The sequence below is a fragment of the Dermochelys coriacea genome, chromosome 3 (genome assembly GCF_009764565.3).
Source record: "Dermochelys coriacea isolate rDerCor1 chromosome 3, rDerCor1.pri.v4, whole genome shotgun sequence".
Lineage (NCBI taxonomy): Eukaryota > Metazoa > Chordata > Testudines > Dermochelyidae > Dermochelys > Dermochelys coriacea.
In genome coordinates, this window is record NC_050070.1 from 132,574,792 (window position 1) to 132,646,880 (window position 72,089).

At 41.8% G+C, this 72,089-nt stretch overlaps 2 protein-coding genes and 1 long non-coding RNA gene across 3 annotated transcripts in view; 2 read left to right on the forward strand and 1 right to left on the reverse strand.

Annotated features, from left to right (window-relative positions):
* The window catches only part of LOC119853938 (centriole, cilia and spindle associated protein), an 18,369-nt gene extending 17,974 nt beyond the window's left edge, over nucleotides 1-395 (forward strand). Inside the window, exon 3 of the mRNA XM_038397615.2 lies at nucleotides 1-395. This exon is cut by the window's left edge and continues 3,794 nt beyond it. The gene's annotated coding sequence lies outside the window, so the exon portion shown is untranslated.
* A 12,524-nt stretch (nucleotides 396-12,919) lies between these two features.
* On the reverse strand, nucleotides 12,920-44,586 carry RAB4A (RAB4A, member RAS oncogene family). Its single transcript, XM_038396610.2, has 8 exons — nucleotides 44,279-44,586; nucleotides 36,328-36,408; nucleotides 31,833-31,947; nucleotides 29,919-29,981; nucleotides 25,634-25,788; nucleotides 23,038-23,133; nucleotides 21,176-21,337; nucleotides 12,920-13,561 (listed from the first exon to the last, which is right to left on the reverse strand). Exons 1-7 carry the CDS (start codon nucleotides 44,307-44,309, stop codon nucleotides 21,222-21,224), a joined length of 657 nt encoding a protein of 218 aa, XP_038252538.1. The 5' UTR covers nucleotides 44,310-44,586; the 3' UTR covers nucleotides 12,920-13,561; nucleotides 21,176-21,221.
* A 24,831-nt stretch (nucleotides 44,587-69,417) lies between these two features.
* LOC122459410 overlaps nucleotides 69,418-72,089 on the forward strand; it is a 19,352-nt gene continuing 16,680 nt past the window's right edge. Inside the window, exon 1 of the long non-coding RNA XR_006280096.1 lies at nucleotides 69,418-69,559. This is a non-coding gene — a long non-coding RNA (uncharacterized LOC122459410). The remainder of the gene's footprint in view (nucleotides 69,560-72,089) is intronic.

The window sequence follows — 72,089 nt, forward strand, 5'->3', positions numbered from 1 at the left end:
ATGTAATGCACCAGCATTGAAAGTCTGAGTTGGACAAATGGTTATAGTGACCAAAAGTTGTTAATCTGAGGATCTATGTGCAATGAGTTGTTGGTTTCAGTCCATTCCTAGATCACTCAGCAGCAAAGCCATAAATGGAGCCTGACCCTCAACTCTACAGTTGGCTCCTCTAAAAATAGGGGTAGAAGGAGGGGAAAGCTGCCTCATGCTGTTTTGTTAGCTTTTGTGAGCACTGAATTCACTTTAAGAACTATGGGGAGAATACCATCTAAGCTTGAAGCAATATGTGACTTTTTTAGAATGTTTTTAAACAGTATTTTGTTTTTAGAGCTTCTGTATTTGTATTTAACACTATGTAGGGTCAACTTGTACATGTGAATAAAACTGAGTGACTGATAACTGGCTTAGACTCTGATTTAAACAGTGGTACAGATGTATGGTGGGGGAAGGGGGTATAGCTTTGTCAGTGTAACTGCCTCTTCACTAACCAAGTACCTATTGACTTTGCAGGCCTTAAAGTGAAAAAAGCCTATTACTGTGTACAAATACACTAAGCTTGGCTTCAACCCTGTCTGGTAATTACCCTGTACTCTGACACCACATTAGGAATAGGTACTCATATGGAAAATGAAATTGGTGCTTTTCCATCTTCTTCTGCTTGCCACTTTCCAGTATTTCTTTACCTAAATACATTTGGTATTACATTTGGTATCTTTGGAGAACTGGACTATTCTACTTTTCTCCCCCCTGCTATTGTTCCCACAGCAGTTAGGGATCATGTTACACCACACTAACAGCATTTCCTCTTCTGCTTAATGGAGAGGACAACATTGGCTTCAGTGCTCTTCACTGTTAAGTGCAGATGGGGTCCTTCTGACAAGGGCAAGAAGAAATTGCATCAGTTCTTTTGCCTAGGCAAATAGTTCAACTGGTCCCCACAGCTGTTGGTGCAAAGGGGTGAGAGCTCTGGAAAGGATGCATTACACCTTAATACAGTGAAAAGAAAAGGAGTACTTGTGGCACCTTAGAGACTGACAAATTTGAGCATAAGTGAGCTGTAGCTCATGAAAGCTTATGCTCAAATAAATTTTAGTCTCTAAGGTGCCACAAGTACTCTTCTTTTTGAAAATACAGACTAACACGGCTGCTACTCTGAAACCTGTCTTAATACAGTGGTGTGCTTACTCAGGCCTGATGCTGATATCCTCATTGCCAAGAAGGGCCACTCCGCAAGTAGACAGAGGTGTTTACTGTGTAATAGTTGGTAGTAACTTTCCAAGAAGTTACAGAAGTTTATGCAGGTATCCCACTAAAGTTCTGGCAACATGGGGAACTGCAAAAGGAAAGGCTAGATGAAGTGTTCTTAGAGCTTAGTAAGCTGCTATTTTTCTAGATGTAGGTTGAAATGTATTTAGGTAATAATATGACCAAATGCCTGCAATAGGTATCTGATGTTCCCTAGGGTTATGAGCTACCTGCCTTAATGTGAAGGAGTCTTAATCTGTATGCACATTAACCTATGTGCATCAGCTCCCTGAAACCATCTGCTTCTGGCAGTACAAGCACTATCTGTGAGGCCTTGCTTGGTGCTTCTACATAGGTTAGGGAGTAACATACACCAAGCCACAGGTTTCCTATAGTGTCCAGCCCCTTATACATCAAACATTCATGGGAATACTGATCAGTCTCATTCCCCCTACTTCTTGCCCTGAGGCTGTTCTTACTTCAGTATCATACTCCTAAAAGCTGCTTTCCTAAGCAAGTTTTGATTCTACTTGTGGAAATGTTACTAATGACTTGGCCACCAAGCTACATTTGTGTAAGGATTCCTCTCTTAGGATGCAAGGGGTGAATGGAGAAGCCTGCTGTCTGCTGCCATTTGTACTAGTGTAGCATCCTTCATCTCAGATGCACCAATGCTACATCAAGCAGGGGTGGAATAGCTGGTGAGTGTCTTTGGGATGGTTTTTGGGGTGCCCAGGACTGTGTATCACTTATGGATACTAAGGTCAGAAGGGACCATTCTGATCATCTAGTCTGACTTCCTGCACAGTACAGGCCACAGAATCTCACCCACCCACTCCTGTGGAAAAACCACCCCTATGTCTGAGCTATTGAAGTCCTCAAATTGTGGTTTAAAGACTTCAAGGAGCAGAGAAGCCTCCAGCAAGTGACCCATGCCCCATGCTACAGAGGAAAACACAAAACCTCCAGGAAAGTCTTCCAATCTGCCCTGGAAGAAAATTCCTTCTTGACCCCAAATATGGCAATTGGCTAAACCCTGAGCATATCCCCCTGCCTTTAGCAAGAGAGATTTGCTTGTGCTTAACTTGGTAGATCAGCTCTCTGGCACCACCATTGCTTTAGACTATGCAGCCTTTACTTTGTCTTGCTGGTTAACAGATGTACCCTAGTCCCCTTTGACTCATCCCTCTCTAGCATTCACTGAATACTGCTAATAAATATCTAATATCCTGTGTGCAAAGAAACCTGTATACACTAATCCTGTTAGTCAATTCAGGATCAGCACCTACATAACATATTTATAGCAAAAAACCATGATTCCTGAAGACTACATATGGCCTAACCATCCATCTAAACCAGCTTTTCTTCATAGCATTTCCAAGCAAGGCTCTTTAGGATTCCATTTCATGAAGGTAAACAGTCATCTTCTGCAGGACAAATGGGTGTCTTATCTTTCCCTTAAATTCCCCACAGTTCACAGTCTGCCCTTGGAGATGGTGGTCCTCTGGTATCTTGACTTTGTATGTAAATAGGGTTTTCACTGTGCTAGCTTACAATTCTTAATTTACACAAACTGAGACAGATAGGACAAAACCTATACATCATCCCTGCCTTGATTCAGAAGACTTAGAAGCCATGACTACGTTAGCAAGTTTACTGCTGTAAGACTGCTCATAGCTATGCTAAGCTGCTGGGAGCAAGCTCTCCAGTCAACATAATAAAATCACCTAAATAAGCATCTCCTGCTGCTGTAACAGCATACACTTGAGCACTTAGGCTGCCAACATTTGTCATTCAGGGATGTTTTTCTCTTTTCTTCCCCCCCCCCAAAAAAAGTAATAGTTTTCTGACATAAGTGGAAGTGTAGACATGATCTTAAACATTTTCATTATTTTGTGCAACACAATTAATCTTCACAACACCACAGCCAATGGTTCCATGTGTAAAATAGGGATGAGGCATAGAATAACTCCAACTGTCAACTAATTTTAGATGCCTACTTTGAGATGCCTAAAGGACTCCATTTCTTCCCCCCTACCCTAGTACATTTTCTACAGCAGCTTAGACCTCTCATTGACCTCGGTTGCAGATGAGTGCCAAGCTCTTCTGCCCATCAGCTCTCAGCATCTCAAGCTGGGTACCCAGAACATTAAAGACACAACTACTGCCTACGAGAGGTTTGGTGTGAATTGTTTAACACTACACAGGAACTCTCTCAGAAACAGAATCCAATGCCCTAGGATGGTAGTCAACTGCTTTATCATGAGACCATTCTCACTGCAATTCAGTCTTGTTCCTTATGCTTAACTTATCTTTAGTCAGATTAATTTTTACATTAGAAAATGGTGAATCATGCATTTATTTTTAAAAAGTGTTTTTAACTTAAAAATCAATTTAAAATTTTTATTTTAAATTAGATTTATCCACTTTGGCTCTAGCAAAAGTGAGTTGCCCTCAAGAGAGTTTAACAATTGCTCTCAAAACTTGATTAACAATGAGTTAAACCAGCTCTGCACTATAACAGAGGTACAAGACATAAGACTACTCACTACAGAACACCTATGCTCTTCAGAAAACATTCTTTATTCAAGATTAGATACAAGCATCAACTATAATGGCATAGTGCAGCACCACACTCAGAAGGTTGGACAGAGGGTTTTTATAAAATACTTAAACTGTTACAAACTTTAACACTCTAAAACCTCCACAAACAATGAATTATAGACTTCAGATACCTGACATTGTGGTAGGAAAACTTTGCTAAGCCACTTTTCTTTGGTAAGTCAATTAGGCCGGGTCTACACTATGAGTTTGTCTGATTTAGCAGCATTAAATCAAATTAACCCTGCACCTGTCCACACAACAAAGCCATTTTTTTCCCCGACATAAAGGCTATTAAAACCAAATTTCTGTACTCCTCCTCAACTAGAGGATTAGCGCTGAAATCGACATTGCAGTTTCAAATTAGGGTTAGTGTGGATGCAATCTGAAGGTGCTAGCCTCCAGGAGCTATCCCACAGTGCACCATTGTGACTGCTCTGGACAGCACTCAACTCAGATGCACTGGCCAGGTGTACAGGTAAAGCCCTGGGAACCTCTGAATGTCATTTCCTGTTTGGCCAGGTGAGCTCATCAGCACAGGTGACCATGCAGTCCCAGAATCAAAAAAGGCCTGCATGGCCCGAACAGGAGGTACTGGATCTGATCGCTGTATGGGGAGAGGAATCCGTGCTATCAGAACTATGTTCCAAAAGACGAAACGCCAAAACATTCCAAAAAAATCTCCAAGGCCACGAGGGATAGAGGCTACAGCAGGGACGCAACACAGTGCCACGTGAAACTTAAGGAGCTCAGCCAAGCGTACCAAAGAATCAAACAGATGCTCCGGGACAGAGCCCCAGACATGCTGTTTCTTTACTGAGTTGCATGCAATTCTGGGGGGGCAGGGGGGCACCCCACCCCTGTCCGTGGACTCCAATGATGGGGTACTCTCTGCCATGCCTGAGGATTTTGCGGATGATGATGAGGAGGAGGACGAGCTTGAGGAGAGCGCACAGCACACCCTTCTCCCCGACAGCCAGGATCTTTTTATCACCCTGACTGAAATACCATCCCAACCCAATGAAGCTGGAGAAGGGACCTCTGGTGAGTGTACCTTTTAAAATATAATACATGTTATAAAAGCAAGCATTTTTTAATAATTAAGTAGCCCTGAGGACTTGGGATGCATTCATGGCCAGTACAGCTACTGGAAAAGTCTGTTAACGTGTCTGGGGCTGGAGCGGAAATCCTCTAGGGACATCTCCATGAAGCTCTCCTGGAGGTACTCTAAAAGCCTTTGCAGAAGGTTTCTGGGGAGAGCAGCCTTATTCTGTCCTCCATGGTAGGACACTTTACCACGCCATGCTAGTAGCAAGTAAACTGGTATCATTGCATGACAAAGCCTGGCAGCGTATGGTCCTGGTGTTTGCTGGCATTCAAGCAACATCTGTTCTTTATCTCTCTGTGTTATCCTCAGGAAAATATCATCGTTCATGGTAACCTGGTTGAAATAGGGGAAATTTAATTTAATTGACATTCAGAGGTGCCCATTCCTACTGGGCTGTTTACCTGTGGCTGAAAAGAAATCTTCCCCCCAGTTAGCCACACAGTGGGGGAGAGGGGGCAGTCGTGCTGAGCTGGTGGTATTTGGCTAGCAGGATCTTCCCGGAGGAGGAGGGGTAAACCGATCAGCCCAGAGAATTGGATGGGGCCGGGGGTTAGTTTGGTTTCTGCTGCTGCACGTTACCAGGAAAACCGCAGCATTAAATGGCCAACTCAACTGCTTTGCTTGGTATGGGAGAGGAGGGCGCTGCTGTTATGAAAGTTGCAGAAGCCGAAAGACTATGGCTTACCATGGCCACCGGCAAGCCGAATTCTGTTGCCCGGCCCTGCATGTGTGATCTCTAACACCAAAGCTGCAGGCACTCACTACAAGATGCAAAATGCGACCTTGTACCAAAATCACATGTGCTATGTAATGTGAACAGTGTTGTTCACTGTGAAAGAGTACAGCTATTGTTCTGTAAAATGTATCTTTTAAAATACTTCACTCCTTTTTTTTTCCCCCCCTCGAGCAGCTGCAAATGTTTCAAGCCTTCCTCCTCCATCCCTATCTCAGATAAGGCGGCGAAAAAACCACACACACGATGAAATGTTCTCTGAGCTCATGCAGTCGTCCGGCACTGACAGAGCTCAGCAGAACACGTGGAGGGACACAACAGCAGAGTACAGGAAAGTGGCCAATGAATGTGAGGAGAGGTGGCAACAGGAAGAGCAGAGGAGGCATGAGGCAACACTGGGGCTACTGCAGGATCAACCGGACATGCTCTGGCATTTGGTGGAGGTTCATGAACAGCACCAGGATCACAGACTGCCACTGCAGTCCCTGTTTAACTGCCCTCCCTCCTCCCCAAGTTCCATAGCCTCCTCACCCAGATGCCCAAGAACATGGGGGGAGGAAGGCTCTGGGCATCCAAACACTCCATCCCAGTAGACAGCCCAAGCAACAGCAGGCTGTCATTCAAGAAGTTTTAAAGTAGCCTTTACCTTCCCTCCTACCCTTCTCCCACACCCTACCTGGGCTACCTTGTGAGTTATCTCCCTATTTTTATAATCAATTAATAAAGAAATACATGTTTTTTAAATACTAGTGACTTTATTTCTTTGCAAGCAAGCTGTGATCCAAGGGGGGAGGGTGGGTGGCTTACAGGAAATGTAGAGGCAACCGAGGGGGCGGGTTTTCATCAAGAACAAACAAACAGAAATGTCGCACAGTACCCTGGCCAGTCATGAAACCGGTTTTCAAAGCTTCTCTGATGCACAGCCCTTCCTGCTGTGCTCTTCTAACCACCCTAGTGTCTGGCTGTGCATATTCAGCAGCCAGGCGATTTGCATCAACCTCCTACCCAGCCATAAACATCTCCCCCTTACTCTCACAGAGATTGTGGAGCACACAGCAAGCAGCAACAACAATGGGAATACTGGTTTTGCTGAGGTCTAAGCGAGTCAGTAAACTGCGCCAGCGACCCTTTAAACATCCAAACGCACACTCTACCACCGTTCTGCACTTGCTCAGCCTATAGGTGAACAGCTCCTTACTACTGTCCAGGATGCCTGTGTATAGCTTCATGAGCCATGGTATTAAGGGGTAGGCTGGGTCCCCAAGGATAACTATAGGCATTTCAATATCCCCAACAGTTATTTTCTGGTCTGGAAAGAAGTAAATCCTTTCCTGCAGCTGTTTAAACAGACCAGAGTTCCTGAAGACTTGAGCATCATGAACCTTTCCTGGCCATCCCACATTGATGTTGGTGAAACATCCCTTGTGATCCACCCAGTGCATGCAGCACCATTGAAAAGTACCCCTTGTGGTTTATGTACTGGCTGCCCTGGGTCCGGTCCCAAGATAGGGATATGCGTTCCGTCTATAGCCCCACCACAGTTAGGGAATCCCATTGCAGCAAAGCCATCTAGTATGACCTGCATGTTTCCCCAGAGTCACTACCTTTGACAGCAGCAGGTCAATGACTGCATTGGCTACTTGCATCAGAGCAACTCCCACAGTAGATTTGCCCACTCCAAATTGATTACCGACTGACCGGTAGCTGTCGGGCATTGCAAGCTTCCACAGGGTTATTGGCACTTGTTTGGGAACTGTGAGGGCTGCTCTCATCTTGGTATTCTTGTGCTTCAGGCAGGCGAAAGCAAGTCACAACGTTACATAAAAGTGCCCTTACGCATACGAAAGTTTTGGAGCCACTGGGAATCATCCCAAACCTGCAACACTATGTGGTCCCATCATTTGGTGCTTGTTTCCCGGGCCCAGAATCGGCGTTCCATGGCATGAGCCTGCCCCAGTAACATCATGATCTCCAAATTGCTGGGGACCACAGTTTTAGAGAAATTTGTGTTCATGTCCTCATCACCATGCTGCCATCCCCTCCTTGCCTGTTTTTTCAGGTGCTGGTTCTGTATATACTGCATGATAATGCGTGAGGTGTTTACAATGGTTATAACTGCTGCGGTGAGCTGAACGGGCTCCACACTTATTGTGCTATGGCGTCTGCCAGGGCAATCCAGGGAAAAGGGCATGAAACGATTGTCTGCCATTGCTCTGACGGAGGGAGGGGTGACTGACAACATGGCTTACAGGGAATTAAAATCAACAAAGGGGGTGGCTTTGTATCAAGGAGAAACTGAATGGTCCCAGCAAGGATAGAACTCAAAACCCTGAGTTTAGCAGGCCGTTGATTTCACGGAGGGAGTGAGGAGAAAATGAATACAACACAAATCTGGTCTATTTCTTGTTTTGATCCACTTCATCCATCTTTATACATCTTGCTGGAAGCAGACGCTGCAATACGACTGCCGGCCATTGTCAGCTCCTGAGTGCTCGGCTGAAGACGGTGCAGTATGACTGCTGACTGTCGTCATCTCCTGGCTGCTCATTAGAAGACGGTGCAGTAGGACTGCCGGCAGGATTTATTGCCATGAGATGAAACTTAAAAGGGAAATGACCTGACTGAGTCACTCCCATGTTTGCTCAGGCGCCTCTGACCAACCTCAGCTAAAAGAGCACCCTGGAGTAGGTGACCATGGCTACCAGTCATACTGCACTGTCTGCTGCCAAAAGGCAATGAGCTGCTGCTGTGTAGCAATGCAGTACCGCATCTGCCAGCACGCAGGAAACATATGGTGATGGTGAGCTGAGCAGGCTCCATGCTTGGCATGGTATGGCATCTGCATGGGTAACCCCAGAGAAAAGGGCACGAAACGATCGTGAAAGCAACAGCAGACAGAGGGAGAGAGGGCCTGACCATATGTACCCAGAACCACCCACAACAATGTTTTTGCCTCATCAGGCATTGGGATTTCTACCCAGAATTCAAATGGGCAACGGAGACTGTGGGAACTGTGGGATAGCTACCCACAGTGCAATGCTCTGGAAGTAGACGGTTGCCTCGGTACTGTGAACGCACATTGCCGAATAAATGCACTTAGAGCATGTGTGTGGGGACACACACACAATCAACTGTATAAAAACGCTTTCTACAAAACCGACTTCTATAAATTCAACCTAATTTCATAGTGGCCTTAGAGTAAGAACTTCTCCACACATGGAATGCATGCGCTGTTTAGGAAGGTAAGGGGACTATTTAGGTAAACACTACATTTGTCAATCTGCTTTGTTACATGTTTGATTAAAATTTTAGAGCCAAACTTGAACTACTAGTTTGGGGATGTTCCTGGCATGACATTTAAGATCTTCAAGTTTATCATTGTGGAATAATAGTGAATCTAACCTACACACTTGGAGAGCTACCCTCTGTAATGATTACATTTTTCCCAAAGCTTACTACATTAAGTTTTAAAACATCTTGTTACTTTACCTCTAGTACCAACTGGTTATTAAAATGAAATATGCATTACAGTACAAATCTTAACATATACAAGTCATGCACTTTAATCTTGTTAATGTGCATTGTCTGAATGCACTATTTTTAGAAACACTTTAAGATGTTAAGATCAAGTATATACACTAAGGCTTACTGTAATAAAGCTACTTATTCTACATGAAGCTTACAGGAAAAAAAAAAATGTGCTTAGCTTATTTTTAGTTCCAGAAAATTGACCAAACTATTCAAAAAGTACTTGCATATAAACAAAAGGCTTCATCATCAGTTTTGTACGTAAACGGCAAGAGGGAGGAAGAGATACTGTTTTTAATCACTCCAAATCTAAAGCTGCACCAGTTATTTCTCAGACTGTTTGGACAGAACAAACAAAAACAAACAAAAAAAATCACATTTGTAACACTAAAGAAAACTACATTGTAACAGAGAAAAGTAAAGAGCTGCAGAGAAGGAAAATGAATGAGGTTTAGCACCCAAGGACGAGAAAGCCACCTGAGACCACACTGTAAGTAGCAATGGGGTTAGAGAATCTTGGAATTAAGCAAACCTTCCTCTTATCAGCACCCTTAACTTGGTGGGTGTTAGCAAAACTGGATGATTAAAGGCCCTACCCACTTGATCACAGCAATAGTGGCAGGAGAGAGACCACGGCTTGTGCTACATCTCAGAACTAGGAAGGTCAGGCAGCCTTCCCCTTTCTTCACCATCTACCAAAAAGTTGAGCAGGAGGTGTAAAGGTGAAAACCAGACAGTCATTTCCCAGCATTCATTCCTGTTTTGGGGATGTGGAAAGCAAGACACAAATTCTCCCAACTTTAAGAAGCTGGTATGAAGGCAACATATCCCATTGGACTACCTCCAGCAGAGTTTGGGATCAAAGGACAGCAACTGGAGGATCTAAAACTAAAAGCTATCAGCAGGGTCTTTCAAGTCTGATGTGCAAACTCCCTCTATGTTGAATCACCAGTTATATTCTCTCTTTTCTGGGAGGAGAAACAGAGTGGCTGTGGTAGAAAGCACTTCCAGATGATACGTACTGGAAGACAACCCAGAAATTGGGATCAAGGCAGATATTTGCATATTATGGTTCTTTGGAGTTATTTCAGGCTTTGAAATGCAGTATTAGGCAGTTTCCAAAAAATATATGCAAATATACCAGGAGAGGAAGATTCCTTGGAAGCATTTCTGGTCAGCTAGGTAGACCAGAAATGGATGGTCAGACATCCATGCTATATATAATACTCCTGGGGGAATTCTGCATCACTTTGCGCGTGCATGTTTTCATGTGCCATGCACATTTAAAAAATTTTTTGGTAGAAAATAGCTTCTGCCGAAAAGTTGCTGCAGTTTTGCCCACCAGACGGCACTGTGGTGCTAGAGCACAGCAGCTGCTCCTGGCAAGCTCCAGCCAAGATGGGGAAGAGAAAGAGCCTGCCTTCTTCACAGTGCCTGTTGGACCAGGTCAGGAGATATGTGGGAGATAGACAGCATGGAGTTGCTAGGGGTCAGATAGGGGCTCCTAAGGGCTAGTGGGGGAGGACAGATTGGGGCAGAGGCTGAATGAGAGTGGAGGCACAGGGGGAGGAGATGCAGAGGGGGAGGGGTGCAGAGCTACGGGGGGAAAGGGGATGGAGCATGGGGGCACAGAAACACATGGGGACAGGGTAGATGTGCCTGAAAGAATGGTAGAGGCTAGGAGTCACTCAAGGTCTGCATGGGGATACTCCCTAACAATCCGTCCCCATCCCCCCAAACCTGTTCCATACTTTTCCCATCCATACCCAACAACCCTTTAAGTTCACATCCAGGCTCCTCTCCAGCAATTTACTTCCCTCTCCCTCAGCTCTTCCATTACCCCTGATTCCCCCAAGCCTTTGCACTGCTTCTGAGGGGGTGTGGGAAATAGTTCTGTATTGTTGTTTAAATTACTGAGTTCTGTATTAATATGCCTAGTAAGGAATCTATTTGTCAAAAAACATTTTCTGAATCTTTTTTGTAGTATGCATTGTTACAGACATACTTGCTGACAAGTATTTTGGAAATAAATTACCAAAATAATTTAAGCTGGTGTGACTATAGTGTATTATTTTGACAAATAAAATATGCAAAATTAAAAAATATTTTTTGGGTGCAGAATTCCCCCCAGGAATAATACAATAAATGTCTTTTCTACATGTCATTTAAGTCTAATGCTGTATGCTGACCATTTTTATTGAGAAAGGAACATTATACGAAGTTACTTGGATTAATGGCCTGCAAGACTTCAAAGCTAAATTTTCTCTGTACAAAGCATGGTAAAATGATTCAATTTAATCCTTTTGCTTTTACATTCAGTTTAGATACAGACCCATACCCTTTTGGAAAAAAATTTAAACTGCACCAAGCCCCACCATGGACTTTTTTAAATGTAGGATTAGAATTCCATTGAGGGGCTCTAGTATCTACCTCAAGCACTCTAGCTGTGCTCATTTGCTGCCAATACCCTCTGGCACTATAATTCAGTTTCATTTTAATATTGAAACATTTATATTCTACCTGTGTTCTTTAACAAGTGAGGATTCAGGTATCCCTCAATAATGCAGTTTTTGGCCCATGAAATTGTAATAGATGTCTGAAAAAATTTTCAGTGTTGCTAGGTTTCTTGGGCCAAATCCTGTTCAGTTACACCAGTATAACCTTAAGCTCAATGGAGTTATTCTGGACTTGCATTCTTGAGAAACCCTTCAACCCTCCTCCTTATTACATTCCTTTCAGAAATGCTCCCACTCCATAGGCCCTTAATTGGCAATACAAAAGCTATATAGATTTCCCACCACTCCTGGAGAGTGATGTGGATATCTAGGCTTCCTGCTGTCATTGGACTCTCTCCCACCACCTTAGTATAGCTCTAATGGAGCCATGACAACAGGATTTTCTGTGCTGGCTGTTTTGCCCCACAATAAAAGAACTCAGGAGGGAGGGTCCAACATCCTAAACAACTCTGCACTAAAGTTAATATGACAGGCTGAATACCTGATGGTTTCCAGGGGCAGAGAGAAAAATGCATGTAGCCCACCTATATGCCATTTCCTCATGTATATAAATCACCAACACTATGAAATACCCTCAGTGGGATCTGACAACAGGGAGGATGGTACTCTATTCCAGGCCAGAGGGGAGACTTGTACGAAGAGACCCTCCAATTAGGACCATCAAGCCCTATGTTTAAATTCCTATAATACCATATATAGTTTAGAATATTTAAAATAAATTTTAATGAAAATTCCACATTCAGCATAGTTGGTTGCACTTCCTAGATACCGTACATTTGAAACACATGGCCTCACTGAACAGGTATGCATTCAGCAACACCCACTACTTTTTATAGCAGATTGCTTTATTAGTAGCTAAAGCATTTTTGAGAAGTAAAGTCTAATGAGATTAAGCAATACCTTATAGAAACTGCTCTCTCATAAAGACACATGAGAAATCATTGTGGTGATCTTTCATGGACTCCTCACGCAGCACTAGAATCATTAAATAGAAGATGCACAGTTTTGCCAAAACAAACAAAAAACAAACCAACTAACCTCACTGGCCCCCACTTCTATACAACAGAAGTAGAAAGGAAAAGAAAAGAACCAGAGAAGACAGATAAAAATATTCCAAGATCCAAGGTCAGATAGCAGTCATTTCAGAGACTTAGCAGCAGCATTTTTAACCTACAAAGTAGGAAAAAATATAGTTGAGAGAAATTTAAGAATTGTCAGAAAACAGGACAGATGCACTTCAATAAAAACACCCATTCCAAATTTGACAGATTAGTAAATGTAGGTAATGTCCTCACCGTACTTCAAGAATGGATCATGTAAACACCTTTTAGAATGTGGCAAATGTAGTGAAGAAGGAAAATCACTGACAGTGCCAGTGGCTTTGTATTTCAGGTCATAAACATAGCCTAGTGTGCAATTAACACAAACATGATAAAGCCTAACTCAGTTAACACGTTTTAGTTAATATGATTAAAAAAAATAAAATATAATTGCTTTTAGTGCAACATTTATTATATCAAACATAAGCAGATCATGCTTTGGAAATTTACTGTTACATTATATACAGTATACAGCAAAACCTTAAAGGTGAGTGACAAAAATATGTAACGGAAAATGTTTACATACAGATGAGTCTTAGTATTGTCCACTGAATTGTCAGGTTTGTTTTGCAGTCTGCTGTGTCATATGCACATTCTTGCCTACCACCATACGGTACTGTTTTTCCAGCAGTGGCTTTTCTGTTCACATACATTAGTAAAGATGTTTTAAAAAACTGCATAGCCTTCAAGCTTTGTCAGTTGTTGCTACAAACACCAATTGCATGGACATCTGAAAAATACAAAACATATATCATTGCTGTGAACATTTTATGGAAATTTAAGCTTTCTAAGTTTAGGGGGGAAAAAAAAAGGTTCAAATCCTGCAATTGGATCCATGCACATGCACCCTTGCGGAGCCCCACTGAAGTTCCTGGGACTTCAGATGGATGCATTCTTCACGTCATTTGCAAACTCAGGATCCCTCAAGCTGTACCTTCCTTCTAGTTTTCCTTCATTTAAAGAGCACAAAGCCCTTTAAGGGATTGCCAACTCACAGATTACACTAGGAATAGAAAGTTTCATTTTAGGATTTATGGATGATAGTTGATTTAAGAAATCAATATTTGCAAATTTTTAAAACTTTGCTCTCTTTCTTAAGTTTCAACCTCCTCTGTTCAGATTTCTGCTAGCAGCTTGAATGAAGAGGATGTGTACTACTCATACTATATCACACTCAGGCCAAAATGAATGCAGAGAAAATAATTCAGTTACCGTGTTTCAAAGACCAGTTTTATTTTTAATACATCTGCAGCTCAGAGCAAGTGGGTGACTCTTCAAAAACCATCTGTTTATTGCACCAAATGCAGCATGTATTGATTACCTGCCCTATGAGCAGGTGACGTATGTGTGCATTGGTGCAAGGAGCTCCTGGCCCTCCAAGACTGTGTACGGGCTTTGGAGACCAGGGTGGCTGAGCTGGAGGAGCTAAGGGAGACAGAGAGGTACACAGATGAGACTTTCCAGGACACAGTAGAATGGTCCCACCCTCAGTCTGACAGCCTCTGTGCTCTTGAAGAGGATGAAAGTCTCTGGGAAGGAGGACATCCAACTGGAGCAGAGGGAAATGATCCTGTAGTTGGGACCCTCCTTCCAGATGAGGATACCTCTCCAATGGGGGGGAACTCCAATTATTAGGAAGAGACAGGTATTAGTAATGGGCGATTCTAATCATTAGAAACAGATAGCTGGGTTTGCGATGACCAAGAGAACCTCTTGGTGACTTGCCTGCTTGGTGCAAAGGTTGTGGATCTCTCGAGACATCTAGATAGACATATGTGTAGTGCTGGGGAGGAGCCGGTGGTTGTGGTACACGTAGGTACCAATGACATGCGAAGGATGGGAGGGAGGTCCTGGAGGCCAAATTTACGCTGGTAGGTAAGAAATTGAAGTCCAGGAGCTCCATGGTAGCAGTCTCTGAAATGCTTCCAGTTCCACATGCAGGGCCAGTTAGACAGGAAGAACTGCAGGGTCTCAATGTGTGGATCAGACAATGGTGTAGGGAAGAGGGGTTTAGATTTATTAGGAACTGGGGAAACTTTTGGGAAAGGGGGAGCCTATACAGGACGGATAGGTTCCACCTAAACCAAAATGGAACCAGATTGCTGGCATTTAGTTTAAAAACTGCTCAACAACCTTTTTAATTTTAAGGGATGGGGGAAAGCTGACAGGTGCGGAGGAGCACGTGATTCGGACAGAGACATCCCTTAGCGGGAGGATCTATTAATGGAGATTCTCTATGTCCTAGTAAGGAGGAGAGGATGGAAGATAAGATACAGGTAGGATCTGATGAGAAACAGTCAAATGAAAAAAGTCTCATTCAATTACATCATATAATGGCAGACATCTAAAAAGTGACAAGTTTTTAAAGTGCTTATATACCAATGCTAGAAGTCTAAATAAGATGGATGAACTAGAGTGCCTCGTATTAAATGAAAATATTGCTATAATAGGCATCACAAACACTTGGTGGAATGGGAATAATCAATGGGACACAGTAATACCAGGGTACAAAATATACTGGAAGGACAGAACAGGTTGTGCTGGTGGGGGAGTGGCACCATATGTGAAAGAAAGCGTAGCATCAAATGAAGTAAAAATCTTAAATGAACCAATGTACCACAGAATCTAAGGATAGTAATTCCATGCTTGAATAAGAATAATATAGCAGTAGGGATATATTACTGACCACCTGACCAGGATGGTGATAGGGACTGTGAAATGCTCAGGGAGATTAGAAAGGCTATTAAAATAAAAAACTCAATAATAATGGGGGATTTCAACTATCCACATATTGACTGGGTACATATCACCTCAGGATGGGATGCAGAGATAAAGTTTCTTGACACCTTAAATGCATCTTGGACCAGCTAGTCCTGAAACCCACAAGAGGAGAGGCCATTCTTGATTTAGGACCAAGTGGAGCACAGGATCTGGTCCAAGAGGTGAATATAGCTGGACTGCCCGATAATAGTGACCATAATACAAATTAAATTTAACATCCCTGTGGCAGGGAAAATACTACAGCAGCCCAACACTGTAGCATTTAATTTCAGAAAGGGGAACTACACAAAAATGAGGAGGTTAGCTAAACAGAAATTAAAAAGGTACAATGCCTTAAGTGAAATCCCTGCAAGCTGCATGGAAACCTTTTAAAGACACCATAATAGAGGCTCAACTTAAATGTACACCCAAATTAAAAAAAAAACAAAAAAAAAAAAAACAAATTAAGAGAATCAAAAAAGTGCCACCATGGCTAACCAACCAGGTAAAAGAAGCAGAGAGAGGCAAAAAGGCATCCTTTAAAAAGTGGAAGTTATATCCTAGTGAGGAACTAGAAAGGAGCATAAAATCTGGCAAATGAAGTGTAAAAATATAGTTAGGAAGGCCAAAAAAGAATTTTAAGAACAACTAGCCAAAGACTCAAAAAAAGGAATACAAATTCTTGTTTTTTAAAAAAAAAAAAAAACAAAAAAAAACAAAAAAACATGCACACAGACATCAGAAGCAGGAACCCTGCTAAACCACCAGTGGGGCCACTGGACGATCAAGATGCTAAAGGAGCACTCAAGGACGATAAGGTAATTGTGGAGAAACTAAATGAATTCTTTGCATTGGTCTTCACGGTTGAAGATGTGAGGGAGATTCCCAAACCTGAGCCATTCTTTTTAGGTGACAAATCTGAGGAACTGTTCCAGATTGAGGTGTTATTAGCAGAGGTTTTGCAACAAACTGATAAATTTAACAGTAAGAAGTCACCAGGACCAGATGATATTCACCAAAGCATTCTGAGGAACTCAAATGTGAAATTGCAGAACTAACTAACCATAGTTTGTAATCCATCATTTAAATCCACTTCTGTACCAAATGACTGGAGGATAGCTAATGTGACACCAATTTTTAAAAAGGGATCCAGAAGCGATCCCAGCAATTGCAGGCCAGTAAGCCTGATTTCAGTACAAGACAAACTAGTTGAAACGATAGTAAAAACCAAATTGTCAGACACAGAGGAACATAATTTGTTGGGGAAGAGTCAACACGGTTTTTGTAAAGGGAAATCATGCCTCAATCTACTAGAATTCTTTAAGGGCGGGGTCAACAAGCATGTGGAAAAGGGTGATCCAGTGGATATAGTGTACTTAGATTTTCAGAAAGCCGTTCACAAAGTCCCTCACCAAAGGCTCTTAAGCAAAGTAAGCGGTCGTGGGAAGGTCTTCTCATGTATTGGTAAACTGGTTAAAAGATAGGAAACAAAGGGTAGGAATGAATGGTTAGTTTTCAGAACGGAGAGGGGTAAATAGTGGTCTGTACTGGGATCAGTCCTATTCAACATATTCACAAATCATCTAGAAAAAAGGGGTAAACAGTGAGGACAAAATTTGCAGATGATACAAAACTACTCAAGATAGTTAAGTCCCAGGCAGACTGAAGAGCTACAAAAAGCTCTCTCAAAACTGGGTGACTGGGCAACAAAATGGCAGATGAAATTCAATGTTGATAAAGGCAAAGTAATGCACATTGGAAAACATAATCCCAACTATACATATAAAATGGAGTCTAAATTAGCTGTTACTACTTAAGAAAGATCTTGGAGTCATTGTGGATAGTTCTCTGAAAACATCCACTCAATGTGCAGCAGCAGTCAAAAAAGCAAATAGAATGTTGGGAATCATTAAGAAAGGGCTAGATAATAAGACAGAAAATATATTGCCTCTATAAATGCATGGTATGCCCATATCTTGAATACTGTGTGCAGATGTGGTCACCCCAACTCAAAAAAAGATATACTGGAATCGGAAAAGCTTCAGAAAAGGGCAACTAAAATGATTAGGGGTATGGAATGGCTTCCGTATGAGGAGAAATTAATAAGAGGGACTTTCAGGTTGGAAAAGAGATGATTAAGGGGAGATATGATTGAGGTCTATAAAATCATGACTGGTGTGGATAAAATAAATACGGAAGTGTTATTTACTCCTTCATGTAACACAAGAACTAGGGGGTCACCAAATGAAATTAATAGGGAGCAGGTTTAAAACAAAAGGAAGTATTTCTTCACACAGCACACAACCTGTGGAACTCTTTGCCAGAGGATGTTGTGAAGGCCAAGACTATAACACGATTAAAAAAATAATTAGATAAATTCATGGAGGATAGGTCCATCACTGGCTATTAGCCAGGATGGGCAGGAATGGTGTCCCTAGCCTGTTTGCCAGAAGCGGGGAATGGGTGATGGGATGGAGCACTTGAAGATTATTCGTTCTGTTCATTCCCTCTGCGGCACCTGGCATTGGCCACTGTCAGAAGACAGGATACTGTGCTAGACAGACCCTTGGTCTGACCCAGTATGGCCATTCTTAGGTTGGATGGACAGCTAGATGAAAAAAGCCCTCAAGAAAACCCTAGATAGTTGAAGGAAACTGGAGAGTGGGAGAAGTGCTCTTGAGGAAGTTAAGCAAACAAACCAGCTTGCTGAGCTCCCTAAAGCAGAGCATCCAACTTCCACCCATCTCTAAGCCCCTGTGTGCTACTGGAAGGAGGAGAGGAAACAGGCTGGTCAATATCAATAGCTCTCCCTCTCCAGCCTGGCACACCTCTACAGTTGGGAAGCATCAACTCTGATTCTGAGAAGAGCTGGCCAAATACAGCTCATTGCCTCCCTTTTTTCTTTCAAGAGCCATGTGAAGAGCAGGCAGGAAACAGTCAGGCATTCTTGCAAGGAGAAATCAGCTGCTGATCTTCATTGGAAGATGCCAGTCATTTCCACAGTCTGCTTGAGAACTCCTGAAAGGAGAGCGAGGGATGTTACATTCCAGCCTCCCTTTCTGTCTCCCAGAGACATCTATCAGACTGGCGCTCCCCCATATGCTGCAAATGACTTTAGACAACAGCTTGAAGAGGTAACTCTGTCTTACACCAGCAAATGGGAAGAAGCATTTGCTGCATTTCTGCTCAAGTCATAAGAAGGGATGCAAGACACCTAAGGATATCCTTCCTAGAAGGAAGAGGTGAATGTTTGGAACATCATTTTGTATTTTAATTCATTTTAAAGACCAAGTTTGATTTTTAACATTTTCTTCAAAAAAACATAGGGTACACTTCCATATCTATCAAAGGCTTTTTTCATAATCAGTTTTTTTTAAATTTTGATTTCTAGAAATATTTTCTTATGACACCGTGGAAATGGTTTGCACTTCTGTACAGTACAGATGTCTATAAAAAGTTAGAACATATATTTCATGGCAGTAGAATAGTCCAAAGAGCAGGGCCTTTGATTATATTTATTCTATAGAATTTCTCAAATCATTTCATAGTTCAACAAAGAGTTGATGCATGGAACCTCTCTCTACTTGAAGAGGAAAACGGTAGCACAAATGAACCTTTGCATATTACTTTATTGTTCAGTGGTTTTGTAACCCAAGAACCCCTCAACACTAACTGGCAAGGAGGTTACAAGAATATCCTGATACGTAGGTTCTGGTTCACCAAAGAATGTTATGTGAAGTCTTAAATGAAATCTAGGCTCATACTGGTCATTGTTATCGTTGTGAAATGTATGTACAGACACCATGAAGAGCTATGTATGGGTACTGAAAATAAGTTCTTAGATTCTGTGTCAGAGGTGGAAAAACAGGTTTCCTGTCAGACAAAACACGTTTATTCACGTGCCTCTGTTGCCATGTAAATTAAGCATTTTAAATTAACACAATGGATGCACATTTACATATGAAGTCAACAGAGAGATATGCAAGTCAATAGAGAAGAGAGGAAAAACAAGTATTGTGGATATACTGTTTCTAAGTACAAACAATGAACTTTGGGGACATAAGTAAAAGGAAAGGAAGACACCCCCTTATCCTGCACCTAGGAAGTAAATGGGCAGTGCCATTTACATTCAGGAAAACAGGATCACAACCAGCCTTGGTTAAAGAAGCTGCAAACGGCTCTGGGTTAGATAAAACTTCGTTAGACAAAAGTTTAACATAATAGTTAAGTTTAGTACCTCGAAAACATGTAATTTTGTTTTTTATGTAGCCCTTCTTTATCCATTATCATTACTCCCCAACTCTTGAATCTTTGATAATAAACCTATTGCTGTTTTCACTGTAACAGTATCTCAGTACTGAGGTATTAAGCAAGGTGTTGATCCTGAGCTGCATCATATAAGCTAGTGTGTACACTGTTCCCTTGAGGACCACAGACCTGGTATTTCTGTGAGTGTTCACTAAACAAGGAGTTGGACACTACAGGAACGCGTCAAAAGAACTCAGGGACTGGAGTACACCTATTCTTAACTTGCAAGGTAAAGGAACATAAGAATGGCCATATGGCTCAGACCAATGGTGCATCTAGTCCAGAATCCTGTCTTTAGATGGTGGCTGGTGCCAGATGCTTCAGAGGGAATGAAACAGAACATCAAGGGATACATGCTGTCATCCAGTCCCAGCTTCTGGCAGTCAGAGGTTTAGGGACACCCAGAGCATGGGGTTCTGTCCCCATCCATCTTGGCTAATAGCCATGGATGGACCCATCCTCTATGAACTTAGCTAATTATTTTTTGAACCCAGTTATATTTCTAGCCTTCACAACATCCCCTGGCAATGAGTTCAACAGAATGACTGTATAAAGAAACACTTTCTTATGTTGTTTTAAACCTGCTGCCTTTCAATTTCGTTGGGTGATGTCTGGTTCTTGTGTTACACGAAGGGGTAAATAATACTTCCTTATTCATTTTCACCACACCATTCATGATTTTATAGACCTCTATCATATTCCGCCCTTGGTCATCTCTTGTCTAAGGTGAACAGTTCCAGTCTTTTTAATTTCTTCTCATATGGAAGCTGTTGCTTACCTCTAATAAGTTTTGTTGCACTCGTCTGTACTTTTCCCAATTCTAATACATCTTTTTGCAATGGGGTAACTAGAACGGCAGACAGTATTCAAGGTGTGGTGTACCACACATTTATATAGTGGCATTATGATAATTATTGTCTTATCTATCCCATTCCTAACATTTACCTTTGTGACTGCCACTGCACATTGAGCAGATTTTTCAGAGAACTATGTGGAAAGGGCTGGCATTGCCCAGAGAAGTGTGCATGGGTGACTAACAGGTTGGTGGTGTCAGGGAGCTGACATCCAGCTAAGAGCAAGCAACTCTCCCTCATACTGGAGGCAAGGGGGGGGGGGAGGGTGACAACCCACCTTGTTACCCCAAAACCAAACAAGTTCGCTGTGAAAAAGTCCAACACCACAAAATATGAAGGCTATGTATGGCGGCATCAATATAATAAACTAATGAGGTAGAGCAACCTACCAAAGATGCTTATTCTCAATTTCTATGGCTTACCTTTTGTTTCTAGAACAAGTGTTCAATTTGTTTTGTTGTGTTTTCTTTAACAGCCACATTCTTGAGCACTTTGAGCCTGTGCTCTACGTGGGGATCTCAGCTGTCTCAAGGCAGCATCTCCATACTGAATTCCTGAGCCCATTCTTTCTGGATCCAGTTCACCTGACGAGAAACAAAATGACCTTATAAGTTATCCTCATTTGTAGATAACAGATTACAAGTAAAAACAGCTAACACTAGACAAAGTTATTAGCATTTATGTTTTCCTATCCCAGTTATAAAGAACTGGATCACAGTTTTATCATTCAGATAATTCCATCTCATTTCCCACAATAGTTTCAAATTGTCCAGCCCTTGAACGGAACTGAAGCAGTGCATCTTACAAGTGAGTTAGGGCTTGTCTACATGGGGAAAAAGCCCACAGCGGTTAGTGTGTACTAGTTCCCTGTGTGAACACTTACACTGTGCACTAAAAGTGCCTTGTGCATAGTAGCTTTCTCTGCCTGCCCAAAGTGCAGTGTCTCTCTACACTGCAGGATTTTTTTTTGGCAGTGAGCACACACATGCCACTGAAAGTGGTGTGTAATGCAGATGTAGCCTAAGTGTGCAGTAGAGTGTGTCCACATGGGGAGATTAGTGCAAAATAGCTAATGCACTTCAAATTCACACTCTAGCTTACTGTGCACTAACTTCCCTGTGCAGACAAGCCCTTAGACTGACTACAGCAAGAGGTCTTTTCCCTTATAGAGGTAGTTAAAGTCCAAAATAACTAATGTTTGCTTTATATAGTTCCAATTTCATTCTGAGAAGGGAAAAAAAAAAAAAAGGTTACCCGATTTTAGAGACTAGTTTTCAAAACAAAAAAGGAACAGGATATTTTCAAACAAAGAAGGATCAAAAGTACCATAGCAAACAAGGGAACGATAGATCAGTTTGACACACTAGCTGTGAGCTTTCTGTTTTGGTCCATTTTAATTTAAAATACAAACAACAAATGGAGTTTTGGCCTTGATTGAGTTAAAAAGGTACAGAGGAATTTACACTAAAGAGTTCCTGAACATTCAAAATATGTCCTTGGAATTCAAAACATGGAAACTGGCTCCCTACTAGATTGAGCTTCCTGATTTTGCCAATTTAAAAAAAAAGTTATTTTATGGAGGCACCAAGTAGACTAGAAAGTGGATTTGCTGCCATGACTATTACCACAATTAAGTCTCACTTGTACTATGAGGCACCTTGTGTATTCTGGAGCCTGCAAAAATAAAAATGAGTAAGTTGACCTCAGCCAGAAGCCATGCAGGTCAATCAGAGCACTTCTATAGCAAGGCAAGGTCTCATATGTTTAGTATATGATCTATTTAATCACCTTGATATTATTATTCCCTACCTATATAAAAGCAGGTGCAAAAGTGATCTGAAGAGTCATGTCTGCTCTGATACTGATGCATCATAGAAAGCTGCTAAAACTTAAGTCTTCCTAATTCAGAGGCTTTGTAGTTGTGAAGACAAAGGAGGCCACAGAACATGTAGCCTGCAACCAAAAAGCTGAATATTAAGTCTAACATTAAGAAACTCTATGGGGGTACAGTCTCCTTTTGATGAATGCAATTAAATTTAATGTTCATTCCTGTTAACATATATCGGGAAGTAAGAGGTGGATAAACAGAAAGGGACATTTTTCTACAACAAAAGAATGTACACATTTAATCTATTTATACATGTAATCTATTACATAGATTTACTGATGCACTGTGACTAAACTTTTACTATAAGGAAATTCCAAAGCTGTGAGATTCTGTAGTTTTCACTGTGGGACAAGAAGGGAAAATACATTCTAACAATCAATTTTTATTTCAATTTACCTGATTCAATTTTATTAAGTATTTTTCTTGCACACTGTACAAAGGCCTCTTCAACATTCTCCCCGGTTAGTGCACTTGTTTCCAAAAACATCAGCTCTGCATTTAATGCCAGAAAAATAAAATCTCAGGTCATTAAAACTTTGAAATGCTCTTTGCTGTACTTGAAACAAGAAAAAGTTTGTCAGAATAGTAAGAATGTCTTTTAAACAGAAGCTACTTTTAAGTGAGACTCTGAAGCAGTTTAGCCTCCCTTACAAACAAACAAACAAACAAACAAACAAACAAACAAACAAACAAACAAACAAACAAACAAACAAACAAACAGGTTCTGAAGATAGAAGTCCTAGAACATACTGAATATTGATATATTCATGATTATATGCAATTGAAAAATTGTTTTGGTTTGAGATTTAAACAAACATTCTCCCTCAAGTGCTGGAAACTCAAAGGGAACAGCATTGTGCTTGTGCATGGGAACCAGAATACGAAGCCAACTGAACAGGCCTATCTAGTTTTACTGTTCAAAGCAAGTGGAGGATAAAAATCAGCCAGCATTTATGGTAACACATTAGATTTATCAAGAGATTTTAGTAATACAGATATGGATTATTTAATTGATTGTGTTCTATGTTCCTTTAACTCACCATGCTGTTATTCAGCACAAGTGTTTTCCAGAGAATTATTTAAAAAAATGCCCTAGAAGCTGCAAGCATGGTGCCAGAGAGGAAACAGTGATGCGAGCACCAAACTATGAAGCCGCTCCAAGCCTAACCTAAAATACACTTATTTTGAGCAATTTTTTAAATCTCTAATGGAAGAGGAGATCATTAAATCAGTGGCTAATATTTCCCAAATAGGTCACAAACAACATTACATTCACCAAATAGATATTTGATCATACGCAAATTAAAAATGTCGTTCTAGACTACAGAAGACTGCATGTTCTCTCTATGGCACCATGAGCTAGTTCTTGGATGAAAATTCAGCTTACCACTTTATCTCAAATACGATAGCAATGCAGTTATTTGGAAGTTTACTGCAATTTATCCAGTCCTCTGAAATGAACTTTACCTGGGAATACCCTCCCCTCACCTTTCAGTTATAAAATTCAAATTTTAAGATTGAGAGAGAAAGCTATTCAGAAAAATCCAGTCCTCAATAAAAAGGTCTACTTAGGAAAGATTATTTTTAAACGTGGAAGGGGAATGGCTAGCAGATTATGTGGGAGTGAGGGGGAGGGAAGGGCAGGGAAACCCCACCATTCTTCTCAGCCGTAGCCCAAGATACCTTCACCCATTATCCAAACCAAGGGCATATTTGCATTTTGGATAGACAATACCAACTTGATTTGTTCCAGCAGCTAAAGGACTGTCACTTTATAGGATTTGCTGGGTTGCCTTGTCCGTCCTGATCTTCTTAGGAGATGTTGCCTGCCTGCCTACTATTCATGTTACATTTCAAAGGAGGAGCAAGCTTAACTTCCCTTTACAAGGTTAATCAATGCTGCTCCACAGTGGCTTAAAGCAAGTACTGTACTATATGTTATCACCAGTTAACAGAGCAAGTTACACAACTGTTTTCCTCTTTGTGAGGAAAAAGACAACGTTTGAAGTCACTCCCCATACTCAGATCCTCACATAATGTTGCACTGTCTGCAATTTTTGGATCATAGCAAAATCATGTAAGAGACTGAAAAACAATTAAGATTGGATTTTTAAGACCAGGTCTTTTTCTTGTTCTTTTAAAAACAAACAAAACAAACAAACAAACAAAAAAAAACGCTGTTCCGTCTTCCTTCCCTTTCTTTCCTTAAATTGCAGAAAAGAATCAGCTGGCCTATAACTTTCATATTTTTCCCCAGGTAATGCTCTTCCAGATCCATGCAGTGATGGGAACCTCCATGCCTGGATCTAACCCCTCCCACATGGAAGCTGCCTTTGTGGCACCATCCTACCCCAAGAACCTGCAAAAGGATCTCCATGGGAGAGGGATGCTCACAGGGGAAAAGAGTGGGAGCTAGAAGATCCTATTCATCATTCTCTCCCCAGCATTAGGGAGATATAGCCTGGAGCTGCGTTGCCTGTATTTCTGCCATATTATTTTCTCAGTGGATCTTCTCTATGGTTAGAAACCCTCGTTTAAGAGGATCCTGAGAGTAGTTATGTGTAGATGGAATCCTTGGTAGTGTGGCTTCAATGCAGCTGTGCTATTAGGGAGTAGGGGATGAAACACCTGAGGCACACAGCCCTTACATGGATGGTTCTAGCTTCCCATGGATTCCTGGAAACAAGGGGACTTTGTGGGCCATCTTTTTGGCATTTTCTGTTGTCGGGGAAGAGAGTTCTGTTCACTGACTCTCTCAGGAAACTACATGATGAGATCCTCAGGGAATGAGATTTCCTCCCTCCTCCCCCTTTACTTCAAGCAAAGCCCTCTGTATTTAATACTAGATTAAAGGGAAGGGGCATTACACTGACAACAGTATGAGGATTTTAACAAGGTTTGTAAGTGGGCAAATGTTAGTTCCTTAGACTGAATAATTTCAAGTAAAAAAAAAAAAATACATCTTCAATACTAGATTAGACAGACTACCTACCATTTTCTTGTGCAAACCTGGATGCTTCTAAAAAAGTAACTTCACGATCTGCATCGAGATCCTTTTTGTTCCCACACAGTATGATCACAATATTTTGACTTGCTAACATCCTTGCATCTGTCAACCAATTAGTAAGTGCGTTGTAGGTTTCTCGGCTGCGTAACACAAAAACATGTCTATAATATACAATTATAAATATTCCTATAAACTTCTGGACCAGGGTGGCCTAGAGGATAGAACTCAAGAGACTGGGTTCTATTCCTGTCTCTGCCACTGGCATGTTGGGTGACCTTGGACAAAATCACTTCACCTCAGTTTCCCCATTTTGAAAACGGGTATAAAATTTATCTCCTTTGTAAAGCATGTTGAAATCTACAGATGAAGAGCATTACAAGAACTTATTTACTGTCACCAGAGTTTTGTGATGTGTGAATATTCACACTCATGAGATATGTCAATGGTGCAGCTCTGATAAGTGAATTCTTTTGATAGAACCTGTTGGAGCACTCACATCCTCCTACTCTTCTTTTCACTGTTCCTCAACATTGAGTCAGAGATTATAAAAGGGTACATGATGTTCTGGCCACCTCACTTCCTTCTACCATCCTCTGAAGAATTCAGTTAGAACTCCAAGGAAGAGGGGAAATTTATAGCTGAAGACACATTTTTAAAAATGTATCCTTTGGCAGAAAGGCTGTTCCTACCAGAGAGTCCAGAATCACTCCTATGAAGAGGATCCTTTGAGGGGAAAGCAAAAGTGACCGTCTCTTTTATCATGAGTCCCAGTCTGCCAAGAAGGCAGGCAATTGTGTGGATATAGCCCTGGAAAGACTTAATTTTGAGGATGCTTTGATTAGCCAATTGTTTAAGGACAGGTATGCATGAATCTCTTCTCTCTTTAAATGCACTGCCAACTGCAGACAGGCACTTGCGGACAGTAAACACATCACAAGAGAGAATGTTGTACTGGAAATGGTTCTTCCTCCTCACTACAAAATGAAGATATTTTCTGTGCATTTGAAACATGCATCCTTGAGATGGAGCGCTCCAAACCAATCTTGAAGGGCAAGGGAAGGTATAATAGATGCTAGGGTTAATATCCAGAATATAAACTTTCTGATGAAGTTTCCTGAGGTTCAGAATAGATCACAGATCTCAGTCTCTGGGATCAGTAAATATCTTGAGTAAAAACCTCTTCCTCTGAACTCCTTTGGCACTTCTTCTATGGCCCTCATCACCAAGAAAGAGAGAGAGCGAGCGCCTCTGTTCATAGCAGGCTTTCATAAATAAGAGGGGCTCCTGAATAATCTATTGTATATAGATTCTTATACTACACATCACCATAGTATCTGAGTGCTTTCTGGTAGTGCATTAAGCAATGTAACTACATACCTGTCACATGTTTGTTCTCACATCCTGTCCCCAGAGGGAAAGCATGTGAAGTGGAATGTCTTGTTTTGGTAAGGTGGTTCTAAAAAAAATAAATCTACCTCTTCCTATGTGAATAGGGAAGGAGGCTAAGGATTTGAATTGGCTCACACATCTGCTTTGTATCATTTCCAAATGCCCACTTTGGACTGGGATAACCAGACACAACGTTTTGAAAATTATATAGGTGGTATCCAAATGAGATTCTGGGGGGAGAGGAGGGAGATATGGTTCCAAATTGGTTCATCATTCTTGATCCTTAGATCAAGTCTGTGGCCTCAGATCTGACCCAGAAAAAGTCATTGGGTCTGCCTGATCTTTATTGGTAGCTTATCAAGGAGTACCTGTTGATGTTGGTATTGTAACCTTTGATTAAAGCAGGAGGAACTAGATGAAAATAGATATTTTTTGTCAGTTACCTAAAGACTTACCTCGGGGTTCCTTTGGGAAGTTGGTGTACTCCCAAGGACATAGCAGTAGGCCTAGTATCTTTCATTTTAGTGGAGAATAAGCTATCGCACTTCAAACAGGAGGTTCTTTACTTTTACTTGTCTCTGAAGACAGACTGAGCAAAGTATGATCTTTAAGAAATTGCTGAAGCTACTGCTCTTCCAAATGCATCAGAGGAATCGAATGCTGCAATCAGTGTTTTGCCATTAACTGCCCCTCTGACATCAGTGCATTAATCAGCTTTCTCTGATCTTCTGGAAGAGATCTTTAAATACCACCATCTTTTCCTAAAGATGCAACTAGTACCTTGCCATTGTATTCTTGGTAATTGGATGCTCTGATGCCAAGTATTACCAACAAGAAGATTTTTCTGCCAGTTAAATCTATCATCTTTCCTTTTGTCTGCTGGTGTAAAGTCAACTTGATTGGCCTTTGAGCTTTGAACTGCAGCCTCAACTAGCGTGAATGTGAAAATAAAGTTCTCTTAAGGAACCCGATAATAGTTTATCCCCCTTCTTGGACGCAGCCTGTATTGACGCAGGCTTGGACCATATGTTTTTGGCTGGCTCTAAAAGCTCATTCAATAGTAGCAATGTAGTCACCTTCTTAGAACCAAGGATATCAAATTTAGGCTGTAGAATTTCTTCCACTGCCACAGGAGGAATTTTAAGAGTTGTTGCCATTCTTCCTATTAATTTGTAAAACAAGACTGTATCCTCTGAAAGGCAATGCTAATGCCATGTCCTCCAGCTCTGGAGAGATCTGGTCCCTCTAGCTCTGGAGAGATCTCTTGATAATCTTTCAGTACTACCAGAGTATATCTGGAATAATAACTGGAGACTGGTCCTTCTCTCTAGAAGCCGACAGATCCCAGATCTTTGGAGCCAATAAGAGATCTCCCTTAGTTTCTTCATAAAGTGAGACTGCTGAGTGTCAGGATAATGCCCAGGAGGATAACACAAGGGCCATCTAGCCCAGGGAGGTATACAATAATCTTGCCAATAGTTCATTCTAGGCTCTATTTCATATCACCTGTCAGGGTATGGTGCTTGCTTAAATGATGGGTGCTTAGCAGTATACCCTTGCTTATGGGTATTGCTGGTGAAATAAAAAGTGGTGTAGTCCGTTCCATTCTAATTTGTTCATGTCTTGCACACAACAAAGTTACTGCTTTGAGTAACCTAATTGTCTTGTACACTACAATCATATCGGTATTTATTTTTGTGGAAGTTTTTAGAGGGGTTTAGAAATCAGCAATAAGAGCTCACTTTGGAATGAAGTTTAGCACAAAAGCTTTAGACTAGTAGTTTTTTTGATGAACTGATGTGTACACCAGTAAACTGCTAGTGAAGTATAATGACATAACTATGAAACATTCTGTATATGTTCTCATATTTGTGGTAATACAAAATTCCTCTAGCTAAACATTTTGAGTAGCTATCTAGCTTAGGATTTATTATTGTTATTTTTTTTTTTAACAGCACCTATTGCCATATTAAGCAAGAACACCGCCTCTAAAGAATTTTTAAGCATTTATATAAGTCAGTTACACTCTGATCAGACTGGTGTTCTACAAGAATTTGGTTACAAAATGTCAGAGGGGAGAAGACAGTTGATCCTAAAAAAATCAGTGCATATAAAAGTTAACATAGCTATCTGATTAACCATTGCCGAGAACTGGGTTTCACTACCAGCTAAGAAATCTCAGTGAACCCTACAATAAAAAAATTAAGACAGAGCCATGAACAGAAGTAATTCTAGTACTACATCTAGAGAGAGTTGTACCTCCCAAATCTGGGGGGATCCAGCTAACCACCTCACTTTATCCAAAGAGCAAGAGGGGAACCGCCATATAAGCACACAGATAAGTCAGGTTTGCAGAAAAGATTTTGCTTCCTCAGTAAAGGGGCTAAATTCTGCTCTTCACTTGTGACACCCTGGGCTTGGTAAAATAGTGTCAGATTGTTATACTGTTTCTACCTTATATTAATGCTGCTTTAGATCAGAGTGGAACTTCACTGTTTAGACCCTGATCATCCTACTAGATCTTCTCTACACCAATTCCAGCTGAATTCATTTTACTGGAACACAGGTGACCAGAACTGTACACAGTATTCCTATTAGCAATGCCTTGTACAATGGCATTACTGCTTCTCTCTCTACTGGAAATGCCTTGCCCGATATACCTTAGGAACACATTTGCCTTTTTTCACAGCCACAGCACATTAAAGCATCCTGTAACTGAACAACAAACCACGTCTCTCTCCTCCTCTGTCGCGTCCAATTGATAAGCCCCTAAGTATTGATTTTAAAGAAAAATATTTTGAACTATTAAATCTATAATTCATTTGATCCTAGATACTATTAAATAAAAAAGAAAAAGCCAGAAATGGTTAATTTTTATTACCTGGTAATGTCATAGACAAGCAAAGCACCTGCTGCACCTCTGTAATAACTTCTTGTTACAGACCTAAAAAGGAATTTTAAGTTACAAAATTATGCTCCCATAATACCTTTGTCATCTCAAGTCTGGGTTACCATGATGTGTTCCATATGGGGCTATGCTTTCAAACAATTCAAAAACTGAAGCTACTAATTAAGCAGTATTTCTTGGAGGAAGCACCTTCCACCAATGTTTTGCAATCTGCACTGGTTATCAAGTGACTTCCAGACAGAATTTGAACTGTTGGTTTGACCTATGAGTTCCAAACTCTCTGGGTCCTGGCTACACAAGAGATTGTGTCCACTCATTCAAGGGCGATTGTGATCATCCGAGGTGCGTGAACAGTCTTCTGATTTAAAGAGGAAATGCCCAACAGCAGGACATTCTCAGGAGCCTTCAGCTTTGAAATTCATTTCTCCTATTATTTGGTCTGTCTTTTGTGACTTTCGGTTGAGGTTTTCCTAAGAGGCTCTTATGGGTATATCTACCCTGTCTGCAATATTAGCCCAGGTTCTGAACTCTGGCTCAAGCCTAGCCCCCTCTGCCATTTACAAACAAATAGCACTAACCCAGGACCCTACAGTCAAGCCAGAAACCAAGGTTCAAACCCTATTACTTAGTCTTCTGTCAAATTTCGTGACAGTGAAGTTCCCCCATGCTGCACCACAACAGGCTAGAGTGGCAACATTTTGGGAGGTGCTAAAAAAATCTGGGATATGGGTGTTTGGACTTGGGCCCTCATAATTCAGTGTAGACACTGGCACCCCAGGTTGGGACCCAGGGTTCAACAATTCCTAACTTGGGGTTACAAATGAGTAAAGATGCTCAAATCCTAGGTTAACTAACCCAGAGTCTGCTAACTTAAGTTCCACTAACCCTGGGTATGTCTACACTGCAATGTAAGAACATTGTGTTTCAGACATGATATTTTTTAAAAAAATTTGCAACTTCACCAGATAAACCCATATAAAGAGAGTCACCGAGTATAGGTCAGTTGTAGTTTAGCTTTAAGCAACTAAAGATAATTTCTAATTGGAGTTTTGATCAACCTTTCAGTTAAAGAATATTGAAGTAGACATAACGTATCGTTGAGTACTTTTAGATAGAGGTCAATTCAAATATTTGTAACAAAGCCTTCAGTATCTACATTTTAACTGGGATCATGGAATATACCAGATAATAAATAGCCGTTTGAATCATTTAAGGGAGTGGAGAGAGGCAACGACCTTCACTTATCAAAACCAAAAAACACCACTGTACCTTTAACACTATATTGTACCTATACCAACATGTCTGGGGCATAGACCAGTTTCTCTAAAAGTGTATTTGGCAGACTATGAATGTATTTGACAAATGTACTAGGACTATTTTTGTAAAAGACTACATTGATATTGGGATTTATTTTCTTGTGTATTTTGATTGGCATATTGTTTCTTGGCACTTCCTTGTTCCAGCCAGAAGTTTTCCACACAAATCTGAGTACTCAAAATTTGATAACATGATATTTGAATTTGGTTAGCAAACTTAAGGCATGCATTATTCTATTTATATACCTTAACCATTATATAAACTTACACTACACAATCAACTGCATGAGTGGTGTTTCACTATATGAAAAACAGAAGGCCAGAACAGTAGAATGATGCTGATTTGCATCAGCTGAGGAAGTCAAATGGAGCTACGCCAGTTTACTCAAGCTGAGAATCTGGCTCAGTGGAACAGAGCACTGACTTAACATAGCCATGACATAAGCAGATACAACTCCAATGACTCAGACATTAACTGCACCCATTTACATCAGGGCTGAATTTGGTCCATAATATCTACATCTCCAATTTAGTATTAAATATTCTTTAATAAAGTAAATGAAAAAGATACCTGAATCTCTCTTGTCCTGCTGTGTCCCATATCTGTAATTTTACATATTTACCCCCTACATTTATTATCTTTGAACCAAATTCCACTCCAATAGTATGATTTGAGTCATCTTTGACTAAAATAGAAAGAAAAACAGATTTAGTGCTTATTTTGAGACCATTTCAGGTTTATGATTAGATGTTTTTACATAACTTAGAAACATTTCAATATATATTCATTGTGAAGGTAAGAGTATAAACAGTGAAAGTGCCATTAAAAATAGATCTCTACCACTTACTGTAAATGCTAGATAAATCACCTTCTGTGAAGCATATGCTCCCATTTTAGGCAGGAGCAAAACTCTTCAAGTGTAAGCATAAAGTTACAACTTGCTTGTCAAAAGACCAGATGAATTGTACATAACCCAACATATCTCCAGTGCCATCAATACATTTTCCCCCTCAATTTTTGAATACCCTGACCAATTCAAAATATCACTGCAGGAAAGATTCTCTTTTAAAATAAAGCCATTTCATAATACTGAACCCACTAGCAATTTTGGGGTAATTTTAATATAGTCTCTGTATGACCATGTTTCAGGCTCTACATTTTTAAAAACAAATCAATTCAATACAATAGCAGAACACAACGGACTCAGTCTTGCCCACAAATATAGAGGCTCTATTTCTCCTGTAAAGTAAATGAATAAGCTTGTTCTTGTGCATACATACAGAGCTCATATTTCAAAATGTGCAGCAATTCACACCTGCTTAAGTACAGGAACATGCCCCAGTGCATAACTATGGGGCCATGTGAGTGTTGCATGGGTCAACCAGGAGGTGAAATGGTTTAATTAACTAACTAACAAACCATACACAATGCACACTGTGTATCAGAATCCCAATTCATTTTTAAATATCATGACAATGAATGCATGACTCAAAGTGATAAATGTAAGATAAACCAATAAAAACATTAAGCACCACTACCAGAGTCAACAAAGTATCTACCAGCATGAAAGGCAGGGTTGTCTATCAGTAGGGCCCTACCAAATTCACAGTCCATTTTGGTCAATTTCACGGTCATAGGATTTTAAAAAATAATAAATTTCATGATTTCAGCTATTTAATTCTGAAATTTCAGTGTTGTAATTGTAGGGGTCCTGACCCAAAAGGATTTGTGTGGGGTGATCACAAGGTTATTGTAAGAGTAGCTGCGGTACTGCTACCCTTACTTCTGTTCTGTTGCTGGCAGTGGTGCTGCCTTCAGAGCTGGGCAGCTGGAGAGCGGTAGCTGCTGGCCAGGAGCCCAGCTCTGAAGGCAGAGTCACTGCCAGCAGCAGCAGCACAGAAGTAAGGATGGCATGGTATAGTATTGACACCCTTACTTCTGCGCTGCTACCTGCAGAGCTGGGCCATCAGTCAGCAGCCCCCGCTCTCCGGCTGCCCAGCTCTGAAAGCAGCGCAGAAGTAAGGGTGGCCATAGTGCAACCACCCTAAAATAACCTTCAAACCCCCTGCAACTCCCTTTTGGGTCAGGACCCCCAATTTGAGAAACTCTGGTCTCCTCCGTGAAATCTGCATAGTATAGGGTAAAAAGCAAACAAAAGACCAGATTTCACAATCCGCCGAGTGTTTTTCATGGCAGTGAATTTGGTAGGATTCTATCCATCAGTCATAGCAAGAGACTAGGCATTGGGAGACAGTTGAATTTCCTCAGGACACTCAGGTAAACTTCTGTCTCAGCTGCCCATCTAGATACATAGCAATAAATACTTCCCATCTTTGCAAAATGCTTCGAGAGCATTATGCACTGCCATGCCTTATAGTGGCATAGGAGTGCCTTTATAGTTAAAGGTTAAATCATGACATCTGTTTAAAGGTGGATCTTTCTAAGTTTTCTAAAATCAACAGTCTTAGTCGGATTTCTCTTTCATCAGCAGATAGGATTAATGACACAGATTTGGAGTCATTTCAGAAATAGAAGCCTCCACCCCCAAAAGAGCCATTTGTTAAACATTGTTTTAGGTGGGTGGTGTTTGGTTTTTTGTGCCCAGAGCTACTGATCAAACTTTTGATGTGATGCGAGTCAAAAGTAGTGCATTTAGTGACAATAGTATTTAAGAAAAAACATTTTTATAGTGCGCATGTGCCTATACAGTAAAACAGCTAGAGTTTCCATTGCTGTCATCCATGTGTTTTAAACTAGTCTCTTATAAGTACTCTAAAAATAAAACAGATTACTCTGAAATTTGGTGTGCCTCGTGGGGGCACAATAGTGTTAGTGATCCAAATTTGCGGTCATTTGACCAAGGGGTTCCCAAGTTACAGCACTCCACAAAATGGTTTATTCTGCTGCCTTGCACTGTTAAACTCAGAGGTACTACGAAGGGATGAATCACAGACATGCCTCTTGGTGGCTGTGAACTCACCATTCAAACAACAATCATAACCCCCACTTCAGACAAAAGGAGTTTTGAACTTAGTGGTGGAAGGTTGATGCAATTTGAGGCTTGGGCCTGGTCTACACTACAGAGTTAGGTCAACATAAGCCGCTTGCACTGACCTAAGTATGTGTCTACATTAAAATTTCGCTCCCACCAACATATCTGCCCCACTGTGACGACTTAATAACTCAACCTCCATGAGAGGCACAGAGTCAGTGTTGATGTAGTTAGGTCGACACAGTGCCATGGTAGACACTGAATTGCTTACATGGACTGTTACTGGCTTTGATAAGCCATCCCACAATACCCCACACCGACAGTACAAAGTATGAGAGTAGCCATGTTAGTCTGTATCCACAAAAACAACAAGGAGTCCAATGGCATCTTAAAGACTGGCAGATTTATTTGGGCATAAGCTTTCATGGGTAAAAAACCCATTTCAGATGCATGGAGTGAAAATTACAGATACAGGTATAAATATATAGTGGCATATGAAGAGAAGGGCAAATATATATTTATGCCTATATCTGTAATTTTCACTCCATGCATCTGAAGAAGTGAGCTTTTTACCCACGAGAGCTTTATGCCCAAATAAATCTGCCAATCTTTAAGGTGCCACTGGACTCTGTTGTTTTACTGACAGTACAAGTGCTCCTGGTGAGGTCATGCCTGCTGACACAAGGAGCAAAGTGTAGACAACCAAACGATGCAATTACTGCAGTGGCTGTATGCGGACATAAATTAAGTTGACTTAATTTTGTAATGTAGACATGCTCTTGGTCTACAGCAGAAACTTATGTCGGTATAACTATGTTGCTCGGGGTGTGTAAAAGGAAAAACAGGTGTATAAAATCCACACCCCTGAATGATGCAAGATTATACTGACCTACTCCAAATGTAGAAAGCACTATGTCGACAGAAGCACTTCTCCTGTTGACTTAGCTACTGCCTCTCAAGGAGGTGGATTACCTACGCCATTGGTGTAGGAAACGTCTTCATTGAAGTGCTGCAGCTGTACTGCTGCAGCATTTTAAGAATAGACAAGACCTGACAGTCGTGGGTGGCACTTTCATTTTGGAGGGGAACAAAAAGTTAGATGTGTGAAGGCTTCCCAGGAAGGGAGCAGGGTTTGTGGCTGCAATGAAGGGAGGGGGAAAAATGGAGATGGTTGGCAGGGGAGGTGAGAGAGGTTAGAGGCTTAAGTGAAGAAGGCATAGCACCCCCCAGCTCTGCCAGTGCACCCCAAGCCCCTGCAACATGTATGCTCTTTTTTCTGAGGATTGGCTAAGTGTGAGAGTATATGCCAGGATCTGGAACTCCCTGAATCTTATAATGCCAATAGCCAATGTGAATAATGAGTCATTGCTTGAAGAGGGTATAGGCAACCTGTTCTTTTTGTTCTGTAATACTGTTAGATGAAATCCTGTGGGTGAGAAAGAATGGGCTGTAAAAGGAAGTGAAGAGCTCTGCAACTGTGGAGTTTGCGGAATAAAGGTATGTGTGTTAAGGGGGTGTATGGGAGCACTGCTGAAAGAGAAGAAAAGTTAAGGTTGCATGGGCAACCTTAACTCTGCATTTACTGGTTTTCTGAAGTCTTAGTTTTGATCAACTCAATGTTCTGCAAAGGAATGACATGCCACCAAGCAACATCAACTCTGTATTAAAGCAGTTTTTTGCCAAATATAAACAAGTACAAAATAGATAGAGGTGTACTCTCACAAGTGTTGGCCCAGCCCACTTTGGCAACAGAAACATGCTAGTTTACTTTGCTTAAACACTCACTACTAGCATACCCTAGTATGGTTTACCTGGACAGTGTGAACAAGAATTATTACTGAGCATCATAGTATAGATCATCTCCCTCTAAAACAGCAAATGTTTTAGAACATGGTTTTGAACACAGTTCCCAGATGAAATCCCTGTCTACACTGGTTAAAGAAATGTTGTTAGTACAAAATACTTTTAAACAATGTTGTGGCTAGCAAAAAATGGATGTCAGCGTGGATAGAGCTTTAAAACTACTGTACAGTGAAACATCAGACAAGTCACTATGCACAGACAAATACTTACATTTCTTCTCAATAAACTGATGAAGCAAACAGGACTTGCCAGTTCCAGCATTTCCAATAACCAAGAATTTAAACAGGAAATCTGAAGAATGAAAACAAAAGAAGGTCTATGTGCAATTATGAAAGTGAAGAGAGCCAACTATGAGACATTTACTGCTATTTTAATATCTGCTTTTTGGCCTTGTCAGCAGACCAAGTAAATAAGGGTAAGGAGAAAACAAGTCTTCAGTCAGCCAGCTGCCACTAGCTGTTATTCTAAAGAGGAGGTATAGATAGGAAACTTAGAAAAACGGCCATGAAGATAAGGAATAAGGTAGCAATAAAGGGGTTAAAAGTTACAGCACTAGGTTTATGGAGCTATAGGGATAGATAACTAAAAAGCAGAGAAGTTGGATTAAAAGGGCAATTTAAAGAAAAAAACAAAGGCATAGTAAGATTGGTGGTCTTTAAAGATGTTTTTCGCAGTATCCTCACTTTCCACAATGAGAGCCCTAAACACTATTTGAAAGTCATTTCAAGTTGCTCAGACATTACAACACAGTTCTTATACATGAGGATGTTACTGTAAAGTCAAAATGGAAGTCATACTGAAAGTCGTAGGAATTGATTCCGATCATAAAATGTAGAAGTGATATTACTTAGAAGTAATAACATTTCCATGTCTCTTGGCTGTTAAGAGCATAAGAGGTGATTTATTTTAAACACATGAAAACTGATCTGCTTCATGTAACAGTTCTTACATCAAGAAAACACAGAAAGTCAACCTTAAGACAGTCAAGAGAAAATGAAGCATTGCTATTCGTTTTTAGTTTGCAAGAACTAAAAAATTTCACCACGATGCTGAACAAAATCAAAACACCATTCAAGATATACTGATACACAAAGTGGTTGTTAAGAGTTCAGGAAAAAACAAAACAAAAAAACCTGTGGCATAACCATATTACAAAATCAACAAACTGTTGGATTCAAGATACATAAGCCATTTGTAAGGAATAAATAAGTTTGTAATAGTTGTTATAATACTAAAGATAAATTAAGAAATTCAGTTTTTAAACTGACATACTTCACTTAAAAAACCCCCCAAAAACAAAAAAAACCCAACACACATTACTGAGTACTACCATCTCCAGAAACTCGTTACCCTTTAGCCACAGCTTGATGTTCTGCAGATAGTGTGGTCATGCATTTATATCATCAATCCATGTGCAAAACTCTTGAGTTGTGCTGTTATACTTGGATTAATGAAAACAAATTAAAAGTGTATGTGTATTAATTACCTAACTCCATATTCTACTATAATATATAGAAAAATTTGTTTCAGATACAGAAAATATGTATAGGCTTAAAAAAAAAAAAAAAGTTATATATTCCAGGATCACTGCCTTCACATCTCCCTTAAAAATTAAGCCACTTCTGTGCCATGAAAAGTGATTCAGAAATAGGAGTTAACTGAACAATTCTTTATATTTGGCTCATTTATATGTTCAGTATTTGTGCTCTGCCCACACCTGCTTCACCGTTCCCTTATGGAACTACTTCTACTATTTGCTTATGACAAGGAAAAGAAAGATTTTTTTCCCCCTCAACATTTAAGTCTGATATTGATATGAGAAAATTTATTAATTTCCCAATACATGGCAATAAAGATTAAATTTGGCAGGTTAATTCAGGGTGTATTGAATTAATATTTTTTTAAAAAACTGAATTTAACAAGTTTATTTTTAAAAGTAAGCCTAATTATGACCTGTGTTAAGACCTAAATTTACTATAACCTATTAAAATCATTTATATTAATAAAAGATATTAATCAGTACATGTTTGTTGCCAAGTTTTTTTAAAAAAAAGTTAAACCACTGGTCTGGGGAAGGCACCAGTTAAATACCAGGACAGAATCTGCTAAAGTGCGGTCAGCTTTCGACAACTAGCCTCTTCTGCAAGTACCACGACAGCATTTGTCATTTCCGTTTATTCAACTGTTCAGTTCCATGACTAGTTATTTCAAAAGGTAAAAAACAGATTAGAAGTTGAAAAAGCAGAAAGCTTGGTTTTCTCTTCCAATCTATGATTAAAAACTAGGTGCGAAAAGATATTTACTAGTTCGAAAATCTTGAAGGACAAAGTAACAAGAAACAACTAGTCCAACTCACTAAACTACAGGTAATAGTCAATCAGTTAGCTTTAAATTCACAACATGTTTTGATACATAAAAAAGTATCCCGCACATTTAAGGTAGTTTAACCAACATACACTTTCAAACTTCTGTTTCTGTGCATTTTAATTTCCATCCAAATTGAGCTCAACACAAATCACAAGTAAAAATTAATCATCTAGTAAAGAAGAAATGCATTTGACTTTTTCTTCATAAGAAAAAATTAAGAATCTAAATAAGTAAATTAAGCTAAACAATTGCTTAAGAGTGTATGCATTAGTACATCCTTCTGATTAGCAAAAAAGCAGCAAATTTAGTGTAAAGGCTATATTTAATTGAAAATTAACATGTTTTAATTGTTACCAATGAGAATTACTCTCTCTTTAGGAAAATAATTAAATATAAAAAAAGATTAAAATCAAGCATAAATCAAGGTTTCCTGCTTGCCAATTTAAATCACGATTAAAACTCAGGGATTTAAATCAATCCACCCTGAAAGTTACAAAATTTTACAAGACCTATTTTGTTCCAAGCAATCAGTTTTCTTTTAATCATCTTTATTAGTTTTCTCCTTTAAATACAGCTAGCTTCCAGAGAACACAAAATAAGCATGAAATTGAAGTATGAAGACTGGGATTTCACCAGAAAGTGAAGATTAATTCTATCAAGCAGTCAATGTTCACGGGTCAAATGGGTTACATAAATATTAACTTTGAAAAATCAGGCCATGGCTAATATGTCAAAGCAAGGAAACCATACTTCATTAGAAGTCTGGGGTGTGCCCTTCATTTATAGGTTATTTTTCTCCAGGAGCATGCATGCATTCAAACCATTAGTCCGTTCTATTTCAGATGAGAATGATTCTTTGTTACAGTGCATCATTAAGCATTTTATAGGAATAGCAAAACCACCACAAATAAATTTCTCAGTGTTTATAAAATCCTGCTGTTGAAGAGTAAATGGGAAGACAGAACAGAAGACTGATGCTTGGATGTTCCCATCCCTCTTATGTCCATAAAACTTTCCTCCAGAATGTATTCATCTCTACAGTGACAGCGTACACTGTCACTGTTTTACTCTTATGGTTGTGTTTTGCCTTTTTGATGCCACACATGATGTTAGAATTATATCAAAGCATTATATTTTCTGCTAATTTGAGATGTTTGCTTACAGGTATAGGACCACTCTTCCTCACTACATTCTGTTCCCAAATTCTTCTCCCAGTTAAACTTCACTCCTCCACCCAGCTATTCATGTTTCCTTGACAAGAAACAGTTACACAGGAGGGTTTTTTGTTCTAGTTGATGGGCATTCTGGATAGCGTCTTCCCCAATGGACTGAAAGGTAGGGCTTCACACAGTGTAAAGGCACCTGGGAACCAGTGATATATTCGGCCTACAGTTCTTCTCCCAACTTCTGTATTCCCAAAATGCATGCTTTTCAGAAGGCTTCATTCTCTAGGCCATCTGGAAAGCCTTAAAGGCTACTGCCTGTGTCAAACTGTGATATTTATCATAAAAACATGTAATGTCCCAAGATGGCATCAGCTGACAGCTTTGTAGATATCTGACAAAGTTTTTAAATTCAGATTTTCCCCCCACTTACGAATTAACACAAGCTTTTCAAAAGAACATTGTATCTTCATTGTGATCAGTTTGGTTCAATACAATCTCCCAGATTTAAAGTATATCAGTGACTTTAAACCCAACTTGAAATCAAGCAGTCTTGGGTAAGACATTTAGCTAAGGCTCCTTGTCAGATTTTGTAGTTAAAAAAAAAAGTGGGGGGGTTAAATCCCCACCACCACATTGTGTGAAAGAGCCACATCAGATACAGTGAAACTGACTATACAAAAACAAATAAATAAATCTGTTAGTCTCTAAGGTGCCACAAGGACTCCTCCTTGTTTTTACTGATACAGACTAACACGGCTACTCCTCTGAAACCTGACTATACACATTAAGTGCTATCAAATGCACAGGGTAAACAAAAAAAAAATATGGAAGATATTTTCCTCTTTAACCTTTTTCAATTACAAATAACCTCTACAATTACTCTAACAGTTGTACTTAAAAAATGTGTCTGAAAGTTTGAAGATGATGGTATCCGTTCAAATTCTACTCTGAAAAGTGAAAATGGCATTTTGGTATTCCAGGTTTGTCTCTATTATTTGTACCATACTAGCACTGAGAGGGCCAAATCAGGATTAAGGTCCCATTGTGCAGTATAATCACAATAAGAGACAGTCCATGCCTCAAACTTTGAGTCATCTAAACAGTCGACTCCAGATCAAATTTAGTTTACATTTAATCTTTAAATTTTTTTTTGAACTGCCAGTCTAGCAAACACTGATTCAAATGAGCTGCAACAGTGAGGTTAAGGTGTAAACTGAAGTATACACACACACAAACCCTCTTTATTGAAGATTTTGCTACTAGAACTTATTATGTTGAGAACACCAGAATAGAATCAATCTTATTTCCACATAGCTCTTTTCATCTTACAGTAAGTACAAACAAAAACAAACTTTTTGTCAGTGACGAATATAGATATGTTTCAGAGTATACACTAGGAGCATATCTGTGGAGTAAAAATGCACCAATAATGTCTTTTGGATGAGTTGCACAAGTTGAAAACACATTATTAAATGGAAATATTTTTTATACAAAGTGCACAGACTTAATTTCACCACATGCCCTTTGTCCATACATTATGCAACAGGTAAAAAGAGAAGAGCGAGTACTTTTCACTCTGCTGTTTTGCCAAACTCCTCTCACAAAGATCCATGCTACACTCCAGTTACAATCATGTCAGAAGACTGTTACAACTCCATTCCATTCTGTAAGTTAGACAGGATTTAACTGTTTTGAACTGCACTGACATAGCCAAAGCTTTAACATGATTCAGAAACATGGTTTTAGTCCGGTCTACCCTAGGAAAATGAAAATGGGTTTTAACTCATCCCCTTGGTCCAGCTATAATTTCAGCATACACTAGTCTTTATTCAAACTCAGTGAGGAACAAAATTGATTTCTATATGCTCACTCCATGTAGTATTAGAGCACTGAAAGCAATTCACATTTAATGCTTCTATTGCTGCTGAATTGCCTGAATGTCTTTTCAGTCATCTCTTCTCAGAGCAGAACTGGAAGCAAAAACACTTTGAAAGTCACTTCATTTTGTGGTTTGTTTTCTCTTTCTTCACAACTGACAAAGAAACCTTAGTTCCAACATTCTATTCAGCTGTCATCCTAGAGGAGCTTCTGTCTTAAATTCGGTCATTCTTTCTGGACAGTGCAACTGAAAGAAGAATGTCACTCAGACATTACACAAAAATTTGCTGCTATCGCTAAAAATAAGAGTTTAGAAACGTTAACCTTTGGTTGTAGTTAAGATCCTCATAATATGGAGAAGGTGGTTTAAAAACAAATCTTCAGAAGAAAAGTAACTATATGGCATGCACCACAGAGAGTTTCAGATGACAAGAAATACCATCATTAGTCACAAAACTGGCCAGCATAGTAGTGGCGGCTGGGAGCCCAGGGCCCTTTAAATCACCCCCAAGCTACCAGCTGCACAGGCAGCTGGGAGCCCCGGGGCTCGGAGACAATTTAAAGGGCCCAGGACTCCAGCTACCGCAGCTGAGCCCCGGGCCCTTTAAATCACTGAGGAGCCCTGGCTGCCACCGCTACCCTGGGGCTCTGGCAGAGCTTTAAAGGGCCTGGGGCTTGCTGCGATAGCAGCTGCCGGAGCCCTGAGCCCTTTAAATCCCCGCCTAAGCCCTGCTGCCCGAGCCCTGGGGTAGCGGTGGCCGGGCTCCATTGGGGATTTAAAGGGCTTCGGGGCTCCAGCTGCCGCTACCGCCCCAGCCCTTTAAATGCCCACCGGAGCCCTACCGTCGCTACCCCAAGGCTCAGACAGCAGGGCTCAGGCCGGGATTTAAAGGGGCCTGGAGGAGTAGCAGCAGCTCCGGGGCCCTTTAAATTCCCGCCGCAGCCCTGCCGCCGCTACCCCAGGGCTTTAAATTGCCCTGTGGGAAAACCGGTCCTGGTATGGCGCACCGGCTCTTATTGGTATGCCGTACCAGGGCATACCAGCTTACTTTCACCTCTGGTCCAGCTACGCCATGAGCCAGGATCTGTTTGAGGCTCCACTGCAGTCAAGCACAGGCAAGTCCAATGCAGGGGAAGGAATCTCAAGTAAATGTTTCAGAGTAGCAGCCGTGTTAGTCTGTATTCGCAAAAAGAAAAGGAGTACTTGTGGCACCTTAGAGACTAACAAATTTATTAGAGCATAAGCTTAGTAATGCATCCGATGAAGTGAGCTGTAGCTCACGAAAGCTTATGCTCTAATAAATTTGTTAGTCTCTAAGGTGCCACAAGTACTCCTTTTCTTTTTTCAAGTAAATGTGTTATTGTACTTATCCTTACAATGATGTCCTGTTAAGTTGAGGATATGCTCAATACAACTATGAACTGCCCTTTCCCCTCTCTGGGGCAGGAGGAGAGCACTACCACCCTCAGCTATAGTGGTGAGCCGGACTAAGCTGCAACAAGATGTCCATGCTGGGCTCAGGCCCTTTGATTGCCTTAACTTTGTCCTGTAACGTGCTTACATAGACAAGATATCACTGTTCTTTTGTCCTCTTTCCCCATTCCCTCCTATGGTTTGCTATATTTGCATATTTTATCTTTGATTTTAAGCATTTTGGACATAGGCTCCATACAAACTTATAGAAAGACATGATCTAGCACAAGACTCTAATCCTAATTAGAGCCCCTGAGCACTGCCATAAAAGTAACAATCACCTCCTGCTAAAACAATGGATCTCTGATGTTCCTTCTGAATTCATTTAAAATACAACAGTATTAAGTGTCTACTTAAGATTCAAGGCCTGAATTTCACCAATAAGCCAAATAAATCAACAGTTCTCAAAACTGAAAAAACGTATTAAACTAGTTTCAGAGTAGCAGCCGTGTTAGTCTGTATTCGCAAAAAAGAAAAGGAGTACTTGTGGCACCTTAGAGACTAACTAATTTATTTGAGCATAAGCTTTCAATGAAGTGAGCTGTAGCTCATGGAAGCTTATGCTCAAATAAATTAGTTAGTCTCTAAAGTGCCACAAGTCCTCCTTTTTTTTTTTTGCATATTAAACTAGGCAATCTAATTGTAGGCTGCTTGTACTGAGCACCAAAGGGAAGGACCATGGTGAAATCCAGGACGCTGAAAACACAGGTAATGGATTTTAGTGTTTGTTTGTTTCACAAATGTTAAGAGAAAAAGTCTGGCTGAAGGATAGGAGCTAAAAGCTCGCTGCAGTCCAGGACCTCAAAGGATCAGCCAAACTGGGTCAGGCTATGAGTCCATCAAATTTCCTGTTCTGTCTCCAGCTGTGGCCAACTCTTGCTAATTCAGAAGGAGGCAAATCTCACTCCACCCTCCCCCCCCCCCCGAGATGATAATGCACCGAGGCACCCGCGCAGCGCTGGGCCCGGAGAGGAAACTGCTCCTGCTGCATCCCACACGCTGGGGCCGGGGAGTCCATGGCCCCGGAGCCACACGCGCTCCCGCATAACCATCCGCGCTCCCGGACCCGTCCCGCAGCACCGGCAGCCGCTGACATCCCCTGCCCCACCCCCTACCGGGCCGAAGCGCCGCACAGGGCGCGGGCATCGTCCGCGGGCCGGCCGCAAGGGGGCCCGGCATCTCGCACGGGAGAGCAGGGAACGAACCCTCCGGGACCCCGCAAGCGCAGAGCCGCCCGGCCAGCGCCGCGCCCCGCCGGCCCCGGCCCGGCTCCTACCATAGGTCTCGGACATGGCTGTCTGCGACATTTTGGAAGCGTCGCGCCTTCGGCTGGTGCTGAGCGAGGGGCTGGGCGCGCCTCAGGACGCCAGGTACAAATGGCGGGAGGGGCGGGGGGGGGGGGCGAGTCCCAACAGCGGCCGCCGCTACAAACCCCCCAACCCGAGAAGCTTCCTTAGCAGCAGCAACTGGCTCGGAACGGGCACGCACTGCCACGCCTGCGCATGCGTGCGCACGCAGCTCTTCACCCCCCCCCTCACCTCTCGGGGCGCGGTCTCTCCTCCACACATGCGCATTGCCCGCCCTTCTCCCCACCCCCAAACGGCTCTCACCAAAACAAAGCGCACGTGCGTGGCTTTAGCACGAGCCGCGGAGGCCGTTGGGAGGAGACACTGGGCGAGCTGCGCAGGTGACGTGGGCGTGGCTGCCCGCGCAAGGCGCAGGTGATGCAGGGCGAAAGGGAGGGGCGGGGGCAGGGCGCGGCTGGGGTCGGGCCAGTAACTGTATGGGAGGCACGTGAGTGGTGCCACTTCGTCAGCCCTGGTGCGGGATAGATGGGCCCCTTCCGCGCGCAGCGCCGCTTCTCGTGCGCTGGCCTGGGCCGCCACCTGGGTATGCCGGAGTGGGGTGGCTGGCTCCTGAGGTGCCTCTTTACACGGCTTAAGGCCAGGCTGGCTACCAGGAACCTGAGGGCTGCCGGCAATTTGATTCTAGTGGACAGCAACCCCCCCCCTTGGGTGCTTGTGGCTGCCTGCGACACACTCACTTAAAAAGAAAAGGAGGACTTGTGGCACCTTAGAGACTAACAAATTTATTTGAGCATAAGCTTTGGTAAGCTACAGCTCACTTCATCGGATGCATTTGGTGGAAAATACATATGCATCCGATGAAGGGAGCTGTAGCTCACCAAAGCTTATGCTCAAATAAATTTGTTAGTCTCTAAGGTGCCACACGTACTCCTTTTCTTTTTGCAAAAAATGCATCCGATGAAGTGAGCTGTAGCTCACGAAAGCTTATGCTCTAATAAATTTGTTAGTCTCTAAGGTGCCACAAGTCCTCCTTTTCTTTTTGCGAATACAGACTAACACGGCTGCTACTCTGAAACCTTTTCTTTTTGCAAATACAGACTAACACGGCTGCTACTCTGAAACCTGTCACTTAAAATGGTTTCAGAGTAGCAGCTGTGTTAGTCTGGATCCACAAAAAGAAAAGGAGGACTTGTGGTAAAAGAATAAATGGACTCAAAGCAGACCTCAAGAATTATAACATTCAAAAACCAGCCGGAGAACACTTCAATCTCTCCGGTCACTCAATTACAGACCTAAATGTTGCAATATTACAACAAAAAAACTTCAAAAACAGACTCCAAGGAGAGACTGCTGAATTGGAATTAATTTGCAAACTGGATACAATTAATTTAGGCTTGAATAGAGACTGGGAGTGGATGGGTCATTACACAAAGTAAAACTATCCCCATGTTTATTCCCCCCCCCACTGTTCCTCACACATTCTTGTCAACTGCTGGAAATGGCCCGCCTTGATTATCATTACAAAAGGTTTTTTTTTTCTCCTGCTGTTAATAGCTCACCTTACCTGATCACTCTCATTACAATGTGTATGGTAACACCCATTTTTTCATGTTCTCTGTGTGTGTATGTATATATATATATATCTTCCTACTGTATTTTCCACTGCATGCATCTGATCAAGTGGGTTTTAACTCACAAAAGCTTATGCTCAAATAAATTTGTTAGTCTCTAAGGTGCCATAAGTACTCCTTTTCTTTTTTCACTTAAAATGAGTTTCTCGAGGTTGTCTGATTAATAGAGCTGCTGACCTCAAAGGACATTCATGTCTCCACATCAAAGGCCTTATATTCAACATGGCCCCCACGCTGAGGGGATCATGATGATTTTTGTAAATGGTTAGATTTGTGAGTTCTTGATGATCCTTGATAATCATTCTCTACCCCCACCTCCCCAGAAATCAGGCACAAGTGTGCAGGAGCAAATTTCAAGTTTGTACCTCAAACCAGTATTTGGATGAATGGCTAAAATCCCATAAGAAAGGTTGGTGACCTCTGATGAAAAGGTCAAATTATGGAATAATCTAATTCAGGACATTTAAATGATAAAAATGTTACTACATGTTTACAAACTGATTTAATGTACAACAAAAATGTTGGAAGGTATATTAAATCTTGTGCTTCAGGGATTAAGCCATACCCAAACTATTAAAGATCAGGGGGAGACCTCTGTGGGAGGCAGATTATTCCATACTTGCCTATTATGGGGTTCTTACACTTTGCTCTGAAGCATCTGTTACTGGCCATTGTAAGAGATAAGATGAACCTTTAGTCTTATCCAGTATGGCAATTCCTGTGTTCCTAAACTACAGCATTTTATTTTTTAATGTATTTATAGGTCACTTATATATTATATTGCAGCTTCCAAAATCTACAAAAAGTTATATCATAATTAATATAAATGCAGGAGACAGGATAGCTCAGAGGTTGGTTACAGGTGCTATTGCCTTTTACTTCTAGGTGGCTGGCTCAAATTCAGCACTTATCAGTAATGAATAAAAGAAAAGGAGTACTTGTTTGTTAGAGACTAACAAATTTATTTGAGCATAAGTTTTCATGAGCTACAGCTCACTTCATCGGATGCATTCGGTGGAAAAACATCTGATGAAGTGAGCTGTAGCTCACGAAAGCTTATGCTCAAATAAATTTGTTAGTTTCTAAGGTGCCACAAGTACTCCTTTTCTTTTCGCGAATACAGACTAACACAGCTGCTACTCTGAAATCAGTAATGAATAGAAGTTATTACTATCTGGTGGCTGTCCAGTAGCCTCTTGGAAATGTGGGAAGAGGTATCAATGTAAAACCAAGTAATTATAGTAATAGACATGATTTCGTAGGCACCTACTCAATGGGTGCTCCAGCCCTGGAGCACCCTTGGAAAAAAAATTAACAGGTGCTTAGCACCCACCTGCAGCCAAGCTCCCCCCTGACCCCGCCAGCGCCTTGTGTCTGCCGATGGCCCCACTGATCAGCTGCTCCCCCTCCCTCCCAGAGCCTCCCGCCCACCATGGATCAGCTGTTCCATGGGATGCAGGAGGCGCTGGGCAAGGAGCAGGGATAGGACATGCTTGGAGGAGGGGGCAGCACTGGGCGGGAAGGGGCAGAGGAGGGGTGTGAGTGGGTGGAAGATTGGGGGAAGGGGTGGAGTGAGGGCAGGGCCTGGGGTAGAGCAGGGGCAGGAAGACCATACATCCCGTTTTGGCCAGGACAGTCCTTTTTTTAAGTTCTGTTCCGGCTGTCCCGACTTTTTTGGCACAAGTGGGCATTTGTCCCATTTCCTCTTGCCAACTTGATCAGTTGGCAAGAGCAAATGGACAAATGTCCACTTTTGTCAAAAAAGTGGGATGCGGTGCAGAGGCATGTGAGGTGGGGAGGCGAGTGGAAATGCCAGTCCCACTCGGTGGGGGAGGCAGGACTGGGGGATTGGCAGTGTTCCAGCATGCGGGGGGCTGTCAGGGTTCCAGCAACTGGCAACAACCTTGTGGGGAGAGGGGCCAGCCACTTGGGTGAGTGAGTAGGGATGTCCCATTTTCCCTTTGGGAAATATGGTCACCCTTGGCAGGGCAGGGGTGGGGACTTGGGGGAAGGGGTGGAGTGGGGGCAGGGTCTGGGGCTGAGCAGGGGTTGAACACCTCCAGGGAAAGTTGGAAGCCGATGCCACCTGTGTATGGTCTAGGGCCCTACTCCTGCAACAAGCTCCAGACTGGTGAACATCTGCATCTAACATCCTCATTGACTTCAGTGGTATTCAGAAATGATGTTTTGTCAAAGTTGCAAACTGAAACTTTATTAATAAATTTAAATACTCAGGTCTGGAACTTGTCTGGTTTATTTACATGGCTTTTTGCCATACTCTGATATATGATGTCATTTTTATGAATCAACTAATAAGGTGTGGGTACTTTAAGTGTACCTTTTGTTTTTAAAACATTGTTTCAGTGGGCTGTGATGGTTTTAACATAATATTCTTATGCTGAGTTATTATATGGTGTGTTCATAAATATTGATAATAAGGGTTTTAAAGAGGCACCATCTGCTTGAAATTTGGTAAATTTCAGTACCTTAGTAGTTTCAGATAGGACACCTATTTTTGTCATTTTAAAACACCTCTTTAAAACACAAGCAATAGAAGAAACTGACTGAATAGCTACCTGATTATATAGGGTAAAACAGTGAAACCTGATTACACGCACTTAAAATGCACAAAGTAAACAAACTGGGTGTGGGGGGGAGTCAAATAAATTTTTCCTCCATTTCCATTCAGGTATTGTAATCTTAAGTGTTACTTGTAACAATAGTAAGTTAAACATATATATGTATGTATGTACACACACACAAGAGTTTGTTTTACATTGCATTTCCCTTTAATGAGTCAACATTAGTATCCTCTTTTCATTGTCAATAGTGTCCCCTGGTGGTTGTGGCTTCACTTCAATACACACCATTTAAGAGGGTCTAAAATGCATCCGATGAAGTGAGCTGTAGCTCACGAAAGCTTATGCTCTGATAAATTTGTTAGTCTCTAAGGTGCCACAAGTACTCCTTTTCTTTTTTCATCTGAAGAATGTGCTTCAGGGCTAGATGGAAAAGGAGGTTGCCATGAATAGGCAACAGTGGAGAGGGACGTGAATAATAACTCAAATATTCAAATTAGAAAAGTGTGCTTTAGAAAGGAGTTTTCAATAATGGCTGAAAGATAGTAGTAATGTATGAGGTAATCCTTCTGAAAAAGACCCATAGAACTTAATCTTATAATAATCCTATATAATTTAATAGGAAGTGATAACTTTTCTAAAGATTTTTTTAAAAATTTATATACAGTGCAATAGACAATTTTATTCTTGGTTTGTATAAGATAATTTAAAAACCATCTATGGAAAGGATCCATATTTTTAGAGCAATTTCTATAGAAATCTATTACATTTCCATAGAATCTTACTGTTTTCATATTTTTAAAATTTTGTAGGGCTGTTCCAAAAGAGAGAAAAGGTAGAATTTTAAAATTGTGCTTAGAAATAGATAATTATTCAATACTGATTCAAATAATTTTAGTGGATGTACATGATACCAGTCAGTACATTTTGCTTTGTAGGGCAGTTAGTAATAAAGGCCTGATCCTGGAATCTGTGGAAGTTTTGAATATGTGAAGAGTGGGGTAGTTACCCCTAAGGTAATTTGGTCAAGAAAATCCCCCCTGATTCACCATTTTGTAGAGGCCAGTGGTATTTTAATCAGGGCATTTAATGAGCTTTAGAAAAATTGTAATGTTTTTGTGCTGAGATTTAAACAATTTATATATATAAAGAAATGGAGCCAATTCTTAATAGGGTGCAACTCTGATTAGCCAAACATTAATTATCTGATAATCTCTGTTATCCAAAATAGGGTCATATCCCATGACATAATTTAATTAAATTGAAAACTCCCTTGATTACCTAAAAACCTCAATTATTCAAACTTATTGAATATCCCCAATGTTACTAGAAGTTGTAATGTATTTATAAGGATACATAAGAAGCTTTGCACACCTCTCCCCACCACCTCCCCATGCAGCGGTGCTTTCCCGGGGGCTCCCTGGAAGCGGCGGCATCCCCCTCACTCAGCTCCTAGGTGCAGGCGTGGCCAGGCAGCTCTCCGCACTGCCTCCGCCTGCAGGCACCACCCTCACAGCTCCCATTGGCCGCTGTTCCTGGCCAATAGGAGCTGTGAAGCCAGCGGTCTAGGCGGAGGTAGCGTGTAGAACTGGCCATGTCTTCGCCTAGGAGCTGAGCGAGGGGATGTGTCACCGCTTCCGGGGAGCCCCCGAGGTAAGCACCGCCGAGAGCCTGCTTCATCCCTTCCCATGTCCCAATCCCCTGTCCCCACCCACACCCAAACTCTGCTGGGGGAAAGGTGCAGAGCCAGGTAGGAGCCTGCCGGCCCCGCCAACCTTTCCCTCTCCCCCCAGCACCAGCAAGGGTCCCAGGCCGTGTGCCACTGCCCGCCCTCCCCAGCACCCAAGCTGCCCTCTCCCAGCACCCACAGAGCCCTCGGGAAGACCCCCCTTCTCTCGCCCCCCCAAGTTTTAGTTGAGGATATTTTTAGTAAAAGTCATGGGCAGGTCTCAGGCCATAAATTTTTGTTTACTGACTGCAACCTGTCTGTGACATTTACTAAAAGTACCCGTGACTAAAACGTAGCCTTAGCCATGATACACTCCATTTAAGAGGGTCTAAGATGCAACGTTTAAGAAGTCCCCTGGTATGGTTCTGCTGTGAAGGGGCTGTGGCAGCAGGCAAGAAGCTCTCACAGAGGTCTGCTTGTCTGTGTGCCATGGACCAGAGCTTCACATGAGCCAACTGTACTCCAGCATGAGAGCAAGGTTGGGTGAAGGGGCCAGGGTCAGTGAATCCCTCAGTATAGATGCTATTGATTTCTTTTCCCCCCCCCCCAAAAAAAGGTTACAATGTCCATCAAATAAGAAAAACAAATTCACTTGGTCAGACATACGTGGTTTTACACTAGGATCAGAGCACAGAGATACAGCAGTGACATTTTCATTAAAATAGCAATTAGTCACATTTGACCTTTCTTGTCTTGATTCTTTAATTATGGATAGCTTGCTAGGAGAGTGTGACAATGCAGAGATTAATGATTGGTAGAGAAATAGTAGCAGCTAATGGCCCCAAAAGATTACTTAAAGTGTTTATGGTAATAAAGTGATTAAAAATGTAAAACTCTCTATAAAGTGCTGAATATTATTATTTTATTATTGAACAGAAAGAGAGTAGGTGGAGGTGGTTTTGATGAAGGCAAAGAGATGGGAGAGCTCTGAGTTACTACAGAGAATTCTTTCCCAGGTATCTGCCTGATGGGTCCTGCCCACATGTGCAGGGTCTGATCGCCATATTTGAGATTGGGAAGGAATTTTCTCCCGGGTCAGATTGGCAGAGACTCTAGGGTTTTTCGCCTTCCTCTGCAGCGTGGGGCATAGGTCACTTGCAGGTTTAAACTAGTGTAAATGGTGAGTTCTGTGTATCTTCAAATCTTTAAACCGTGATTTGAGGACTTCAGTAACTCAGCCAGAGATTGTGTGTCTAATACAGGAGTGGGTGGATGAGGTTCTGTGGCCTGCAATGTGCAGGAGGTCAGACTAGATCACGATGGTCCCTTCTGAACTTAAAGTCTATGAGTCTAAGAATGAAGAAAAGGGTGAGTTGGGTTGGGATTGGGGTATTTGAGTAGTTTTGCTTTTAAGATGAAATAAGAACAGGAAGTAAAATTTACAAATCAAGAAAAAAGATTCACATAAACTGGGAAGTACGTATCTGACAGCTCTGCTGTTTGAAAATGTAGGCTACTGTATCTTAATACAAGCCATTATTTTTTAGTAATCATCAAATAAAGTTGCATAGAACTAACCTCACCAGCATCTAACTTGAATGGGATAATGAGAAATTATAGGCCCACTAAAAATGAGCCCATTAAAAAAATGCCCTCTGATTTTGTGCTGCAGCCAGTTGCACCTGCTAGTAAATGCAGGCTCAAATGAGATAGCAGGTAAAGATGGAAATATCAGTTTGTGCCAGTACATCAGATCAACAGACATTTGAATCCTATCATTTATACCCACAGTTAACCTCACCATAATGTTATGCCTGCATTTGATTATGGGTGCAAAATTGCAGACACCAAATGAGAGGTTAGACATGAGGTCCATTTAGAAATTTTACCCACAGTCATTTACAATTACAACAAATTTCAACTAACCAGTATACCAGAAATGTGAGTGTATAAATGGAGATGGGCCTGAATCAAAACCTCAGAGTCAAACCCTGGATCTGGATTCAGATGTGAGATTGCAGCTGGAAACTCTATAATATTCCAAAGATAAATATCTTGAATATTGGGAAAGTACCAATTTGGTACTTTAAGGATAAGGATAATGGATGGATTAAGGATTTAAAATCCCACAAGTTTGGGGTTGGTCAGATCTGGATGTTTTGCTTCTGCCCATTACAAGGATACAAAGTTGAAATTGAATCTGAAGTTCAGATCTGATTTTGTTTGGACCTGCATCTACTTCAGACTCCATGGCTTCCTGCTAGTCTTGGAATGCAATGGGACTAAGGGAAGGACTGGTGCTCAGAAGAAAGCACACAGAGCAAATCTCGGGTTAACCTGAAGGTGGCACTAAAAGGCCACATGTGAAAGGCACTGAAATTAGTCTAAGGGTCAGGTTTCAGAGTGGTAGATGTGTTAGTCTGTATCAGCATTAAGAACGAGGAGTACTTGTGCTTGTAGCTCTCAAGTGCTCAGGGAATGGGGAGAAAGATACAAGGAGTCTCCCTCCCTCATGATACTTTACTGGTCCATGGGCACTTGACATGGAAGGACAGAGGGAATCTGTGGCAGATGGAAGCCATTGCCTTCAACTGGCATTGAACCAATGATGAAAAGAGTCCAAATTAAATATACATGTATAGTTATGGCTGAAATGTTCAAAGGAACCTAAAGGAGTTAGGCACCCAACCATAATAGCACTGAATGTCATTAGGAGTTGGGTTTCCCTCAGCCAGCCCTCACTGCAGACTACATGCTGCCACTGATACACACACACAGTTCGCATTGATGGGTAACAGCAGTTGTGTCTGAAGATTGAAGGTAGTATATGGCACTTAAATACTATGAACCAAATCCATGGCTGTTTCAAGGAGTGTTTGATGCAGCTGAGGAAGAGGAATGGCTTTAATCTACCTTTGAGTGCCCTCGGTCATGCAGTAGATCTGCACTGGGATCTTCTCCCGGAATAAGTGACAACAGCTCATGATCCTTTGTAGCTCACGAAAGCTTATGCTCCAATAAATGTGTTAGTCTTTAAGGTGCCACAAGTACTCTTGTTCTGTTCTACAGAGGTTCTTATATGGTGCTCGTTACCAGCCATGGAACCATTATGGTAGATAGTGCTTGTCAAGGTAAAGGGACACCCTGGTTACACTCCCTTTCCTCTAGTCATGCCTTCTGCACCAATTGCAGAGAGGAGAGAGAGCATAGGAGCCACTGCAATGGCTGTGTGTCATCTGAGGAAACTGCCTATTTAGGGAGAATCCCCCCAGTGGTTGGATAAATTAGCTTCAGGGTAGTTTTGTGCCAGTAGAATGGTGCAAAGTTGCCCTAAGGCAGCCCAGGATCTGGTCCCATCTTTTTATGTGCACTAGAACATTATATAACATTTTACATTATTTGTTGTGATGAAACTGTTTGCCATGGGGTTTTATAAGACACAAATGTGCAGAGAATCCCTGTGTCACAAACAGAACTGTACAGTATAAGAGAAAGGTTCACAAGGAAAATGGAATAGAGGTCCAGCTTTCAAAAGTGACTGGTGATTTTGGGTGGCTTACATTTTTGGGCACCCACTCAGAGATATATTAAAGGACCTGAATATCAGAAAAGTGCCAAGAGTGGGGGCTCTTCCTGAAAATCCTTTAAGGTATCTCAGGCCGGGCACCCAAAAATGGAGGCACCCATGACCACTAGTCACTTTTGAAAATGTGTGTCATATTATGAAGTTAAATATATGCAGTGACTATGGTAAGTACTGCTTTGTGGGAGCATCGGCATGTATTTGTCAACTTAGCCTGATGGTGTCGCTTAACTAACTCTTATGCTGGTGACATGTAGGAATATTGGGACATAACAAGCTGTATTTATTCATTTTAAACAATAGAAAATGGCTGAAGTGCTTGCTGTTTTTTATCATGACATCCTTGAAACACAAGGCTTCATAATAGATTACTAGGGAAAACTCAGAGTCTCCAGTTCAGCTTCTGGAATATGAAGCTCTTTCCTCTGTTCTAAGGAACTCAGAGCCAGGTCATGTGACAGAAGTCTGATCAACTGGATCATGTTTTTGGAACAAATATCCTCAAAGATGTGATGTAATGGTCTTGATTCCGTTCCACAACTGTCTGAGCATTTATTGATTTGAATGTATGAAGTGTGGTTGTAGCTTCTTTTGGTTCCAGGATATTAGAAAAACAAGGTGGGCGAGGAAGTATCTTTTATTGGACCAACTTCTGTTAGTGAGAAACAAGCTTTCAAACCACACTGACTACAGATGATGCTAGTTAATCTCACTGTAATTTTCTTTCTGCTGAGAAAGCAGTGATTATCACTGAATGTGATTATGTTTTTCATATTTAGTTGAAGACAAATTGTTTTGGAGTTTCAAGGCCTGCTGCTGGCAGTTCATCATCCCAGATAAAATCAAAATCTTAACGTGCAATTTTTTGCACAAGTTTAGGGCCATGCTTTTAAAGGTATTTAGGTGCCTAAAGAGGTGGATAGGTAGATAGTCAGTGCCTATCTGAACCTCTAGATGCCCAAATACCTTTTAAAAATCTGGCCCTTAATGTCACGCTTGACTTTGGAATTTGCTTTCTCAAGTGAATCTATACAGACCCAGGAGTTTCTGATTTGTCTATTTTTCTGTACAAATAAATCTGATTAAAGAGAAACCTTGTGCAATTTACATCTGTAGTTCTCAAACTGTGGCCCCTGGGCTACTGGTGGCCTGCAGAGCACTAGCTGGACATCCACAGAGCACTATCTGGTCACATGGTTCTGGCTCTCTTCTTTGTTTTCAGCTGCTATATCTCACTAAAAGAAGATAAAAGATATTAAAACTTTCTGAATATTATTTTTCCATTTGAGCAATTGCTGTAAGTGCCACAGGGATGTTATGGGATGATGAATAGGAGGGTGGGGGCTCAATGAAATAATCTCTTTATTAGGATGTGGTCCACTCTTTGGCAAAGTTTGAGAAGCCTTGTCTTAAATGGGTTATCATTTCACTTCTCTATGTGAAATGGCGTCAGTCCCATTCCTATCATACGGGAGAGTCAGCAACAAAAAATGCTGTCTCAAACTGCATGGGCACCTTTGCTGGCAATCTCAGCAGACAAATGGACATAAAGCGAAGGACTGAATGGACATAAAGGCTGAACTGCTCTCATCAGCAGAGTTGATCCTTCATCATGACTGAGATGCAGTGGCCGGGCTTTTGCTGCTGCTTACTGTGCTGAGTTTGTTCTGGGGATGCACTGAAGTTCCCAGTCTCTACATTTTTCATCATTGCTTCAATCACATAAATATACATTAAAACTGACACTTTTTTCTAGGGTGAGGTGACCATTTATGTGACTTGAACAGGACCATACATTAAAATTAACTTAAGTAATGAAGACTTAGGGCCAAATTATATGTATATTTTCATATATTCACACCCAAGTGCCTTTGACTTCATTGGGAATTGGGCAAGTGTATCTAAAGGCAGAATTTGGTCCTAACTACATAAATATCTATATCAAAAGTACATTGCTTATGGTTACCAGAAGAGGTTTCTGTTCCTGGCCATAACCACCACTTTTCCTACCATTGCTGGATCTCTGGATGGTTAATCCTGCTGTTTTCCTTTTTTGGAGTATATTTGTAGTTTCAGTACCTTGAAAATACTTGTGTTATGTGAAGATACTTTGTTATTTCTAAGGAAGCTAGCTATATGTGATCAAATTGAAATGGATGAGCATTTGTTCAAATCCAGCCCAGGTTGGTAGTGACTGAACATTGTTACTGATGGCTAGGGCCCTACCAAATTCACATCCATTGCAGTTAATTTCATGGCCATAAGATTTGAAAATTAGTCAATCTCACGTTTTCAGATGCTTACATCTGAAGTTTCACAGTATTGTAACCGTGGGGGTCCCAACCCAAAAGAGGGTCATGAGGGGGTTGTGGGATTGCTACCCTCAATTCTGCGCTGCCTTCAGAGCTGGGCTCTGCAGGCAGCAGCCCCAGAGCTTCCTGCAGCTGCAGAAGGTTCCTGGCACTGGAGGTGGGTCTGATCTTCCCCGTGCTGCTGGGAGCACCCCAGCCAGGAGCTCCTAGCTGGTAGTCTGGGCTGGGCTAGGAGGGACAGGACTTGCTCTTCCCCTGCATGGCTGCTCTCAGGAGGAGTGGGGGAGATCAGACTAGCCTCCACCGCAGAAGTTTGCCAGAGGCTGCAGGAAGCTCTTGGGTTGCTGCCTAGCCCTGGAGCTTCCTGCAGCCGGGGGAGGTACCTGGAGGTGGATCTGCTTTCCCCCCAGGAGCAGCTGGGCAGCGGAAGAGAAAATCCTGTCCTTCCTCAGCCTGAATGGGACTAGCAGCTGGAGCCCTGGGCATGGTAGGAGCCCTTGGCTCAGACACTGCCACTCCTCCCCCTTCCCTTCCTCTCTCCTCCAATAGCTACATTTCATGGGGGAGGTCTGATTTCATGGTCCATGACACGTTTTTCACAGCTGTTAATTTGGTAGGGCCCTACTGATGGTCTATATAAAATATGTTTGATCTTAATCCAGCTTCTCAGCTGTTCACATCACAAAACTCACACAGCACAGTTAACACTCATTGGCTCTTTTGTTGGGGTGCTCAGCAGAAAGACCAAGATTTAATGTGACAAGGTGGGTGAGGTAATATCTTTTATTGGACCAACTTCTGTTGGTGAGAGGGACAAGCTTTCAAGCTTACACAGAGCTGTTCTTCAGGTCTGCTGAAGAGATCAGAGTAAGCTCTAAAGTTTGTCTCTCTCACCAACAGAACTTGGTCCAATAAAAGATACTATCTCACCCACCTTGTCTCACTAATATCCTGGGATCAACACCACTGGAGCAACACTGCATACAAGATTTAATGTGGCAGATACTGAATAGCACTCTCCCTTCCTTTCATACATCGGCAAAGCAGTGTAGAGAAGCTTGCACTGCTGGTACCTGTGCAGCATTGTATCTGTTCTGTGGATACCTAGAGAATGTGGTTTCTAGAACTGCCAGTGCTGGACCTTTCACAGGAAGTAACTTTATAAAATTGTTTTTTAAGTTTAAAAAAACATCAAAACAAATGGTAATGAAGTGGATATGCTTTTCAGTGAAATTCTGTCAGAGACCATATAACTCAAAACTGCCGGTTATGGCTCCTATCCTTAAAACTTCTCTATGGTGGTGTGGTAGTCTTCTCATGTGGATCCATTTGCGGGACTGAGGTTCATATTAGATCAGCAATACAATACAATACAATGAATCCTATATTGCTGCTATACTGGCAATGTATAATATCAAATTATTCTTTTGTTTCTTTCAAGAGTATTTTTCAAGAATGATTTTTTTAGTGTGTAAGTCACACCAAAAAGTATGTAAACTAAGTTTTATACCACTTTCAATTCTTAGCAATCCTTAGTAGTTATGTAGCTAGTATAGATTTCTTTACTCTGCTACCCTTATAAAGTCAGCTGAGCCAAGGAAGTCTTTTAGATCCATTTTGCTTAAACGGATGCCTATCAAATGGGTTAAATATGCTTTTTTCCACCATGTACTGCAAAGTCCCTCAAGAAGGGGAAAATTGCTCCTACCATCCATAAGGGGAATCTTTACTTTACACTCCACAGCAACACATTTTGCTAACACAACAACTCAACCCTCCTCCTGATTCAAAGTGGTCACGGTCTCACTTTCCACAGTCAGTGGATCTGATTCTCTTTTATGCTAAAGGCCTTTTGTACCACTCTGGTAGTGTAAAGGGGGCTTAGTACAAATGTCAAGTCTGTTGCATATTTAAGATTGTGTTCTGAGTAGACCTATCAGTAGCACTTTCCTTTAACCATTAGTGTAGAAATTCAAGTTGGACAGTTGTTTAGGTGTTCCCGGAAGGGCCTCTTATCTTCATCAGCTACACTTGGTGCACATAATTGGGCACTTGCATACATGCCCATCTTGTCTTTGTGCCTGCACACAAGCTAATCAGATCCTTGCCATGGACATAGGTGCCAAGCAACCATCTGTTTAGATATCTGGCCTGCATAACCCAGGAAGTACCATCTTAAGTATAGGAAGGTCTCTGCATACAGCAGGATATAAGTATTGGCACCATATGCCTCTTTACAATCTTTTTGATTGCACCTGTGGACACTCATGTTATAAACTGAATGTGTAAGCAATAGAGAAAAGAGGGCTCATGAACAATTGCAGTTGCCAAATAGGTTGATTCCCACACGAGATTCTCACACCTGAGCCATTCTTTTTAGGTGACAAATCTGAGGAACAAATTGAGTTGTCAGTAGATGAAGTTTTGGAACAAATTGATAAACTAACCCATAATAGTCACTGGGACCAGATGGTATTCCTCAAGAGTTCTGAAGGAACTCAGATATGAAATTGCAGAACCACTAACTCCGGTATGTAATCTATCATTTAAATCAGCCTCTGTAACAGATGACTGGCGGCTAGATAATGTAATGCCAATTTTTTTAAAAGGCTCCAGAGGGAATCCTGGCAGTTGCTGACCAGTAAGCCTAACTTCAGGCAAAGTGGTTGAAACTATAGTAAAGAACAGAATTATCAGAAACTTAGATAAACAGGATATGTTGGGGAAGAGTCAACACAGCTTTTGTAAAGGTAAATCATGTCTCCCCAGTCTATTAGAATTCTTTGAGGGAGTCAACAAGCATGTGAACATGCATGGTGATCCAGTGGATATTGTGTACTTGGATTTTCAGAAAGTCTTTGACAAGGTCCCTTTTAAGCAAACTAAGCAGTCATAGGACACTAGGAAAGGTCCTCTCATGGATCAGTAAGTGGTTACAAGATCAGAAACAAAGGGTAGAAATAAATGGTCAGCTTTCAAAATGGAGAGAGGTAAATAGCAGTCTCCCCCAAGGATCTGTATTGGGAAAAGTGCTGTTCAACATTTTCAGAAATGATCTGGGAAAGGGGGTAATCAGTGAGGTGGCAAAATTTGCAGATGATACAAAATTACTCAACATGATACAAAATAACTGATTCTGAAGAGTTGCAAAGGAATTTCACTAAACCTGGTGACTGGATGACAATGGCAAATTAAATTCAGTGTTGATAAATGCAAAGTAATGCACATTGGAAAACATAATCCCAATTATACATGCAAAATTATGGGGTCTAACTGAGCTTTTGAAACTCAAGAAAGAAATCTTGGAGTCATTGTGGATAGTTCTCTGAAAATATCTGCTTAATGTGCAGTGGCAGTCAAAAAAGCTAACGCAGTGGTTCTCAAACTTTTGTATTGATGACTCCTTTCACACAGCAAGCCTCTGAGTGTCACCCCCACCCCCATATAAATTAAAAACACTTTTTTATATTTAACACTATTATAAATGATGGAGGTGAAGCAGGGTTTGGGAGTGGAGGCTGACAGCTTGCAACCCCCCGTAATAACCTCGTGACCCTCTGAGGGGTCATGACCCTCAGTTTGAGAACCCCTGAGCTAACAGAATGTTAGGAACCATTAGGAATGAGATAGATAAAAACAGATAATATCATAATGCTTCTATATAAAGCTATGGTACATAAGGAGGGATATGCTAGAGGTCTATAAAATCACGAATGGGGTGGAGAAAGTGAATAAGGAAGTTATCTTGACTTATTTACCCGTTCACATAACACAATAAATAAGGGTCACCCAATGAAATTAATAGGCAGCAGGTTTAAAACAAACAAAAGGAAGCATTTCATCACACAACACACAGTCAACCTGTGGAACTTGTTGGCAGGGGATATTGTGAAGGCCAAAATTATAACTAGGTTCTGAAAATAATTAGATAAATTCATAAAGGATAGGTCCATCAACGGCCATAGATGCCAACTTCATGGGTGCTCAGGGGCTCAAGCACCCATGGAGAAAAAATAGTGGGTGTTCAGCACCTACCGGCCTGGCTGGGGCTGCTGCTATGGTGGCTCTGGGGTTAGCTCCCAGTTAGCTGCTCAGTGGCTGGGCCCTACCTCCAAGCAGCACTTCACTGGCTCGTCCACTGATCAGCTGTTGAGCAAAGCTGTTGAGTAAGGCAGGAGGGGGCAGAAAGAAGCCAGCAGCTGGCAGGAGGCACTCAGGGGAGGGGGTCTCAGGGTAGGAGGCGGAGTGGGGTGGGAAAATGTGGAGAGGAGACAGGGCCCTGGGGCGGAGTGTGGGTGGGGTCTCAGGGAGGGGCCAGAGCCAGTGTTGGGTACCCACCGGCAAAATGAAAAGTCAGCGCCTATGTCAATGGCTATTAGCCAAGGTCAGGATGAAACCCAATCTCTGGATGTCCCTAAACCTAAAACTGCCAAAAGCATCCGGCACTGGCCATTTTCAGAGAGAAGATACCAGGCTAGATGGTCTATTGGTCTGATTCAGTATGGCTGTTCTTGTTTTCTTATGTCTTGCAGTAGGCATCTTGGAAACCTTTAATCTTTCTCTTCCTTTTAATGAGGCATGTATATGCCAGCAAAGAAGCCCAGAGTATTCTGTGTACGATCATGTCAATGTCAGTTAATGGCACTAGGAAGAAGCTGAATAATAAAGGAGAAAATTTTGCTGATCCCAATGCATAAACTGTGTATATTCTCTGAGGAGAGGGTTACCAGAATGGGGAACAGGAAAAAAAGTGTATGATGCCCTTTTATATGGGACAAAGGAACACAAGGGATTTTTAGCTCTGTTGATGGATCATGGGAAACAGTCTTAGTGGAGTGGGACCAGAATACAGAATGCAAGTCCCTCTCCACATGTTAACATAAATGATTCTGATCATCATGACTCAAAGCTATGCAAATATCCGATTTACAGGATTTACGTCAATTTAGCTCTGAGAGCCCGGCTTGTATGTTGGTGTCAACCTTCTTTCTATAAACATGATCAATTAAAGCAGCACAATGTAAATAGTCAGTGTATGACACCTTCCATATTTGGGAAAGTTGACTTCTTGATATACATTAATTGATGGGTCATTGCCTAAGATTTGCAGTACACTGACTGCACAGTAAATTTTGGCTCTTGGATCAGGATTAAGTTCTACAGCAGCTGAGCCATTTAATCCCTGTTGCTGAGCCATGCAATCACTGTAAGAAAAATGATTAGGGGACTGGAACACATGACTTATGAGGAGTGGCTGAGGGAACTGGGATTGTTTAGTCTGCAGAAGAGAAGAATGAGGGGGGATTTGATAACTGCTTTCAACTACCTGGAAGGGGGTTCCAGAGAGGATGGATCTAGACTGTTCTCAGTGGTAGCAGATGACAGAATGAGGAGTAATGGTCTCAAGTTGCAGTGGGGGAGGTTTAGGTTGGATATTAGGAAAAACTTTTTCACTAGGAGGGTGATGAAGCACTAGAGTGTGTTACCTAGGGAGGTGGTGGAATCTCCTTTCTCTGAAGTTTTTAAGATCAGGCTTTACAAAGCCCTGACTGGGATGATTTAGTTGGGGATTGGCCCTGCTTTGAGCAGGGGATTGGACTAGATGACCTTCTGAGGTCCCTTCCAACTCTGATATTCTATGATACTATGGAAACTCCAGAAATCAGATTTAGATCTGTATAAAGTCTTTACATATAAAGCTAATGTCAACTGCATAAGTCTTAATGGAAAATCCTATAATGTCTTAAATCCAATGGGTTTCCTTCCCAAAGTGGTTTCAGGAGTTATTTCTGTGAAACCTGAGATTAATATAATACGCCTATCTATGCATTTATAATGCAGTGGTTTTGGCAGAATCTGAATACCATGCACATAAATGAGATTCATGTTGATTCAGCTAAAAAGGGACTATAATTTTCACCCCTGCTTCTGTGAATTCCATGCAGGGTCATTCAGATGGTTTTCTCTCAGGAGGACATTGCTGGGGCTATTCTGTGGCTCTGTTACTGGAGACAGGGTTGTGCAAAGGGTGTTACAAAACACAGGCTTAGTTGTATTTCCGATGGTAGACAGCTCCATAGACTAAGGCCTTTAACAGAACATTCATGGCACTTCCAAATACAAGCATACGAGTAAGGGCTTCATTTGGATCTTACATACTCCACTCTGTCTTGATAGGCTGTTTATGAAACCAGCTGGTGAGGCACTTGTCAAGATTAGAATTCAGCTCCAAATGTAAAGACATCCTACAGCACAAAGCTACTCAGGGGATGTGGGGAATCTCAAAAAGTTTCTACTAACCCAATCAGTGGATGTAGACCGCTTCTCCCTACTGGACTGGAAACAAGTAAAGAAAAACAGTAAAGCCACTTTGTGCGGGGGCACTATGTAGGGGCTGTTGGGATTCAGGATGCACTCCAAGCCGGCAGGCAAGTTGAGGGGCAGCAGCACATCCAACTTTGGTTTTGCAACAGGAGTGTACACTTCTAGCCTGGGATAGTATCGATATTTTTTGGCTCCAGCTCAATGTTTCAGTGACTATTTTAATCATTCTAAGCATCAGTTTTTGCAAAATACAAAACATTTCAATTTATCAGTCAAATATGCTCATATGATCCCCATTACCATAGTCGCTGAGCACTTCACAATTTTTAATGCATTTAGAACTCTCCAGTGAGGTAGGGAAGTGCTATTATTCCCATTTTACAGATGGGGAACTGAGGCACAGAGCAACAAAGATATGTCATCACTGTAGAGTTAATCTGGGCTTTTACCCAACCCTCCTCCCACCATCTACACACAAAACCCCTTTCCCTGGATTTATATGTGCTTTGAACCTGGGCTTGCTTATCCAGTTGTGGGTAAAGGTTAGAGCCCAGATTTCACTTTAACTCAGGCTCTAACACACCTTCTTCACAGTGTTACTGCAGGCTGAAATATGGGTTACAAGACTTACGTTCTGATAGTCCTCCACTGCCTTCCCACAATTCCCTGGGGCTGTATTCTCCTGGCCGTCTACGTACTCTGTTCCTCTGCACTAAAAATCACCTACCAGTTCATATGCACCTGGTCAGAATTTATACCCCTCATTCTACATGTCCTGCTCCATTTCTAGATAGCACTTGAAGGGCGTCTGACTGAACAGAGATGCCATCCCAGCATGCTGCTAGCTGACTGGAGGCTGACACCAAGGTTGTTGGGGACATCTGGTTCTTGGAGACATTATTCAAATAAATATGAAATATTTACCATTGTCTTGCTGGGCTGGGGCTGTTTCTGAGCAGGAAAATGTAGGGAGTTGGAATAATGGCATACCAAGGAGATCAAAGGTTCAAGTTTTGGCCTTGCTGTTATGCAGAACGTTAAAGGGGAGAAACTTTTTCCCCCCTTGGCAAAAATAATCTTTCATTGCCTTTGCAGGACCTTCTACCTCAGTTGGAGCAAGACACCCACCCAAGCCTGTTTGGGCAAGGAGGACCCTGAACCAGTGGGGCCAAAAAGAAAAGGCCCAGGGACACCCTCCTGCAGGACATAGCTAGGGACTTTCCATAAAGGTTGGAGCAGTTCCTGGACATGCAGAGGGTGGGCAAGGAGTGGGTGGTGGTGGAGTACATCAAGCATGACAGAGCGATGAGGGAGTAGGAGCTCCAGCAGCAGAGGGAACTATTTGAGCAGCTGCTTATCATGATGGCCAAGAATGACCATGATGGCCAAACACAGGAAGCCTGTGGTGGAACAGGGAATTGAACCCATTTCTCCCTAGTCCCAAGCAGATTTAAATATCAGAAGCACTAAAGAGACACAAAATAGCCTCTTCCATTTAACATGCTCTGTTTTTCAGTTATTTTTTGTGTATAAAATAAATCATGCAGTTTATTTTAGTTCAAAATATTTTAAAACTGTTTACCCATTATTATTAACATCCAGAAGCATTCAAATCAAACTGAGGCAGTACGTACATTTTTACATGATTAGATTATTGTTTTACCAAATGCTGCAAAGAATTTCTTCCTGGGCTGAACACATCACATTTCAATCTGGAAGGGTTTTGCTTTACCAAGCTGTAATACCCCGGAAATCAGGCGTTTTTCAAAGAAATCCCAGCACACTTAGCTATGTCATTGCTAATGCACAATTAAAGTAATATTAAGGTCTGGAAAATTGAGAGTTAGGGTTGAAATGTCCTTTATAGAGTTGGATAAATAATTCATACAATGAATTTCCTCTGTTTCTTGCATCAAGATTTGAACCATAGAATCTCACCCAGGCAGAAGGCAGGGGAAGTGGATACAACATACAAAAAAAGTGATTAGGAGAATGACAGGCACATCATTATAACTCCCCCCCACAATTCAACTTACTTATCTTCCCTCACAGTAGTTCCCTATCTTAGTTCCAGTGATATTGTATTCTTCCCTTCACATATATGTGCAATTCTTTCATGCATAAATACATGAAATTAACTAATATATGTCTTAGCTAGTTTCTTGTAGGCATCATGGAAGAAGTAGGCCTACAGGAGGGATTTATAGGCTGGAGCCCGCTCCATTTAAATCAATGACAAAATTTCCATTGACTATAGTTAGAGTAGGATGGAGTCCTTAATGAGTGGGGTAGTGGTTTTGCAGACCAGCTCAGAGAAGGTGCTCTGTGTGTAGGGGAGAATATGTGAAGATGGGTGTGGAAGAAGTTATCAGATGGGGTTCTAAACCTTGATCTACCACACTGTGCCTAGCTACTGTAGCTACAGTATATGTAGGTAGATTAATCTGTCACTAATCCTATCTGTATGTGAGCCAATCACTGAGATATCGATAGGTCAAAGGTGGATCTTACTTTCTGAGTCTTGGTCCAAAATCTCAGAGGAGATTTCAGTCACAGTACCAGTGAACCCAGAAAACAGAGCCCTTCTGTTTTGAATACTGCTCTGAACCAAGGCCATACGTATGGGATGTCACGACGGGATTTGAATCTCAACTGTCACAAATCCATAGGACTTTGGATTCAAGTTTCTGATTTTGTCCCATCTGTAATAAGAACCATAATTATTTTGTGTATAGTTTTTGTTTAATTGTACTAGACTTCTCTATAATCGCATATGCAACAGCAGGGTTTCCTAATGCTCCCGGTCCCTGGCTCCCAAGGATGAGTGGAGGTTAGACTCTGTCTGAAAAGCATTATTGTCTAAAATGTCATGATAACACATTGCAATAGATTCAGCCCTGGATTATCCCATCTTCTAGTTATGTAATCCTGGGCACAGAGCCATCTGAGGCAAAAAATCCACTGGGGGAAGTTGCAAAGACACAATTTTTCCACCAAGGGCTCTGGAAGTAGGAGGTGGTGATTAATGAGGAAGTGTGGTCAGAAGATGCACTCGTAAGCACATCCCCTGGTATCATCCTCTGCCAGTAGAGTTCCACAGATGTCCAGACCACAGGTTAAAATCTTATCTCAGGTGGAATCCCTGAGAGAGTTCCAGTGAACATACCATTTACCCTCTCCCTTGTGAGTGAATGCCCCCCAGGGCAAGGTGGGCCCTCCTTGTGGAAAGAGGTTCAATGTACTTTATCTAGCACAGCAGGGCTCTTCTCTCAGTCGGGACCTCGCAGCACTGTCATGATATAAGTAATGGATAATAATAATGATTTGTACCCTCCATTCAGGATTGTGATTCATCAACAAGACATTACTCTAAAATCAGGAAGAAAAATGCCCAGTGTCCAAGGAGAGTGATCGGTATCTCTCAGAAGGAGTGGATTGGTATGGTGTCCTGGCTTTCACGTTCAGCTCAGCAATGTTCACACAGTCTCATATAGATCCAATGGACTACAGTCTGCTGTCAGTCACACCAATCTATATCAGTAACCATAATTTCATTAACTCCAGTGGAGTTACTCTGAACTCCGACCCAGGTAGCTGAGAGCAGGATTTGACTCATTTTCCTAACTGAGGAAGTTCTCCAAAGGAATCCTAGCTCTCCTTTCTGGTGTTTGCTCATCTTATTGTGAAGTAATGTCTGCACCCTGAGACACTATTGTGTAATTTAGGGTTAGGACAAATATGCCATTGACCTTTACTCAGACATCAGTTTGTTTATCCATATTGGGTAAACAGAGTGCAAGTCATTGGCTAAATCTCAACCTTGGCAGACAGCAGCCTTTGTTAGTGTTGTAAATATCGTTCATTGCTTTATTTTATTGGGAGGGAGGGAGATTATGTTATCTTGTTATTATGGCTTTCAGGGATGCCCAGTTGGAAGGTCTATTTTCTCCTCCCAGGGCACATGCAGCTCCTGTACTCTGGGCCAAATTTTGCCCTTGGGTCTGCACAAGTTCTGGAGCATGTTGCACATCTGACAAGACTGACAGCAGCTGGCTCTGAGCTTAAAACACGAATCACCAGATCCTTATCTGAACTTGTATGAACTGGAAAAAAAAAGAGCTAAAGTTTGGTCTAGGTGATAGATGAAGGTTCAAACAAGTTCCAACACAGGTATCTACGGGGGATTCAGAACATCATTGATGATGCTCCTTGTAGAAGCAGAGATGGACTCTTAGAACAGGGTCTCCCCCATAATACCCTTTTTAACATCTGAAATATAAGGTAATGAGGCCTTTATTTTTTAGCTATACTGAACATAAAGTAAACTGGTACTTATAATAAAAAGAAAGCAGCAATGACTTTTAATAATACAGCTTCTTGATTTCATTAGCACCAAGCGGGCATTAGGTGGGTATTTCCTTTTTATTTTCTTGGCTCAGCTCATCTAAATTATTTTTAACTCTGAAGGGCTAGATTCCAATCCTAATGGGGGAGATTTGCAGTTACAAGCAGTGCCACTGAGGTTGGGATCTGGTCCAGATTTGTGATCTACTTTTTCTTATGTGCAGGTTAAGGGAACAGTGTCTAGATTATGGAAAGGAACCTGTGTTTTGCCAGCCCTCGTATTTGCAGGAAAGATGGGCCTGAGTCAAAATTCTGAACTCAAACACCACTGAACTTGGAGGAAGTTTGGACCTGAATTCAAACTTGTAGATATTTTTTCCTGGGTAATGGAGCAAATAGAATCTCTGGATCCAAACACCCCTGATTTGGGGGGAAGTTTAGGTCCAGATCAGACCCATCTCTAATTTTGATCTGTAAGCCTGTTCCCCATACATTCTTTTTGCATTGTTGGCCTTCTGTTTAGTATAGAGGCATTTCCCCAATCAACCTTTGTTGTGCATTTTGAATTGGGCATCTTTTAATTGACTTTAATTGGAGTTGGACTGGGCCCTTAGAAAACACGTTTCCCATTTGCTTCCTTGCGCCTTCGATCTTGTTTTTGGCAAAGTTAAAAAGAGAATTGGTTCTGTCTTACTGAAAATCCTAAATCTTGCATTTGGTTGGAAAATTGGAATCTTCTCTTTGTTTTCTTCCTCCAGCACTGAAATGTTCAGTAACGTATGCAAAGCTTCCACGAGCAATGCTAACATTTAATCTTGAAACCTTGCCAGACCTGTGGTTGATATGCAGCCACAGGCTAGAAAATCCTTCCCTGGAGCAAGTCCAAGCACTTTGATCTTCAAGCGGAAGAATTAGCAAATATTGTGTAATAAGTAAAGGAAAAAATATTTTCCAGCCTGGTGTGGAGATATTGTCAGAAATGAACTGTGACACATGGAGTTGCAGATGACACATGAAATAGTCAATAGACAGGGAGGCTGAATTATTCATTGAAAAGGAAATTGGCTGCTCACCTTTGGGAATGGAATCTAAATGAAACCTAAGGTATTAAAATGAAACACCCAGGGGGGTGGTTTCAGCCCTCTCTTAAGGGGGCAATAATGTCAACATCATGTCCTTATCTCATTTGGAAATGCCCTTTCACTCTCTCTGATAGTATACTGCTGCTGTGCCATTACTGCCATTGGCCACTGTGCAGCTGCTATTTTCTATCTGGGAGCCTAAAGGTGTGCAGAATTGCAAGGGGCCAGGTCCATGGGACATTCCTCTTTGGTATTCTATGATGAGGACAGATGGCTACCAGGCAGCTGGCAACCATAGATTTTTAGCGTCAGTGCACTCTGTAGAGCTTTATTTCATTGTCTTTCCATAATCTTTGGGTCTCTTGAGATTTTAAATGCAATTCTGAACAGATGCCCTTGGCTCCTTGTGTGTGTTTTTGAGCTCGTGAGGATTCCAGGACTGATCTAGAGTTGGAGACTGAATTGCAGGACTTCCTTCACCTTCGAAGGATGAGTTCCAAAATAATCTGAGATTTTCTCTTTTCTCCCTTTTCTGTGGCTCCTATCTTTCCTTCTTCCTCCCAACCCAAGCAGATACTTCCTTATCCCCCCCACAGATCCCTTGAACTGATCTCTAACATTGCTTCCTTCCCTTCCTCTTCTTTTCCCCCTCCTTCCAGGTCAGTTTCTAACTGATTCTCTCCATCCCCTAACTTGAATGCTCCCTCAGTGCAAATGGATATTTGGGCATCTAGCTATCAGCTTACATGTGCTTTATCCTATTTGCTCATGTAACTGCTGTAGCAACATGTGGCTATGCATTTCCATAAACATTTTTGTTCACAGGCCTCCACACTCCAAACCAGATCCCGGTCTCTGTTCTGCTCCCTTTGTGGCACTCCAACGGCAAAAAGAAGCTGAAACTGGCCTCCCCACCCCAGCTGCTTATTTCTCTGGCATGGGGGAATCCCCAGTGGCTGTAACCAGCACTGGCATGGAGGGATTGGAAGGGGTGTGTCAGGCACATATTATGCCAGCTCTGAGCCACCTGGGGATTCCCCATGTAACTGGTGTGACAAAGTTCTTGCTCTACCTTGGTGGGTCTTGCGCTTATTGGCAGATTTGCTCACCTAGGAGCTTCATGGCAGCCCTCAGCTTGGCCGTTTTTCTGAACCCACAGCCTAGGTCAACTCCTCCTGTGTCTGACCAGGAGTTGGGAGGATTTGGGGGGAACCCAGGACCGCCCTCAACTCCGGGTTCCAGCCCAGGGCCCTGTGGAATGCAGCTGTCTAGAGTGCCTCCTGGAACAGCTGTGCGACAGCTACAACTCCCTGGGCTACTTCCCCATGGCCTCCTCCCAACACCTTCTTTATCCTCACCAGAGGACCTTCCTCCTGGTGTCTGATAATGCTTGTACACCTCAGTCCTCCAACAGTCCGCAATCTCACTCTCGGCTCCTAGTGCCTCTTGCTCCCAGCTCCTCACACGCACACCACAAACTGAAGTGAGCTCCTTTTTAAAACCCAGGTGCCCTGATTAGCCTGCCTTAATTGATTCTAGCAGCTTCTTGATTGGCTGCAGGTGTTCTAATCAGCCTCTCTGTCTTAATTGTCTCCAGAAGGTTTCTGATTGTTCTGGAACCTTCCCTGTTACCTTACCCAGGGAAAAGGGACCTACTTAGCCTGAGGCTTATATATCTGCCTTCTATTACTCTCCTATAGCCATCTGGCGCGACCCTGTCACACTGGTTAATCCAACTTTCTGGAAGCATAAAGCATCCTTAGTGGCAGAAAACAGCCTCAGGGGGTCAGGATATGTGGTGTTATTGTGCAGCAAAGCTAAGCACTGGGGTTCCATAAAAGGTGTTCCACTTAGTTTGCAGGGATGAAGCATACACAGAGGCAAAAATGTGGAGACTTAGTTTACTGCACCATGCAGAGCGTGTAATTTCGAGAAAACCTCATGTTGCGAGATTTGCCAGCCCTTTAACAGTTTATTCATACTCTAAAAAAAGCAAACATAAGAAAACATTAATAGATATAGTCATGCACAGTGTGCAGGGCTTATCTGGCTTTGAACATCTGATTGCAGCGCAGCCTCATTTATCCAAAGAGACAAGACGTGTCAGCAACATCAACAGCATTCAGATAAAAAGGGCTTAGGACAATCAGGGGAGTTAATGGGTAAGTGCTTCATTCAAGGGGACCAAACATGATTTGGATATAAAAATGTTTTGGTTAAAGAAGGGTTGGATTATGGGTAAAGAGGGTGTTATAAAAGTTTCTTAGAGCAAAACTCCAAAATATTATGATTTAAAAAAATGATATACCTGTACTCATTTTTTAAAAGTGTCTGATTATAATAAAAATAGTTGATACATATACAGGAAGTTGCTTCTCTGACAGGAATTGATTTTGGCTGAGTCTTGGACATGAGGCAGCATGTCCTAGTGGATAGGTCACAAGACAGGGAATTAGGAGACTGTGTTCTCTTCCTGATTATGTCACTGACCTGCTGTGTGACTGTGGAAATATATATGTGCCTCAGTTTCCCTGTCCATAAAATGGGATCAATGATACTTCCTTTGATAAAGCACTTGGAAATATATGATTGAAAACAGTATACAACAGTAAATATTAACATTGGCAAAATTATTAGCTGGAAGAAGACTTCACACTAGGTGGGACCCTCACACTGCACCCTCTAAAAAGATGTTGCATGGGCTGCACACCCTGGGAGCTGCAAGAAGCACATTATTTCCAAGAGCTCCCAGGGAGCGCAGGAAATGCACTATCCTTTCAGTGTGTGCTTCCCACCTAGCCCAATAGTTAGGGCCCTAACAAATTCATGGCCATGAAAAACACCTCATGGACTGTGAAATCTGCTCTTTTGTGTGCTTTTATCCTTTTTATCCTATACTAATTTCATGGGGGAGACCAGAGTTTCTCAAATTGGGGGTCCTGACCCAAAAGGGAGTTGCGGGGGTTCACAAGGTTATTTTAGGGGGGATTGTGATATTGCCACCCTTGCTTCTGTGCTGCCTTTAGAGCTGGTTGGCTGGGGAGCAGTGGCTGTTGGCCAGGTGCCCAGCTCTGAAGGCAGCACCCCACCAGCAGCAGCGCAGAACTAAGGGTGGCAATTCCATACCATGCCATCCTTACTTCTGTGCTGCTGCTGGTGGTGGCTCTGCCTTCAGAGCTAGGCTCCCAGCCAGCAGCCATCACTCTCCAGCTGTCCAGCTCTGAAGGCAACACAGCAAGCAGCAGTGCAGAAGTATGGTTAGCAGTACCACAACCCCTCTATAGTAACCATGCGACTCCCCACAACTCCGTTTTGGGTCAGGACCCCTACAATTACAAGACCATGAAGTTTCAGATTTAAAGAGCTGAAATCATGAGATTTACAATTTTTAAAATCCGATGACCAGGAAATTGACCAAAATGGACCATGAATTTGGTAGGACCCTACCAATAAGGCAGGAAACCCAACTCTGCCTCTAATTCCAGATGGCACCTTAATGGCTCTCCCAAGCCTGTGGGGCATTCATGCACTGTGTTGTGCAAGACGAAGGCTGGTACCGGTGCCCTCGCAATGTTGGTTTTTGCACCTGCTGTGGGTGCACTCTTGAGTCTCTGCTCCCTCGTCCATGTTCCACAAGCGCACACAGGGTTGGTCCCACACTCCCAGATTTTTGCACAACATGCTGAGGAAATGACCTATATGTCACCTTTGTACAACAGTCCTGCCCGCTGTGTCTCAAGTAGCCTCTCTCTCTGGCCAGAAGTGATGTGAGCACTCCGAAAATACACCATAATCTAAACTGAGCAAACGCCTTTTGTTCCAGCTTCAAGCACGAAAATCTACTTCAACGTAGAAGTGAATCCCTCCTTTTCTGACCTACCTCTCATTATTGATGTTATAATTGCTAACCTCAATAATGTGGATGTCTTAAAACTCCAGGGCATGGGAATGTGTTTTATGAGCCAACTCACACCTTCTGCAGGAGAAAACTGTGCAAGGGCCAGAAAACGCCATGTGTTTCAGCTTGTGGAGTTTCTATAAATCATCCTGCCATGCAGTGGGGTAGGGTCCATAGTGATGGGTGTGTGTTGCGAGGGGGGGCATGACCCTCCCAAATAATGGAAGTCTACGGATCAACAGCAAAATCCTTTAGCTCTACATATGTATGCAGAAGGCCAAGGAATTAATAGGGTATCCTAGTGCATCTGCACTTCTCTCCAGGGTTCCTGTCTCCCATGGCAGCTCTCCTGGGAAAC

Excerpts from the sequence above, each read along its gene's own strand:
- RAB4A (XM_038396610.2), bottom strand. The coding sequence starts at position 44,309 with ATGTCGCAGACAGCCATGTCCGAGACCTATG. Across the intron at positions 29,982-31,832 it reads GCAGGACAAGAGAGATTCAG|GTCTGTAACAAGAAGTTATT; the intron begins GTATCTTTTTCA and ends ATTCCTTTTTAG. Across the intron at positions 21,338-23,037 it reads ACTTAATAAAATTGAATCAG|GTGAACTGGATCCAGAAAGA; the intron begins GTAAATTGAAAT and ends GTTTCTCGTCAG.